A 72,089-nucleotide genomic window follows, 5' to 3' on the forward strand; every position below is an offset into this window, starting at 1 on the left:
TTAAAAATATATATGTATATAAAATATTTTTCAAATATATAGCTTTACTTTGTTCATTTTTCTTATAAACTACACATTAGTGAGTGGTCTGTCAAATTGTTTTTTAGGCAATTGACTGGTGGACTTGAGGGGTCTTATGTATGAACTATTGACAGTCGATGGGGAGAATTTCCGAGCTGGGCTCTGTAGGCAAGACTTCACAAAATAAAATGATTGTGTTGTTCCCTGAAAGGAACAAATCAAATTTCTGTAATGTGGCAGATGGGAAAAAATAATTTTTTGAAACATAGACAGACATATCAGAATGAAGTGGTTAATTTCCATTTATAATGGTATAGGATCTATAAACATAACCTTTATGTTTCTTTATATTTTATGTGCCAGATAGATCTTAATCTTCATGGGGAGAGTGTCCTAATTTTTGTGTATTCCTAAAGCACTTAGCATGGGGCATGAGCCTCTGGCAGAGCCGTTTAGAATGCTGGGCCTAGAGCAGTTTGGTTGGGGGGCCAAGGAGACAGTGGAATGTTAGGTGCGGAGTCGGTGGGCGTGGAGTCGGTGGGCGTGGAGTTGGAGGGTGCTGAGTCGGTGGGTGCGTAGTTGGTGGTGCGGAGTTGGTGGTGCGGAGTCGGTGTGAATTGTCTGTGTGTGAAGAGTCGGTGTGAAGAGTTGGAGTAAGAAGAGTCGGTGGTCATAGAGTCGGTGAGTGCAGAGCCTCTTCCTGTGTGAGAAGGGACTGTCCCTGCCTCCTTCTCAGGGCTCTTGTGAGGAGTGAATGTGCAAAGACAGAGGGCACCTGGCGCAGGGCCGGGGATGGGCAGAGAGACAGTGCCCGGGTGACTCCCAAGTCTGTGAGCAAACCCTTCCCGCTGCCAGGCTTTGATCAGAACCGTGTCCACTGGCGGCAGGTCCACGGCTTCCCTTCTACCAAGAACCTTGGGTTCTGGCTGGTGCGGGAAAGTGAACACAAGATGGAAAAGCAGGAGCTACCGCCCACTCCCAGTTGTTAGAACCGTGTGTGGGGCCAGCTTTGGGAAACTGCCACCGAGAGCAAAGGACACGTCGGGTGCATGCGTGTTCCCAAACTGTGAAGGCACTCGGGGGAGACTCAGCCCAGTGGTTCTGGGAGGGCTCCTGGGCGGGAGCAGAGATGAGGGGAAAGAGCTGACCGGCTCCCGGTGTGTGCTGGGCCCTGGGACCGGAATAGGCCCCGCGGACTCCTCCCCTGAGGGGGCCTGCGAGGGACCAGCCATGGCGTCCCACACCCAGCATGTGCCTGACACCCAAGGGCCCATAGTACCGTTTGCTGTGCCTTAGCCCTCGTTTCCGGGAAACTGCCCAGGGCTGTTGGTTTTCCAAGAGGTTGTGTGTGACCTGTTCACATAGGAACTGGGTGTTGAACAAAAACTCACCAGAACAGCCATTTATTTCCAGCTCCCCGATCAGCGGACTGACCGTGGAATTGAGAGGCCGAGGCTCAGCCCTCACACCCGGGATAGATCTTAGCCCCACCCCTTCCTTGTTAGGGAAACGGGCTCAGGGAAGTCCCGCACCTGTCAGCAGGTGCGCTCGTCCAACCAGACGAGGCTGTACATGTCAGACACTCTCGCATCCTGTGTACAACAGATGGGGGCCGCTTTAGGTTTATGTGGTGCCCTTCTCTGATTTTCTGCTACTGGGCGGGGGCTGCTGCCGACACAGTGACCTGCTACCAGCGAAGAGTCATATGCTAAGCTCAGTGGCTTAAGTGGGCAGCAGTGAAGGCCCTCAAAAGAGGCAGGGCCTGCCCGGCCGGGCCAATGCCCAGGTCGTGGGCTCCATGCCCAGGGGTGGCTTTGGGTAGCAGACGATCAATGATTCTCTCTCATCATTGATGTGTCTATCTCTCCTTCTCCTTTCCTCTCTGAGATCAATAAAAGTATATTTAAAAGAAATTTTATATATATATATATATATACACACACACACACTAGCGGCCCAGTACACAAATTCGTGCCCCATAGGGGTCCCTTGGCCAGGCCTGCGGGAATTTGGCTGAAACTGGCTCTCTGACAGCCCCTGAGGAGTCCCGGATTGCGAGAGGGCATAGGCGAGGCAGTGGGACTCCATTGGTGTATGATGAGGGCGGGGAGGGACACAGGAGGTTGGCTAGTGGGGAGGGAACCTGGGAGGGCCCCAGGGCATGTCAGGCCTGTCTAGTTCAGCCCCAATCAGCCAGACCCCAGCAGCAAGCCAACCTGCCAGTTGCAGCGTCTGACCCCAGTGGTCGTCAGTGCACGTCATGGCAAGCTGGTGAGTGGCCTTAGCATATCATTCGTGTATTATGCTTTCATTGGTTGAATGGATGACCGGACACTTAGCATATTAGGTTTTTATTCTATAGGATGTTAAAAAAAAACAAAAAACAAACGGATAGGGCCTGACTGCCGTGTTGCTTTCTGTAAGGATGGATGTAGGTGGGTGACTGGTAATAAGGGTCTCTGCTGGCAACTAGGATGTGGGCCGAGCTGTGATTTGGGAGTCCCTACGGCCTTTCCAAGACATGGTACACCAGCGAAGGGGCCTGAGAGCCGCCCGTCCTCCTGTCACCTGCGTCACAGCCCTGTGCTGTGCGTCACTTTGCTCAGACACCACAGAGGCCTCATGGGTCTTCATCACCTACCACTGGGTCAGCATGTTTTTAGTGGCTGTAGGTCTCCCAGCAGGACCCTGTGTTGGAGTCCCTTCTGTGCAGCTGTGCTCTAGGAAGTGAGCAGGTGCATGGAGGCCCTTCATTCTGGGGAATGAGGGTAGCTGTACTGGGGCTGGGCGGGGCTGGGCAGGCCAGCGGGTTCCATGGTGCGCATCCTCACCCCACCCCTCTTCCTGCACTAGGATCGTGAACACATCCCCCAGCAGTTCCTTGAGGAGCTGCTGGGGGACATCATGGCCCTCGAGGCTGAACAGGTCCAGAGGAGGAACCAGCCCGCCCACCAGAGCTGGGAGCCGGAGCTGCTGATAGAAGGTAGGCAGCAGCCCCTGGCGCCGGGGAGCCAGCCTGGCTGTGTCTTCTCCCTCACCCAGGGAGCTGAGCCCTTGGCTATGAATCTCCTGGGTCAGCCCACCCTCAGCCCAAGTCAGTAGGGTGTGATTCAGGGGCCATTTGGGACCGTCTCATTGCCATTCTCCCCAAGGGGAACATGAGGGGCCTGGCAGCCTCGAAGTCAGGACATGAACTACAAGTAAGTGTTGACAGATTTCTCAGCGCCCGTGTGGACAGTCCCGGGAGCTTCCAGATGAGAGCACGCTGACCCCAGAGGCTGTCTTAGATCTGTCCTTGGGGGATTGAAAGCTCTGGATGGCAGGAGCTTCCCCAGTGCTCACTCACCTGCATTATAACAGAGGCCTGGGCTGATTTCCTCCGTTCATGTCCACCTCCGGCAGATGGGTGCAGTCTGCTCTCTGTCTCCCTGGGCAGGGGCTGCTCAGTGACCTCTCCTCCCGAAGGACCTCACCCACGGGTGGCAAGTCCTCAACACACGCGCCCCAGATCCGCTCCCCCCCCGCAGACATACTGGTCAATTGCCGTGCCTCCCACTCCCCAGCTGAGCCACCCAGACCCCCCCACTCTGACGGCTGGCCCGGACCATGCCAGGTCTTTGCCGTCTCTGTGAGTCTCTGAAATCCTTGACTAGACAGTCAGGTTGGAACTCGGTAAAAAGTGGTTCCAGCAGTTCCACCGTCTTGAACTTCTGCTTTGGCCTCTCCACGGTCACCTGCCTTCTTCTTAAGCTCTGGATGGCTCCCCTACCGGCCCCCAGCTGAGCCAGCACAGGGGCCACAACCAACAGCGACAGCACCTTGTGAACGACACCCAGCTGACCATCCCCGGCCCTCACACCTAGGCCTCGGTGTTGGGGGGTGGTCGCCTGGGGGGATGGTCCTCTCGGGGCCAGAGTCAGAGAGGGGAAGTGGAGGCCCTGGAAGATGGGCTCTGACTGCACTTTGCTCTTCAGCCTGCACGCGGATCACCGATTTGGAGGAGAATACCCATGCCCTCCAGGGCACAGTCAAGACACTGCAGGAGGAGAACCAGCAGCTCCAGAAAGAGGTAACAGCGGGCGGTGTCCGGAATAGACGGGCAAGCCGGTGGCCAGGTGTCCCGTGGGGTGACAGGTTTGGGGCTTGCTCTCAAGCCAAGTTCACTCTGTGACCTGACTGTGGCACGGGCTGGGTCTTTGGCTCTGCAGCTGGAAGAGTTGGGGACCCAACTCACCCAGGACGAGGCCAACAGCCAAAAGGAAGAGCTGGAGGGAGAACTCCAGTCTAACATCGCCAACACCGTGAGGCCCTCCAGGGCCACGCAGGTAGGCCCTCCAGAGCGCATGTCCCCCTGGCGCCCCCGCCTGCCCGAGGGAGCCTCCGGGATCACAGCCGTGTCCTGGTCATTGATCAGTGATTCCTGGGTGACCAGTTCCCTCGCTCAGCTGCAGCTCATACCAGCCATTCTCAGCCACTGCCGGCCGCGGGGGCAGGTGTTGCCTCCCAGGGACACTGGCCATCTTGGTGGTGGTTGACAGGACTGAGGGGAGGAGGAGGTCGGTGCTGCTGGCTGTGCCCAGTGGATGGTTGTTCCGTAAATATCAGGGTCAGTTGGCTGCTAGTGTTGTTCAGATATTCTGTATCCTGACTGATGTTCTATGTAATTTTTCTTTTTCTTTTATTTTTAAAATATTTTTATTGATTAAGTTATTATTTTTTAATGTGATTAATCACTATGCTTTTATTGTGTTCAATTTGTAACAATGAAATTCGGGGTCACCACAACATGAGGCACTGTATTAAAGGGTCACAGCATTAGGAAGGTTGAGAACCACTGGTCTAAGGTTTATTTCTACCTCAATTGCTGGCCCCTACCTAGCCTGGCCCTGTTCCGGGCTTGGGCAGGAGGCAACCAACTGATGTGTTTCTCTCACATCGATTCTTTCTTTCTTTCCCTCTCTCCCCCACCCTCTCTAAACATCAAATATCCTCTCGGGTGGTAAACGTGGTCGGGGGTGAATGTTCTTGAGCATCTCCAGGAAGGCCTGCGGGGATGCTGCCTCCACATTCTGGAAGGTGTTCTGGACTCTGCCAAACAGGATGAAGGATTTCTCCTCCAGATCATGAACCCCAAGTGGTTCTCATCGAACAGGATGACGACTCCAGGGTAGCGCCAGTTTGAGGGACATACGGGAACAGTTTCCACGCCATAGAAACACATCCTGCAGGTCCGGGGGTAGTTCTGGTCCCTTGGGCTCATGCCCACAGGCAGAACAAATGGGACAGGCTGCTCCTCTGCAGCTGCAGCCTCGGACTCCCCGACGCTGGGCTGGGCAGGGCTCTGCCAGCCATGGCCCTCGCTTTCCTCGGTCCCTTCTTCTTCTTGCTGCTGCTGCTGCTCCCTGAGCACCTGCTCCTCCATCTCCCGGACCACGCTGGAGAGCTCGTGGAAGTCGCGGAAGATCTCGCCATCTCGCAGCTGGATGCGGCGCGTGAGGTGGATCTCTAATATGCGGAATGTGATTCCCGTGATGTGCGTGAGCCTTGCACACTTCCCGTGGAAGCTGAGCATGAAAATCATGAGGCCCAAGCGATCGCATTTGCCTTAGAAGAGGCCTGGCCTGAAGAGGTCGTCCTGATGGCTGGGCGGGAGGTAGAGGCGGAGGTAGGTCTGGCAGTGATGCTGCACTGTGACATTCCATATCAGCGCCTTCTGGAATTCCTCCCTAAGCCGCATTGGTGAACCCCTTGGGTGGTCTCTCTTCTTGCACTGGCTGGTGAGCCTATCCTTCCGAATCTGCAGGTGGCGGCGGTGGGGCCTATGGTGGCGGCCTTCCATGCACTCCACCTTGGCTGATTTCCGCTCCTTCAGGCAGATTCAGAACGCGGGCTTGAATTGCATTGGGCCGTCCACATGGGTGTTAAGACAAGGCCTGTACGTCCAACCAGTAATGCCTAAGCCGTCCACCGCTACATACAGCAGTGTTTTATAGAGCTCAATATCTCGCCCCCACAAACCCAAAATGTGTCTGTATGGCTGGAACAGCTTGGCATAGACTTCTTGGTAAGAGGTACCTACCGCCCCCAGATTCTGCAAAGTTTCACAAACGCCAACCTCCTCCCGGCAGCGCCTTCTCCAGATGTTGTCGATGTGCAGGATGCGGCGGAATTTGGTGCAGACCTGGGCCAGGCTGGCCAGGTCGGTGACGGGGAGCGAGGCGAAGATAACCACCAGCATCTCCACCCACAGGTCCTGCAGCTAGCAGTGCGGAGGCGGCCTGGGGCTCGCGATTCTTCCACTCCCCATCCAGCACCCCGCTGCGGCGTCCGCCTCAAGGTGCTTTTCTGCCTGGGCCAGCTTGCCCTTGGCCGCTGCCTTCTCAGCGTGGCGCTCGCGCTTCTGATGACACCGCTTGCCCTCGGCCTTTGGTGTCTCAGCCGGGCCCTGGCGCTCCTGAGGACACCCACATCCCCGCGAAGAGCCCAAGCCACAGAGGCAAGCACACTCCTCCATGCCTCCTTGCTTACCAGCCACCACAGTCGATTAAGTTATTACATATATGTCCATATCCACACATTACCCACTATTGGTGGGGGGAGGGAACTCATGCTCTCAGCCCCGTGTTGTCCGTGTCCATTGGTTAGGCCTATATGCTTGCATAGAAGTCCTTTGGTTGATCTCTATGTACTTTAAAAAAAATAGGCTTTTCCATGTGGTCCCAGAGGGCAGCCAAGGAGCTGATCCAGAGAGCGGGCATCCTGTGCCCCTAAAGGTCCCGACTGTGGAGAGGGCACAGGGCTCTTGTAGCACCATGTGGGACCGGCCAGCGCAGTTCCTTCAGTGCTGGGAGAACCGCACTCAGCACAGCTGGTGCTGCCTGCCCCGAGGGTCCCTGCTCTTTTGGGGTGTGCACTTGCCCTGCTCTTGGCCCCTCACTGCGTGTGGGGGTGCTGGGATACGGGGTCTGTTGCTCCCCGGGGCCTGCACCCAGTGAGGCATCCTCATCTTTTCCCTCTGGGCAGGAGGAACCTTCCAGTCTGGGTCCCCAGAACCAACAGGGGGCCGAGGAGAAGGAGCTGGCGGAGCCGGGGGAGCAGGAGAAGCAGCTGCCCGAAGTCCAGGAGGCCCTGAAGCAGGAGCAGCAGGCCAAGGCCCTTGCCGCCACCGCCGGAGAGAATGAGAGGCTGCGGCAAGAGAATGAAAGGTAACCGCCCCGCCCCTGCAGCGGCATCTGCCCCCTTTCATTCACACCAACTCCCTCAGCTCCCGCTGAGCTCAGCTCAGGTGAGTCCCCTGGTCATGGTGCCCTTTCACCCGCCCTGTCACGGTCACAGCTGATGGTCAGGAGGGAAGGGCCTCCAGCTGGTGGCTGGGATGGAGCATCGTCCAGGTGTGGGTGACCGCCCCTCCCACATGGATGATGGTGATGACTGTGTTGGGCACGGGCATCTTCATCCTCTCTCACCAGCCATTCCAGAAGGACATATGCTTGCTCCACGTCATTCCCGCGTTCCCTGTTGGCGAACTCACCTCCTCGCTGAGATGCACTTGTTACCCCCCCATTGGTCCCCATGGCCTGTCAGGGGCCTGTCCATCGGGCGAGATCCTGGAATCGCCTGATGTGCACATTTGCAGCTGCGGTTGAACAAGGCCTCTGACTCCTGCCTGTTTCAGCTCTCACACTGCACACGAGCGTCCCTTCTGTGGTCCATCGAGTGCCATGGAGTCCTCTTCTCTTGCTTTTTGGTGGCGATTTCGCTGTTTGGAACGGCCCCCAGATGGAGTGCTGCAGTGCTGTCTAGTGTCCCAAGTGCACGCTGCGCTGGGCCTCAGGGAAAATAACCGAGTGGCACATGAGGGTTGTTCAGGCCCGAGGTCTGGTGCTGTTGGCTGTCCCAGTGAGCATATGGCACACAGCGTCCTTATGTCTTGATTGGTTGACAGAAATGTGGTCAGAGACTCACAGGAACTGGAGGGGACAGTTGCAGTCTACACTGCTCAGTGCTCGCGGGGGCTCCATAGGACAGTATACCGCGAATCCTGAGAATTGACTGCGTTTTTATCCTTCTTTTCAAACAGATGAGGAAAGAGGCTCAGAGAGATTCAATAACTTGTTCAGGCCAGTCCTGCGTGTAGTGGCCCAGTCAGGACTCAAATCCAGGTCTTGTCTCAGCCCAGTGGCCTGACCACGTGAAGCCTTCCTTCGCACAGCCTTGTTTTAATATGTTTGGAGCTAAAAGTCAGGTGCCTGCGGGGCCAGGCAGGTCCAGGAGGTGGGGAGAGAGTGTCCGCGGCAGGGCAGGCCCTCCTGGAGAATACACACCCTCTGATGGCGGTCAGCTGCGGGGCGGACCCGGGCTGCCAGGCCATCCTTTTGTTTCTACTTTTTTATTCTTCTTATTATTTAATCCTCATCCCAGGATACTTTTTCCATTGCCCTTCTGAGAGAGAGGGACGGAGGGACGGAGGGACGGAGGGAGGGAGGGAGGGAGGGAGGGAGGGAGAGAGAGGGTGAAACAGCGATGGGAGAGACACATCTATTGGATTCCTACAGCACACACCCCTCTATGCCGGGGAGCAATCCCACAGCCCAGGGACATGCCACTGGGAATTCAACCCGTGACCGTTCCGGACACAGGCTGATGCTATCACTGCTCAGCTGCCCCTGCCAGGGCCTTTGCTTGATGCTTTCTCCCCACCCTCCCAGAATCTCGGTAGCTGAATGTTGATGTGAAACGGAACATTTTTAGAAATATTGAATAACTAATTAATTTAAATTAAATCACGGAGACTGTGTGGGCCTCACAGGGCCCATCTGTGTTCACATGGAGTCCATGAGCCTCTGGTCGTTGAGATTTCAGGTAGAACCCTTACCCCTGGAAAGCCAGTCGGGTAATTATGCCAATGAAAATGATGATGATAATGTCAGTGGCTTTACATAATGCTCCAGAATCTCTTATTTGTGTCAGGAGTTGGGATCAGAAAGGGACTTGGAATTGGGGAGAAGAGCTGGGCAAAGGCAGAGTTTCAGAGCAAAGATGATCTGATTCCATGTTTTTCAAAAGTGTTTCAGTCGAAGAACCCTTTTTCCCAGGAGGCAGACGTGCAAAGCCTTCCACGGGAAGGATTTTTCACAGGCTGCTCTGTTGAATTGTGTCCGAACCTGCCTGTCCTGTGTCCCAGCCCAGAGTGTGGCAGCTGGGGTGGCCGCATAGAACCCCAATGGACACAGTTTAAGAACCTCTGAATGTGCTCAGCCCTCATTTCCCAGGGGACAACCTGAGGCCCAGAGAGGACGGGGGTGTGATTGAGGTGTCCATGGGACAGAGGCTGGGAGTGCTCCTGACCCTGGGCCGTGTGGCTCTCCACCCGCAGGCTCACTTCCTGGACTGAGCTGCTTCAGGCGGAGCAGGAGGAGCTACGCACCCACATCCAGGAGCTGCAGGCCTCCCTGGAGGAGGTGCAGCGGAAGAGGAGGATCTTGCAGGCCGAGTACCGAGACCTGAAGGCAGAGCAACTGCCCAAGGAAATCTTGCTCACTAAGCTGAGCATGCAGTGTGAGGTGAGGCCGGGGGCTGGTGGCCCTCAGGACACCGGGCCTGAGCCCGGGGCTGACAGCCTGGGGCTCAGCCAGGTCCCAGTGGGTCCTCATTGGCACCTGTGCCCAAAGACTAGGTGGGAATGTCACCCAGAGGCCGAGAGGAAGCCAGAGGCATTTAACGGGGACAAGCACCTTGGCTGGTGGGGATGTGTTAGAAAAGACCTCTCAACAACCTTTGCTTTTGTATTTTTTAAATCTATTTTTCTTGATTTGAGAGAACAAGGGAGACGGAGAGAGAGATGGAAACATCTCTGAGGACAAAGAATCGTGGTTCCGCTGCCTCCTGCACCACCCCCGCGGGGTTCCAGCCCACAACTTGGGCATGTGTCCTTGACCGGATTCGAACCTGGGACCTTTAGTTTGCAGTCCGATGCTCTCTCCACTGTGCTAAACTGGTTAGGGCCTGACCTTTCCTTTTCGCAGGGCCGGGGGGCGTGCATGGAAGCAGCTAAGTGCTGTTTTCATTCTGTCCTCGCGGCTGAGCTCTTTGCTCTGTGCTCCCCGTGTCATCTCACTGAATTCTCACAATGCTTTTGTGAGCTGGCGCCCATCCTCATCCTCTGAGGTTGGGTCTGAACTCAGTTTGTTTGAAGCCAAAGCTTGGGCTTTCCCGCCACTCCAGCCCAATGATGTTCTGGGTGGAGAGTTGAGCAACCTCAGCCCCGAATTCCTATCCAGCCCGGCATTTATTTTTCTGATGTCAGAGAGAGGAAGGGAGAGGGGGAGAGGGATGGGAACTTCAATGATGAGAGAGAACCTCTGATGGGCTGCCTCCTGCACGCCCCCTACTGGGGATCGACCCCTCATCCTGGGCGTGTTCCTTGACCAGGCATCTCTTTTGTGAACTCCTGGTGCATGGGGGGCCGCTCCACCACCTGAGCCACACCCTTTGGGCTGCTTCCTAATGAGATACTTTACATCTTTTGAAAAATGGCTGTCAAGTCCTCAGAGCCTCTTGTACATTTTGCACTGATGGCGCCTCTGTGCTCAGACTGGCTGTGTTTTCAGTGCTCAGTGGCCACATGTGGGCAGGGCTGCGCGACTGGCCGGTGCACTCGGCCATCCCCATGTCATTGGCTGTGTTGGTCCTTGCGACTGGTGAAGCTCATGCCGCAATGGCCATGTTCATGCACGTGGCCCTTTTCTCCTTTTGGGAGCAGCTTCCCAGCAGTGGAGTCACAGGGGCTCGTGGTGTTGAGGACATTGTTGATCTGTGTTTCAGTCGCTCACCCGTGCGAAGAAGGACTGGCAAGAGGATAAATGTCGCCTGAGGAGGGAGATAGACACCTTGCAAGAGCTGAACCAGAGCATCCTGGACGCATGTGACCAGCACTGCACTGAGAACGTGTAAGGGGGAGGGGTGACCGACACCTGTCCTCACAGGGCTGCGGGCTTCCAGCTCCACACCCAGGCCTCCACATTCTGGGCAGAGAGCCCGCGGGCCAACTGGTGTCCCCAGGGCAAGGGAACAGACCATCTTCCCAGTGCACCCTGCTCTCCTTTCCCCGGAATGGCTCTAGAATTCTGCAAGGAGCGGTGGTTGGATTTTGCTGGCTTCAACGACATGGCCCACTGCCTCCTGCTTCTTAATCTGCTTTTGGAATTAAGCTCAGTTTAAAAATGATGACACAGGTACAGAGAGGTACCTAGGGAAGCCATCCAGTCGTGGGTTGAGCCCGTTCTCTGTCTGATTTCCGCTTGAGGGGCTGGAGATAGGGATGTGGGTGCGCCGCGGTTGTCCTCCCTCTGCTGACACGACATGGACCTGGCTGTGGCGGAGGCCCTGCGAGGTGCACAGAACCAGTGACCTGGTTGCCACGCACCCGCAGGGGTGATGGCATGTGAGCAGAGCTGTGTGCCCAGCAGAAAGATGTTGAGGAGCTCCAAGGTGGCGGAGAAGGAAGCGTGGTGTGGGAGTTGGGGTTCTGCAGCTGACCCGGATGGGGACAGGGCTAGCCGGGGGGGGGGGGGGGGGAGATGCGGGGACGTGAAGGTGGAGCACGGGTGGTCGGGGTGCAGGGAAGGTGCAGGCAGTGGCAGGAGGGAAGGCTGGAGCAGGGGGCACTCAGATGGGGAAGGCCTCCATGCCTTGCTAAGGAGTCAGATTCCCTGGGAGTGAGTGTTTATGGGAGGCTGGTCTAAGGGCCGAGGGAGCTGCCAGAGAGGAGGCAGGAGGAAGAGGCTTGGTGCTGGAAACCTTGGGGTTGGAAGTCAAGTGACCCGAGATGCATCTGGTGGGCCCAGGGTGGTCTTCACCCCTCGGTGCTGAGCTGCAGGCCTGTCCTTCCTTGTGATGGGGAGTGGCTGGCCATGAGGGACAGAGGGACATGGTCACAGTGGCCACAGGGGCACTGACCCAGCCCCCCGGGGTCACGGTGCTGCTTCACTTTTCTCCCGGATTCTTCTGCTCATCTACAGCTGGCTCGCCACCTACCCAGGATGGTTTACAGGGAAAGCCACACTGTAGGTTGGGGTGGAAATGACTGTGGCCTGAGTTGGCTCTCTACAGCGCAGCGGGTCCCAATGACCAGCAGAGGTTGGGTAGGTGCCAACTAGAAGCATCGGGGCCTGATACCCAGGGGGATGATCTGATGATGGTTTTGCATTAAACAGTGTGTGCAGGAGGCCAGGGAGTGGGCAGGCTTCCTGAGCTGTTCCGAGTGGAGTCTTCCCAGCCCGGGGCGGGTTGGGGGCCTGTCTTGTGTGAATTTGTGCGCCTAGTGGTGGAGGTCGGTCAGAGCCAGATGGGAAAACGCTCTAGCATAAGGCCCAGCAGCACGGCTGAGGGAAGAGAGGAACACAGACTAGAAGAACAGATGCCGAGCCAAGGCCTCTGGGAGCAGGTCAGGGTCGGTGGTCCTGGGCCCAGCGGTTTGCGAGTCATGGCTTTTCACAGCTGCTCACTTCACGGTGAACTCTCAGAAAAGCCCGTGTCTTAGGTGGGACCTCGGCAGCCTCAGGGCCAAAGGAGCCTGAGCTGCTGCCTTGATCCAGGGGACTCATGTTCAAGCAAGGAAACCAGGGTCTCTGCCGTCAAGGCGCACGGGTTTGCCATCCTGAGTTGCACATGGTTCGGGGCTTGCTCTCCTGAGATGAGGTCCAGCCTGCTCCTTGGTGCTGCAGCAGGTCTCCTCACGTGTTAGGGTTCCCGGACCCATGCCACAAGCTCCCCTCCCCATCTTCCCCACTCGGCGAGCTTGACGGTCATGAGCACCGTGATGCCCAAGTCCCAGGAAAATGCCGGCCCTTCTGGGCCAGGTCCCAGCCGGGGCCGATGAGTCCATTTACATGTTTTATATAAAACCAGACTGTTCTTCTTTGTCCTCTGTTTCCAGTGACACCCGGCAGACTATGCCTACAGGACAGGCGGAAGAGGACCGAATTGGGGAACCTCAGGAGGCTCAGTGTCCTGCTCCTAGGAAGTGAGTTGATTTCAGCAGCAGGAACTTCAACTCAGAACAGGAAGCTGCTCTTTCACGAGTGGGGAAAGCCATGTGGAGCAGTGACCAGTGTGTGGGGCCCGCACCTTCCCCTCTATGGCAGGTCCCCTGTGCGCACCTCCCTCCCAGCTCTGAAAGAATTTAGAGTTTCATTCCGGCCTTCCTCGGGGTTATCCTCTGAGGGATGGCAAATGCCAGCTGCCATGTCCTGTTGAAGGGGCAGAGAGTCTGGATTAGAGCCACTGAAGCAGGACTATCAGGCTGTGTCTCCAGGTTTCAGGACCTAGAAAGCCATGTTTCTGTTTTGGGAAGGAAGCGTGGGCAGGACACCTGGACCAGCACCCATGGTCTTCAGTCACAGGAACCTCTTGGTCTTCCCTCCATTCCTCTGGAGTCTCTGGACCCCAGGGTGGTTCTCCAACACGTTTCCTTCTGCAGAGCAGCAGCCCCGGTGGTGGGCGGCTCGGTCCCCGAGGCTGCGGGCTTCCGTCCAGCAGGCCTTCCCCTGCGTCCGGGCCTGAGCCCCAGGAGCTGGGCCTTCAGATTGTCCTGCCCCAGCCCAGCCTTGAGGCCAAATCACCATGAATCCTGCAAGGGCTCTCTGTTGACATCACAAAACCACATAATTTCCCACCCTCCTCCTGTCCCTTGTGTTGACGGGGACATTGAGGCCTCGATGAGGAAAGTACTTGAGTTGAGTCAGCACAGTATCGCTCTGTGGCAGAGCCGGAATTAGAACCAGCTGTGGTTCTTCTTGTGACATTAGAATGCCTCCATTTCCGGTTAGCTGCACTGTATTACCCTTTAAGTTCACTGTTTTCATTGATTCATTTTTATTTTACTATATATATATATATATATTAGTATATTTTAACTGAATTCAGAGAAAAAGGCTGAGGGTGAGAGAGAGAAACATCAGTGATGAAAGAGAATCATTAATTGGCTGCTTCCTGCACACCCCCCACCGGGAATTAAGTCTGTAACCTGGGTATGTGCCCTTGACCAGAATGGAGCCCAGAACCCTTCAGTCCATAGAATGATGCTCTACCCACTGAGCCCAACCGGCTAGGGCTATTTTAATTTTGCTTAATCCTCACCTGAGGATTTTTCATTGATTTTTGGAGAGAGTAGAGCGGAACAAATGGTTGGGGTGAAGAGAGAGAGACATCAATGAGAGAGACATCAATATGAGAGACACATTGATTGGTTGCTATCCAGCACACACCCCCAGTGGGTCCAGGGATAAAACTGCAACCCAGGTACAAGCCCTTGACCCAGAATCAAACCCTTGACCCTTCAGTGCTTGGGCCACTGCTCTAACCCCTGGGGCACACCAGCCAGTGTCCACTCTTTTTCATCCACATGGCCCACTGGGCCCACCCTGTTCCCCCCTCACCCTGACTCCTCAGTGCCCGGAAGGGGCTAAGTCTGCCCGGCTGTCTCACCTATTGGGAGCTCCAGCGGGAAATGAGGAGGCCCTGACTCTCCCTGACATGGCCCTGGGATGCACAATTGCCAGCACACCTAGATGAGCACAGCACCTCTCCCGGTGCCTCCCGGTGACGCAGAGTGGAGCCTGCATGTGAGGTTCTGTTTCCCGAGAGGCTAGTGCGGGTTTCTGCCACAGAGAACGCTTCTCCCGTCCCTGGGTCTGTGCGAATGAACTGCAAATGGTGCTCCACGCCCTGAGGCCACATGCGATGATCCTGGTGCTGGCGATGCAGACTCGTGGGGAACCTGGTGCTGAACCCCAAGTGAAGGGCCGCTTCCCCGGCTGGAGGGGCAGTGGGGGTTGGCAGTGTCCTAACCCTCTACTCCTAATAGGAAAAAGCGCTGGAGTCGAGCCAGAGCCTTCCTCAAATTGTTCCAACGCCAGAGAGATGGCTCAGGAAGACAAGCCAAGTCACCAGCAGACAGCCCTCCTGGGCCCCTGGAGGCTACCCCATCGTGCTCATACTGGGAGGAGAAGGGAGACGCCCGCAGTGTGCCCCCACCAAAAGGTAGGAGGGGCTGGCCTGGCTGCAGGAGGGCAGTGAAGGGGAGGATCTCAGGCCTTCCTCGAGGTCAGGGCAGAACCGAGGAGATGCGAGCTGGGTGCACACACGTGTGCTTGGAGCCTGAAGGGGGCTCCGCACGCCCCCGTCTGCACCCTCAGGTGTGTGAACACCCAAGAATAACATGTAAGCCCACGTTACTGTGGTGGCAGTTTCATCCAGATCCATTTAGTTCCTTCAGCATGAGGAGCCTCCCCATCACGTACACTGTTGTGGGTCCTCGGATATCCAGAGCGGATCTCCAGACAGTTACCGCGGAGACACGCTCAGGAGAGGATGTGTTTGGGGCTCCTGGTCTCTGCCAGGCCTCGGATTAGCCATTTCTGTCGGGAGAGCCCCCATGTAACCCGTCGAGGACATCTGCCAGGCCTTCAGGCAGGCTCGGGCTCTGCTCTTGCTGTGGCTCTGAAAAGCAGGTGTGGTTCTCTTCTCCCACCTGACCTTGCCCTGAGTCCTCCCACCAGGGGGCGCTGGACCTGCTCATTGAGGGCTGTGATGGGAGTGAGCCATTGGGTCCACAGTGGATTTGCAGCTGCATGTGCTGCCTATGTTTCCTGGGATCTAAGAGGCTGTCAGCTGTCAGCTGCCCGATTTTGTGCTCATAGAAAGAAAGTGATCAGGTGGTGGCAGTGAGGGTTTTGTCAGAATCACCACCAGCCGAAAGTGACTGGGAGGGATGCTCCAAGCTGCATCCTGATTTCAGAGATGGAAGGTTGGCGGCAGGGGGGGGGGGGGGGGGGTTCTCTTAGAACCAATTAAACAAAGCCATCGACTGAAAGGTGGTTTAGTTTTCACATTCACTTTGAAATATCATTTTATTGATTATTTGCCTATAAACCTGCCAAACATTCCCCCTGAGGAAGTTAACAATTTGATGAAGGACACTAGGACTTTCTGAAGACTGGGCCAGGCCCGAGACTCGTGGGCTCTCAGGGGCTGGGGTGACAGGCCCTGACAGGACCCGGGGCCGTGACCAGGCGCCCTGTGAGTGTGATGGGTGCACCAGCCGTTCCTGGTGGCAGTCACCACCGCAAGTCCTGCTGTGTCACTCGAGATGCAGAAATGAAGTGCGCGCACGCGGGCACACTGTCTGGGGGCTGCTGCTTGCGTTCCCGGTCTCACAGGAGGTGAAGTCAGGGAAACACTCACGTGCAGGTAAATGATCATGAAGCTTACTGCCTTGTTAGCATTTGTTTTCTCCAGAGGGTTCTGTGGCCTCGGGTTTTCATACTGGCTCCTCACACTTTTGGACATGTATCACATCCACTGGTGTGATTGGCTAAGTTGATGAATGAGCTATAATCAGCCCAATTGAGTTAGCAAAACCTTCTGAGAAAAAACTGTTTGACAGATCCCCGCTGTGGTTTGGATCCCTGAGTGAGCAGGTCAGGGGCTGCAGTTAGTAACGACAGCCATGCGAGGGGGCTTTCTGGGCTCAGCAGCCTTTCGGTAGTTGACCCACTTTGTCCGTCTCCTTGAGTTCTAGCTGCCGTGGGAGGTCGGCTCCATTCCTGTCCCCTGTTCAGTGCTGGGAGGTGAGCTCAGGAATGCTTGACCAGGGTCAGCACTGGCCCAGAGAATCAGTGTTGGAGCTGGGACCCGAACCCGCGTCTGACAGGTTCCGGGGCCCAATCTCTTAACAGCTGTGAGCACTGCCTGCCCTTCAAGCTGCTTTGGTCCCTGAAGATGCTCAACCAACTTGGGGCCCCAGCACTGAGGAGTGGGTCCCTTCCCTGTGGTGTGAGCTGTGTCAGCAGGTGGCGCTGTGGGGGAAGAAATAGCAGAGGTGCAGCTGTGCACTGGAATCCTCCATCAGAACTGGAGAAATCCCTTCTGTTCATGGATTGATGTGTTGAGGAAGTCACTAGACCAATTGTCTGCTCTCATAAGACTAGAACTTAAAGGCTGTGAGGGCTAAACCAAGAGGAGAGGATGCAGCGCGATCTACACTGGAATAACGCTTGAGTTTGAGGATGTTTTGGTATCAGATAGAGGTAGGTATTTTCATTATGTGCAAAGTCATCCTGCCATAAGAGGCTGTGAGAGGTACCAGAATTCTTAGTGAGCCTGCCCGTTTGTCTCAGTGGTTAGAGCATCGAAGGACCGAAGGGGCGCAACTTAGATTTCCAGTCAAGCGCACATACCTCGGTTGCAGGGTTGATCCTGGCCGCGGTTGGGGTTTGTGAGAGAGGCAACCAGTGGATGTATCTCTCTCCCATCGATGTTTCCCTCTCTTGCTCTCTCCCTCCCTTCACCTACGTCCTCCCATCCACTCTCTCTCTAAAGACCAATGGGAAAAAATCCTCCCGTGAGGACTTTTTAAAAAGAAGTATTATGACTGAGGAGTCCAGGTGGACTGTTTCACTGCATGCAGCAGGCCAGAAACATGCCACTAAGTGTTTGGAGAGGAGCAGGATTTAGTTGTGTGTGAGACAGGATGTCAGGGAGCCTGTCATTAAAATGGATGAGTAAGCGCAGCTGGTGTGGCTCAGTTGGGTGAGCATCATCCCATGAACCAGGAGATCACCTTCTGATTCCCGGTCAGGGCACACTAGTATGGGCGTGCAGAAGACAGCCGATCCATCTTTCTCGTCATTGATGTTTCTATCTCCCTCTCCCTCCCCCTCTCTGAAAATCAATAAAAACACATTGGACAAAGAAGCGGATGAGTAAGGAGAGCTGCCCCCTACATCAATAAACACCCTTGCTTAATAATGTAACCCATGGAAATGGAGAAGCAGTGTAAGACATCGACTCCTTGAGCAGTACAGAATGCTCCTCTCGTGCTACGTGGAGCCCTGGCTCCAGCTGCCACGCCAACACTTGACTGGAGTCCGAGCAGAAAGGGTTCACCGGGCCCTGATGCTGGTTGTGCTGGGGGGAATGTTGCTGTCTCTCCCGGGCTGGACTGGATTCTGACTTCCCAAGTACATTTGGCAAATGTAGCGTCATTTGTCCATTATTCAGTTCATTGACTTGCTGTTTTCTGTGTTTTTATCCTTCCTCCCTTGGTTATCCGGGATGACAATTTAGCGACAGAACAACGAAAGAGTGCCTTTTGGAGCAGAAAGAAGCATGTTGAGGTCAAAGACAAGCCTCCAGTGGCCAGCTCTGCTTGGTCTAACGCCATGAAATGCTGCATTTAATGCACCCACCCTCTCCTCCCTAACTTGCCTCTCCCTTTTTTCCGACCACGAAGATTTATAATCCTTTCCCTTTATCCCTGTCTTGATCATATACCCTTTATTTCTTTTTTTTTTGTAAGTAAATTTTATTTTTATTGGTTTGAATATCTGTAGTTTATTTAAAAATGGGTAAAATTGGTAAAGTTTTGGATCCACACAATTTTTCTCATTTTTTAAACCAAAGAATATAACTTTTATAACACACTATTCTTTTTTTTTATTGCTTAAAGTATTACACAGGGTATTACATATGTGTACATTTCCCCCCCCCCCCGCCCTAGACAGTCCCCTAGCCTCCCCTATCCCCCAGTGTCTTATGTCCATTGGTTATGCTTATATGCATGCATACAAGTCCTTTGGTTGATCTCTTACCCCCCTACCTCCTGCCCCCCAACCCTCCCCGGCCTTCACGCTGCAGTTTGACAATCTGTTTGAGGCAGCTCTGCCTCTGTATCTATTATTGTTCAAAAGTTTATAATGGTCTCTATTATCCATGAATGAGTGAGATCATGTGGTATTTTTCCTTCATTGACTAGCTTATTTCACTTAGCATAATGCTCTCCAGTTCCATCCATGACGTTGCAAATGGTAAGAGTTCCTTCCTTTTTAGAGCAGCATAGTATTCCATCCTGTAGATGTACCACTGTTTTCTAATCCATCCATCTACTGATGGGCACTTAGGCTGTTTCCAGATCTTAGCTATGGTGAATTGTGCTGCTATGAAGATAGGGGTGCATATATCCTTTCTGATTGGTGTTTCTGGTTTCTTGGGATATATTCCTAGAAGTGGGATCACAGGGTCAAATGGGAGTTCCATTTTCAGTTTTTTGAGGAAACTCCATAGTGTCTTCCATAGTGGCTGCACCAGTCTGCATTCCCAGCAGCAGTGCACGAGTGTTCCTTTTTCTCCACATCCTCTCCAGCACTTGTCATTTGTTGATTTGTTGATGATAGCCAATCTGACAGGTGTGAGATGGTACCTCATTGTTGTTTTGATTTGCATCTCTCTGATGATTAGTGACTTTGAGCATGTTTTCATATGTCTCTTGGCTTTCTGAATGTCCTCTTTTGAAAGGTGTCTCTATTTAGGTCATTTGCCCATTTTTTGATTGGATTGTTTACCTTCCTTTTGTTAGGTTGTATGAGTTCCCTATAAATTTTGGAGATTAGGCCCTTATCAGATATGACATTGGCAAATATGTTTGCCCACACAGTGGGTTTTCTCCTTGTTTTGTTGATGGTTTCTTTTGCTGTGTAGAGGCTTTTTATTTTGATGTAGTCCCATTTGTTCATTTTCTCTTTAGTTTCAAGTGCCCTAGGAGCTGTATCAGTGAAGACATTGCTTCGGCATATGTCTGAGATTTTGTTGCCTTTGGATTCTTCTAGAATTTTTATGGTTTCCTGTCGCACATTTAAGTCCTTTATCCATTTTGAGTTTATTTTTGTGTATGGTGTAAGTTGGTGGTCTAGTTTCATTTTCTTGCATATATCTGTCCAATTTTCCCAACACCATTTATTGAAGAGACTATCTTGGCTGCATTGTATGTTCTTGCCTCCTTTGTCAAATATTAATTGAGCATATTGGTTCGGGCCAATTTCTGGGCTCTCTATTCTATTCCATTGATCTATATGCCTATTCTTGTGCCAGTACCAGGCAGTTTTGCGAATAGTGGCTTTGTAATACATCTTGATATCTGGTATTGAGATCCCACCTACTTTGTTCTTTTTCAGGATTGCTGCAGCTATTTAGGGTCTTTTTTTATTCCAGATGAATTTTTGGAGAGTTCGTTCTAGATCTATGAAGTATACCGTTGGTATTTTAATGGGAAGTGCGTTGAATTTACAGATTGCTTTGGGTAGCATGGACATTTTAATGATGTTGATTCTACCAATCCATGAACACGGTATGTTCTTCCATCTGTTTATGTCTTCCTCTATATCTTTTTTCAACGTCCTGTAGTTTTCTGAGTAGAGGTCTTTTACCTCTTTAAGTTTATTCCTAGGTAGCTTAATTTTTTTGGTGCAATGGTAAACGGCATTGTTTTTATAATCTCTCTTTCTGAAAGTTCACTACTGGTGTATAGAAATGCCTCAGATTTCTTGGGGTTAATTTTGTATCCTGCTACATTGCCAAATTCATGTATTAAGTCTAGTAGCTTTTTGATGGAGTCTCTAGGGTTTTGTATGTATAATATCATGTCGTCTGCAAATAAGGACAGTTTTACTTCCTCTATTCCAATTTGGATGCCTTTTATTTCTTCTTCTTGCCTAATTGCAATGGCTAATATTTCTTTATTATTGTACTAGAGGCCCGGTGCACAAAAATTTGTGCACTCAGGGGGGGAGGGGGAGGGTCCCTCTCCCTGGCCTGTGCCCTCTCGAAGTCTGGGACCCCTCGGGAGATAACGACCTGCTGGCTTAGGACTGCTCCCGGGTGGAAGAGGGCAGGCCTAATCCCTAGGTGCAGCCCCTGGTCGGGCTCAGGGTATGGCTGTTTGGCGGATTGGGGCACTGCCCCCTGTCACACTCAAGGCAGGGTCGATGGGGAGGTTGCGGCATCACCCCCTGTCACGCACAGAGCATGGCCAATCAGGGGGTTGGGGCACTGCCCCCTGTCACGCACAGTGCAGGGCCAATCAGGGGGTTGGGGAGCTCCCCCCGTCACGCACAGAGTAGGGTCGATAGGGGAGTTGGGGTACTGCCCCCTGTCACGCACAGAGCAGGGCCCATCAGGGGTGTTGGGGCTCTGTACCCTGTCATGCACAGAGCAGGGCCCATCAGGGGGTTGAGGAGCTCCCCCCCTGTCACTCACAGAGTAGGGCCAATAGGGGAGTTGGGGCACTGCCCCCTGTCACACACAGAGCAGGACCGATCAGGGGGTTGGGGCACTGCCCCCTGTCACGCTGATCCCGGTGCCGGGAGGCCTCGCGGCTCCACTGATCCCGGTGCTGGGAGGCATAGTACCCTTTTACTATATAGGATAGAGGCCTGGTGCATGGGTGGGGGCTGGGTGGTTTGCCGTGAAGGGTGTCCCGGATCAGGGTGGGGGTCCCCACTGGGGTGCCTGGCCAGCCTGGGTGAGGGGATGATGGCTCTTTGCAGCTGGTCACACACCCTTCAGGGTGGGGGTCTCCACTGGGGTGCCTGGCCAGTCTGGGTGAGGGGCTGAGGGCTGTTTTCAGGCTGTGACTGAAGCTCCCAACTGCTCCTTTTATTCTTTTTTTATTTATTTTTTTATTCTGGGCCAGCTTTAGTCTGGCTCCAGCTCTGAGGCTTCCACTTCTGAAAGCCGGTATCTGGTTTGTTTCAGTTCTACAATCGAAACTCTGTATCAACTCCAGCTCTGAGATCCCAGCTCCCTGAAAGCTGGTTTCTGGGTGTTTTCTTTTAGCTTCTATTTGTTACTATGTTTCTTAAACTGCAGGCTGAGAGGCCAGCAAGGCAGGCGGGGAATGTTGCAGTCCTCCGTCACTGAAGCAAGCAAGCCTCATGTTCAGTTTAAGCTTCCTGGTTGCCGGCCACCATCTTGGCTGACAGTTAATTTGCATATCGCCCCTGATTAGCCAATGGGAAGGGTAGCGGTCGTACGCCAATTACCATGTTTCTCTTTTATTAGATAAGGATTATGTTTTTTCTTTTTCTTATAATCCTCACCTGATAGTTTTATTGATTTAAGAGTGAGAGAAAGAGAAAGAGAGTCAGAGGGAGAGAGAGAAACATCTATGCGAGAGAGAAACATTGAATGCTGCCTTCTGTATGTACCATGACTGGGGATTGAACCAGCAACCTAGGTATGTGCCCTGACTGGGAATCAAACCTGAAACTTTTGGTGTATGGGACGATGCTCCAACCAACTGAGCTACCCAGCCCGAGTGTTTCCTTATTTCTTAAAAAATGAAAATATAAAGGAAGGGGGCAAGATATGATTGCTGTTTATTGTACACTGTTTATTCTACATCTATTAAATGTTTTCTGTACCATAAATATAACTTTTCATAAAAAAGGAAGGCAACATGTCTATGGAAGTATTTATTTTTATTTGTTGACAAGAGAAATGTGAATGGTGTAAATGCAGACCAAATCTGCACATACCACCAAAAAATAAAAATAAAAAATTGATGTTAATCATTGGGTTCTGATGACTTATCAGAGAATCACTTATTTTTTAAGGGCCCTTAGAATACACTTGGCTTAATAGACATCAGCTGGGACTCAGGGCAAGGTCAGAGCCATGCCCTGAGGGCGGGACCAGTCAAAAGATTGGATGTCACTCAGTCTGACTCTCCTGCCCAGTGTTAAGGGGATGGATCTCATGATGTCTCAGGCCCACCCAGATGTGATGTAACTTCCTGTAATTGGAGTATATAATAAACAGCTTTCAGAGCTGGCTCTCTCTGTGCCTTTCCCTCCAGAGGGCAGACTCTCTCTGTCTGTCCCTGGAATCAGAGGTCAGAAACCACACCCAGCCCAAGCTTTTAATCTATTTAATGTCTGTCTTTCATTATTCTTTAAACCCGAAAGAGCCTCCTAACTTGCTCGAACCGGTTCAAGTCTCCCCACCCTGCGGGATGTGGAGAAGAGACCACAGCCCCAGGGCGCCCACCATAGTCATTTATGACTAACTTGTCCTAAAAGAAAAATAAATAACAGCCAATAGCTTTTATTGAAACACAATAGATGTATTAGTTCTTCTAATGCAACAGGGAACTGTTCCAAGGCCAATGTGAGACATTGAAACCAAACAAAAACTGAGCTTCCTTATAAAAACTTGATTGTTCCCAATAATTACAGATCACAAGATAGTTGCTGCTCATTACTTACATATGGCTCAATAAATTCCAGTAACTAGCTATGGGATTAGCTTTCCAATGCTTGATAATTTACCTCATTTGTTGCAGGGGATTTGAGGTTTGGCCATTCTGCCTTGTTTCACAAAGTACATTGGACCTCATTTTATTGCCCTTTTCCCATTTCTTCTGCTAAGTTTAGAATGAGCCCTAAAGATTAAAGTAGACAGAACCTAGAGACAGAACCTAGTGAGAGAACATGGCAAAAGATCCTGGACAGAACCCGGCTACAGGAATTGGCTGGAGATCCTAGACAGAACTTGGCTGGAGATGCTGGCTATAGAACCTGGCTGAAGAACCTAGCAAGAGAACATGGCTAGAGAACCTGGACAGAACCTGGCGACTGAACCTGGCTGGAGAACCTAGCAAGAGAACATGGCTGGAGAACCTGGACAGAACCTGGAGACTGAACCTGGCTGGAGAACCTAGCGAGAGAACATGGCAAGAGAACCTAGCTACAGAACCTGGCTATGATGATCACCTGAACGCTGCCTATGTGTCATTCCTTCTTCACCAACTCCGTCCACACCTTTGGGGACCCCTGGACCTGCTGGGGTTGGACCCCAGCATTAAATCTGATCTTTCGAAGTTCCAAAAAAAAAAAAAAAAAGACTAAAGTAGCATCCTGGATATTTGGTTAACATTCCCCAAAGGGGTGTGCTTTAGGGATAAATCTCCAATACAATATGTTTCAAGGCAATTTCGAGGATGCAATAACTTCCAGGAACTCTTCACATTTCGTCATTCTTGGAAAAGATATCCTTGATGCCTAAAAGTGATCATTTCCCAAGTGTACTAATTCTAGGAATAACCATACAAAGCCTTATCTGCACATAGTAATATTGTTGGACTTGGGAGATAACAAGGTCCCTCTGTTTAAAATCCTCCCTGTGTCCCAATCAAAAGAGTGAGTCTATTCTTAGTGATTTTCTAAATATTTACTGTCCCCTGCAATTCATTTGCTCTGTGTGCTGACTGTCTTTTAGCCATGCCAGTCTTAAAACTTCCAGATAATTTATATAATCTACCAGGTGACATTTATGGTTTATGAACATTCTGAAGTTACAAGAAAAAATACTTGCTCATACTTGCTAATACACCTTAGTTCCCAAAATTTCAGAAGCAATATTCTAAAAGGCCACAAGATGGGGGCATTCCTGCATACAAGCAGATTCTCAAAGCAGTGCACTGAGCTCCCAAGTTTCAAGTTCTGCTTTGTTGTTTGTCTGTTTTTCTAAAATTTCTTTATTGATTAAGTTATTGCATATGTGTCCTTATCCCCACATTACCCTCCGCACCCTCCCCACTCATGCCCTCACCCGCCTGTTGTCTATGTCCAGTGGTTAGGCCTATATGCATGCAAATAAGTCCTTTGGTGGATCTCCCCCTCTTACCTCCACCCTCCCCTACCTTCCCTTTAGAGTTTGATGGTCTGATAGATGTTTCTCTGTCTCTGGATCTGTTTTTGTTCATCAGTTTATGTTGTTCATTCTATGTACCACAGTCCCTGGAGGTCTAGTGGTTAGGATTCGGCGCTCTCAAGTTCTGCTTTGACCAATAAGGGAGTCATTACCCACATGTGGCTAATTTAAAATGAAGTAAAAGGTGAAATCACGCTCCTAAGTTGCACTAACCACCTCTCAAGAGCTCAACAGCCATATGCGGCTACTGGCTACTCTACTGCAAAGTGCAAAATAAAACATTTCTATTCTCAAAGGATTTTCTAGTGATTTTAAAATTAGTTTTCTTTAATTCAAAAAACAGAAAAAGTTTTAGAAAGTGCTGATTCTTTTTATTATTCATAACACTGAACAAGTGGGAAAAACTTAAATGACCAGTGATAGAATTTTGGTTATCTGAATTGTGATTTAAACATATGCTGGAATATTACAAAGCCATTAAGATAGGACTCTCTTAGAATATGCGGGAAGGTTTATGGTATAATTTTAAGAACAAAGGGAAGCAAAAAGTATGTGTACATATTTTTTATAAATATATGTGCATACACATTTGAATATATAATTCCAAATTTGGCAACTTTATACTGTGCATACATATACATACCTATATAAAACAAAAAAAACACAAAGAAACAAAGGGAAAAGATCATACTATTATCTAACTGTGGGATGTGAAATTACGGAGAACTTTTTATGTTCTTCTTTCATCATGCCTTTATTTTTTTATCTTTTTCCAGTATTGGAGAAAAAAAAATCAACGAAGGAAGAAACTATAAAAAGAACGTGGAATTTTTTGAACTTTTGCAAAAGCCAAAATAAGTTTCAGAAGATTCAGTAATTCATTTTAAAAAAACAACAACTAAAGATTTTTTTCTAAAGAATTTTTTTAAAATAAGTTTTATTGATTTTCTACAGAGAGGAAGGGAGAGGGATAGAGAGTTAGAAACATCCATGAGAGAGAAACATCAACCAGCCGCCTCCTGCATGCCCCCCACTGGGGATGTGCCCACAACCAAGGTACATGCCCTTGACCGGAATCGAACCTGGGACCCTTGAGTCTGCAGGCTGATGCTCTATCCACTGAGCCAAACTGGTACTGGCTAAAGATTTTTTTGATTTATATAAAGTTTTGTATAACCCCTGAAGCCATCTGCATAATTCTTGTCAACAAGACAGGTGTCATGGCAAGTGTCATTCGTAGGATGCTCCCATGTCTACAGAGCAGCTGAGTGGTGTCTGGATTCTCTCTGTAGCTGCACTGTCTAAACGTTCAGCCCAGTGTGACATTCATTCATTTATTCGGAAGCAGATCTGTAAACATTTTCTATGCTCCAATTGTTCTGAATGAGAGTCTCTTCTGTGTCCCTATTGCTGTCCTTAACCATAAAAATTCTTTTCCCACTGGTCCTTTTGGAAATTGGTTGAAATTCATGAAGACACCAGCATGTGTCTTAGGAACGGAAGGTCAGACTTTCCATCAGGGAGCACAAGGAAACCCTGGACACAGGAGGCAGCTTGCTCTGGGGGAGCCGACTTGGCTGGATTTGGAACCCCACCAATTCTGGCCTCCTGTCTTCAGTTCTCTGACTTCAGTTCTCTGCTTTCTAAAATGGGAGGCACATGGGGACCATTGTGGGATTAGAACAATACATGTAAGGTGCCTGAATTATGGAAGACAACTAGGTTTTTTTTTTGTTCTTATTCAGATGTTTATTTAACAAAAACTTATCCATTTTTCCCTTTTATCAACCATTTTGAGCACTGTGAGATTTTACACTGTCTGGCCAGGTGTCAGGCTGTGTTTAACATTTGTGTAGCTGGAGGTGACAAAGGCTCCAAATACCTCTGAGGTCTCTGCTTTTGTTTTTCCTGCTGCCTTCAGATTACCCTAAGAATTCCTTCTCAGAAAGAGTTTGCTTCATGCAGTGCCATTAGTTGGCATGCACTCATAGTTCAGAGGGCTAGAGAGTGTCACACCCAGGGGCAATGGTAAGATTTCTGGGAGGAGGTGGGGAAGGCATAGTTTTCTTTACTAAAATGAGAGGAGAAACTGGGAAAGGTGAGATGGAGAAAAAAATAATCACAGATGACTCCTCAGGCAGATCAAATTTGAAAAGAGTACCTAGAAGGAACAGAATTTAGAAATTAATTTTCTCAAATACTTTGTAAACACTTACATACTCTTGAAAAGTCTTCTTGTGCCCTGTTTTCCAGTGTTCTCAAATTTTCCATCAGGGAAGGTCTGTATGGATAGGAAGGAGAAGCAAAGCCTTCTGAGCTCTGGTAACTGTGGGAACAAATGAAGAGATTGAGGGCAGGGAACTGCAGATGCCTCCTGTCCCCTCCTCTGCAGCCAGGACTCTCAGGGGGAGAGGGGGACACACAGACACTGGGGTTAGAATTGGAGGGCTGAGGACTGCTCCCCTGGGATTATCGGGGCAGCCTGGGAGCCCCCAGCAGGGATGCTGCATGTCCTCACTCTCTGGGTGAGTAGAACTCCAGAGGGAAACTTGGAGTAGGACCCCACACATGGACCCAGACTAGCTACTCCCTGGGCGACAATAGGCGATGCAAAGACTCTGCCCCTGTTGCCAGAAAAACAAAATAGCTCCACCTCCCATCCCATATAACACCAATGGGAAAGGCACTGTGTTCATTTAAAGACAGGATTCAGTTCATGAGGCTGAACTCAGATATTAACTTGAGCTAAATATTTTCTTTTGCTCTTGTCCCCTCTATCCCCTGGTGGGGGACTCAAGAGAAAATCCATTTAGAAATAAATAAATAAGCTATATTTTTTCTGCACATTGAACATACTGAATATATTTGCAACTTTGGTCCGTACTTATCTTTATTCATATAAAACTGTAACTCTATCTGACATTTCTTCTTAAAGGTTTTTCTTCCTCGGTACAATGTGCAAAGGAAATTTCTTATTATAAAAATCATGCTGTGGTTTCACCTGTTGTGTTTCTGTAAAGTAAGCTGACCTTCTTTCACTAGATACTGAGCAGGGGTCTTGTGAAAATAGCATAAAGGCTCTTGTGAGGGGAGAACCCTTCCTAGTATCTAGTGATAAATGTAATTCAGAATTTGTATATATTTCTTAAAAAGAAACCTTCAAAAGTCATTGCTGAATTCCCACTCAGCACTGGGGACTCTTTGGTCCTAGCACAGGCCTAGGCACCTTCTGAGAGGGAGAGCCAGTACTGAAAAGGTCAGTTCTAGAAATGTCTGTAAAACATACATTTGGCAAATGAATGAACAAAGAAGCAAAGAAACACTCATAGAGAAGGTGTTCCACTCTGCTGACTTAAAGTTCGCTTTCCAAAGGAGGTTTGAAGCGTCCTACTGTTTTTTTCAGCTCCTTTGGATTTTTAAAAGGCAGGGCCTTTGAAGTCTAATGGGAGAAAGACAAGAAAGTGCTGGGCATTCAGAATCATGGGCAGTGGGAATATTGGGGAACCTCAGACCAGTCACTTCATCTCCCTGAACCAGTTTCAATCTGCAAAATAACTAATGTGTGTTTTTTAAAAAAATGTTTTTATTTATTAAATCCATTGGGGTGACATTGGTCAACAAAAACATATAGGTTTCAGGTGTGGGTTCTATGTGACAGGATCTGTATATTGCACCTTGTGACCAACGCAGGAAGCAACACCAGGCTGGTGAACAGGAGATGAGGTGTAAGGGCGCATCATGGGTCAACTGGCCACCAGAGGCCAAAGGACTGGCCTGTGAAGGACCAGGAACAGGAGCAACATCCTGGTGTGAACCTGGTCTGCAGTCAGAACCCTCTCCTCCCCGAGGCAGGACATAAAGCAGCTACTGCATTTCTGAACAAGAAATTGAGACGCGGGTTTTGACCAAAAAATTAAGATAATTTAAAAATTCATGAATCTATGTGGGATGTCCTAAAGAGGATGAAGATATCATATGTATGTACATGTTAATGAATCAGGTTTATTACAAATAGAAAATATATGAAATCCGAAAAGAGCTCTTTGCTCAGGAAATCATTCAGCAAGTGTGTGCTGTCTACCTGGGTCTTGGGGGCTTGGCCTTCACAGGTCACCTTTCAGGGGCTGAGAGGGCCTCAGAGACAGACAGGTGAACAAGAACCAAGGCCACACTTTATTTCAGGAGATAGGAAGAGCCATGAAGAAAATAGACTTAGCTTATATGACTAGGGAGCCACAGGGACACAAAAGATTTCTATTGGTGCCCTGACCTATGACCTTAAACGCAGTGGTTCACAGGACAAAGTGTGGGATCCCAGGTGCTGTGGGTCAGAAACCTGAGGTGGTTCATTGGGTTGCCCTCCTCCCAGGAGGCCTCAGGGTCCTGCACATGGGGAGGTGCAGAATCCATTCCTTATGGCACAGTTCCCTTCTGTGTCCCTGCCAAAGCCACTCCCAGCTTCCTGGGGCTCCCCAAAATCTTGGCCTTTGATCCCTTCCTCCAGCCTCAAAGACAGCAACTCAAGTGGAGTCCCTCCCTGGCTTCTCTGACCCACCCTCCCACCCAGTTTTCACTTTGAAGAACACCTAGTTACTGAGGGCCAGGACCCAGGAGAGCCAAACCTCCTGTGGTTTCTGTAGAGGGCCTTTGGTATGTTGGGGTCAATAAATGTTTATTCACTGATTTTTAACAACACCACCACCAGAAAACTTGAGAGGTTGGCCCACATGGCTGGCCTGGCATGGTGGCTAGGTTACCTCTATGACCTGTCTTACCATTCTGACCTCTGTTAGTATTGTGACCTACTGCCAGGTGATATACCATAGGGCTGGCTACATGGGGGCTTCAGAGCAGAGTGACTCCCTAGCAGGCTCAGGAAAGGGCTCCCCAACATGTTTAAACTGAGACATGGCTGTTGAGACAGAGCTGGCGCCATGGAGACTTGGGGAAGCCACCCCAAAAGGAGAGGCAGTGCCCCAGGGCAAGGACAGCCAGGCTGGATGGGAACAGCAGAGAGCGGGGGGTCGGGGGGGGACATAGAGGGCCCTAGTGTGGGTTGAAATTGCTATCACAGCAGGAAGGCTTTTAGGCACGAGAATAGGGGGATCTGATTTATATTTTTTAAAGATCACTCGGTGATTTGACATTTGAAATGATATTTGACATGTATCCTGAGAGCCCGGGAGGATTTGGGCAGATGAAGACGGTGAGATGTGCTTCATGTGCAGACAGTGGACACGGCCTGGAGGCAGGACAGATGAACACTGGGGACCAGAGCACATGCCTCTCAGAGCCTGTGAGTGATGGGAACAGGCAGGGAAACAGAAGACCCTGCATGGATGGGGCAGGGCAGGGGAAAGGGGTCCTTCCATGGAGGGGGCAGGGTAGGAGAGGCAGTGAAACCTCCATGGAGAGGGCAGGGCAGGGAGGAGAGAGGACCCTCCATGGAGGGGAAAGGAAGGGAGGAGAAGGGACCCTCCATGGAGGGGAGAGGGCATGGAGGAAAGGGGACCCTCCATGTAGGGGACAGGTAGGGAGGAGAGGAGACCCTCAATGGAGGGGAGAGGGCAGGGAGGAGAGGGGACCCTCCATGGAGGGGACAGGAAGGGGGGAGAGAGAACCCTCCATTGAGGGGAAAGGAAGGGAGGAGAGGGGACCCTCCATGGAGGGGAGAGGGTAGGGAGAAGAAGGGACCTTCCATGGAGGATGCAGGGCAGTGGGGACAGGGAATCCTCCATGGAGGGACAGGCCGGGAGGAGAGGGGACCCTCCATGGAGGGGACAGGGCCATGGGGAAAGGGAACCCTCCATTGAGGGGACAGGCAGGGAGAAGGGGGACCCTCCATGGACGTGACAGGCAGGGAGGAGAGGGGACCCTCCATGGAGGTGTCAGGCAGGGAGGAGTGAGGATCCTCCATGGAGGGAAAAGGGCAGGGATGAAATGGGACCCTCCATGGAGGGTGCAGGGCAGTGGGGAACCTTCCATGGAAGGGACAGGTAGAGAGGAGAGTGGACCCTCCATGGAGGGGTGAGGGCAGGGAGGAGATGGGACCCTCCATGGAGGCGGCAAGGGTAGGGAGAAGAAGGGACCTTCCATGGAGGGTGCAGGGCAGTGGGGACAGGGAACCTTCCATGGAGGGGACAGGCATGGGTGTGAGGGGAAACTCCATGGAGGTGATGGGCCAGGAGAAGAGGGGACCCTCCTTTCCAGGACACGTAGGCAGTAGAGGGGTCCCTCCATGGAGGGAACAGGCAAGGAGGAGCGGGGACTGTCAATAGAGGGGATGGGTCAGGGAGGAGAAGGATACCTCCATGGAGGGGAAGGGCAGGGAGGAGAGGGGACCCTCCATGATGGAGAAGGGCAGGGAGGAGTTGGGACCCTCCATGCAGGGGGGACTGTTAGGGTGATGGGAACTCTCCATGGAGGGGACAGACAGGGAGGAGAGAGGACCCTCCATGGAGGGGACAAGACAGGGAGGAGATGGGAACCTCCATGGAGGGGACGGGTCACGGAGGAGAAGGTACTCTCCATGCAGGGGGACAGTAGGGTTATGGGAACCCTCCATGGAGGGGACAGGTAGGGAGGAGTAGGGACCCTCCACGGAGGGCATGGGTCATGGAGGAGAAGGATCCATCCATGGAGGGTACAGGGCAGGGAGGAGAGGGCAGAGACGGGGAAAGGAAAACCTACAGTGATGGGCCAGACAGGGAGGAGAGGGGACCCCTCCATGGAGGGGACAGGGCAGGGAGGAGAGGGGACATTCCATGGAGGGGACATGCCATGGAGGAGAAGGGACCCTCAATAAAGGGGACAGATCAGGGAGTAGAAGGATCCTTCCAGGGAGAGGAAGGGCAGGGAGGAGATGGGAACCTCCATGGAGGAGATGGGTCAAGGAGGAGAAGGTACCCTCCATGGAGCGGGGAGCGTAGGGGACAGGGAAGGGAGAATAGGGGACCCTCCATGGAGGGGGCAGGGCTATGGGGAAGGGATACAGGGAACCCTCTAAGGATGGGCTGGGCAGGGAGGAGAGGGGACACTGCCTGAAGAAGGGAGGGCAGGGGAAGTGGGGGCCCTTCATGCAGGAGACAGGGCAGTGGAGCAGGGGACCCACCATGGAGGGAAGAGGACAGAGAGTGAAGAGACCCTCCATGGAGGTTATAGCTAAAGAGGAGATGGGACCCTCCGTGGAGGTAACAGGGCAGGGAGGAGAAAGGACCCTCCAAGGAAGGGAAGGATAGTGGGCATGGGTGCTCTATATGGAGGGGGAAGGGCAGGGGGTTTGGGGAACAGGGAACTCTCCATTGATGGGGCAGGGCAGTGGGGACTGGCAACATGGGACCCTCCAAGGATTGGCTTGTCAGAGAGGAGAGGGGACTCTCCATGGAGGAGGGAGGGCAGGGAAAGTGGGGACCTTCATGGAGTGGACTGGGCAGAGAGGAGAGGGGACTCTCCTTGGAGAGGACAAGGCAGGGAGGAGAAGGCACCCTCCATGGAGAGGGAAGAGCAGAGGAAAAGGGAACCCTCCGTGGATGGGACAGGGCAGGGGGGAGAGGGCATACTCCTTGGAGTGGACTGGGCACGGAGGAGAGGGGACCCTCCAGGGAGGGGGCAGGGCAGTGGTGACAGGGAAACCTCCATGGAGGCTACAGAACAGGTGGGGCAGGGAACCCTCCATGGAGGTGGCAGGGCTCGAGGGGTGGGGCTGGCCAGGGAACCCAACAGGGATGGGTCAGACAGGGAGTAGAGGGGACCCTCCTTGGAGGCGGCAGAGCAGAGGAACAGGAAACCCTCCATGGATGCGACAGGGCAGGGGGGAGAGGGCACACTCCATGGAGGGGACAGGGCAGGGAGGAGAGGGGACTCTCCATAGAGGGTGGAGGGCAGGAGACAGGGAAACCTTCATGGAGGGGGCAGGGCAGGGGGACAGGGAAACCTTCAGAAAGGATTTAGACCTGGGGGACAGGAACTGCACTTGCAGGGATGGGATAGTGGGTACAGGAAACCCTCCATGCAGTGGGGAGGACAGGAAGGAAGGGAACCCCAATGATAGGGGAAGGGCAGGGAGGAGAGGGGAGACCAGGAACCCTCTATGGGGAGGGGGCAGGGCAGTTGGACAGGTAATTCGAATGCAGAGGGTAGGGCAGGAGGAAAGGGAACCTCACTTTGAGAGAGCAGGGCACAGAGGAGACAGAACTATCCATTGAGGGAGCAGGGCAGGGGGACAGGGATCCCAACTTTAGGGGGAGAGGCAGGGAGGAGAAGGTACCCTCCATGGATGGGGCGTGGCAGGGGTGTAGAGAACCCCACTTTGAGGGGGAGGGTCAGGGAGGAAAGTTTCCTTCATGGAGGGGGCACGGCAGGGGGACAGAGAACCTCACTTTGAGGGGGCAAGCAGTGGAGAAAGGGAGCCCCAGTTTGAGGGAGAAGGGCAGGGAGGAGACAGAATCCTACATGGAGGGACAGGGCATGCATGAGAGGGAACAGGGAACCCTCCATGGAGAGGAGAGGCTGGGGGGATAGGGAATCCTACTTTGAGACAGCAAGGATTTTAGCACAAGTCCTGAAATAGATGGCAGGGCAGGGGGGAGAGGGCATCATCCAGGGAGGTAGCAGGGCAGGGAGGACAAAGGACCCCACATAGTCCAAGCAAGATAGGGGGGTTAGGGCACCATCCATGGAGGGACCAGGGAAGGGGGGACATGGGAATAGAGATAGGTAACAGGGGAAACAGACCCCTACATGGAGAGTTCCCTGTTCCCCATGGTGGAGCCCTTGCCCCCAGCCCTGCCCCTTGGCAGCATTCCCTCTCATACCTGTCCATCGGCCCCTCCCCTGGTCCCCTGACCCTGCTGCCCTGCCTTCCCATGGAGGGGCTGCTGTCTCTCCTGCTCTGACCACTCTGTGGTTGGTCCCCTTATCCCTCTGCCCTTTCCCTCCATGCAGGGTCTTCTGTTTCCCTGCCCTGACCCCTCACTCACAGGCATCTGAGGGGCATATGCTCTGGTCTGTCCAGTGTTCATCTCTCCTGCCTCCAGGCCAAATGTCCACTCTCTGTACCTGAAGCATATTCTCACCTTCTTCATCTGTCTAAATCCTACCCGTGCTCTCAAGACACATCTCAAATATCATTTCAAATGTCAAATCACAAGCAGGGGAAGGGGGGTGGGGGGTGGGGGGGTGGGGGGTGGGGGCTGGGAAGTTGGGGGTGGAGGATGGGAGGTGTGGGGTGTGGGGTGCGTGATGGGGGGGGCGGTGGGGGGTAGGGTTGGGGGTAAGAGTGGGAGGTGGGGTGAGGGGTAGTGTTGGGGGATGAGAGCTGGCGGGAGGGGAGTTGGGGGTGGCAGATGGGGGCTGTGCATTGGGGATGTGGTGAGGCAGGTGGGGGCTGGGGGTGTGGGGTGCGGGGTGGCAGGTGGGGGTGGCGTGTGGGGAGTAGGGGGTAAGGTTGGTGGGTGAAAGGTAGGGGAGGGAGAAGAGGGCATAGGGGGGAGAAATGGTGATAGAAGGAGACTTGACCTGAAGCCAGTGAGCACACAATTCGATATACAAATGATGCATTATATAATTGCACACCTGACCTATGTAATTTTATTAATGAATGTCACCCAAATAAGGTTGATTAAAAATAAATAAAAGGTGGGTCTTTTGAGGTTGATTAGGTTATGAGAATGGAGCCCTCGTGAATAGGATTAATAACCTTTTCAAAGATATCCCATGCTAGACTTATCAGGAGATGCTTTTATATGTTATATAAATGTCTAACCACTATTTTGTACACTTGAAACTAATATTGAATGTCATCCCTAATTGAAAAAAAATTAATGAAGTAATTCTTAATAAAAATGAAAATGCAAATCAGAGTGATCTTTAAAAAATATAAATCAGATCATTACACTCTGTGCCTAAAAGCCTTAAGTGCTCCAGCAGGGGTCAGCTCTCCAGACAGAATCATGCCTGTGAGGGTGTTACACTGCTGGGAGAGGAATGCCCTGTCCTCTTCCTCCAATAGCTCCCTTCACTGCTCTGGTGATGTGTGGCACTGGTGCAGGGCAGAACTGTGCTTCCTTGAGAGTGAGCTAAGCATCACTTTGGCTGCTTAGTTATAGTGTGGGAGCAGACACACAGAAAATAAATTTAAGCCTTAAAAGTTCTCACAGCATTTCAACCCTCCAAACGGACCTCTATCCTCCCTTCCCTACACTCCAGCCAGCCTGGCTCACCCAGCCTTGAGGAAAGAAGGCAGGGACAGTGCTGCCCAGGAAGCCAGTGAGCATGCATATGGTCGGAATTCTGGAGAGAGCTCCAGTTCTCTTAGGACAGAAATGGAGGGATGAATCTGCAGAAATCAGCCACCCATGAGGGGACTCTACTTTTCACTACGTGATGGCTGGATTGCACCTGCATGATCCCACCATGCTCTCGCTCCCCTGTGGGGATCCATGAGTCATCTACAACAGGAAGCAGCTCTCTGGCCTTTGAGAATCCACAGACCTTCAGACCTTCTGCAAAGCCCTTAAGCTCACACGGCTGATCTCAGACTACAGATTCCAGACACCTTCAATCCTGGGAAGCAGCCTCTTTTGACTTTTTCATTCTCCTCCTACAAACAATGCCAGGTCTGCGTCTTCTGTACACTGCTCAAGGATGTGTGAGGACCCAGCGGGTGGCAGCTGGACGTGGTATACCCTGGGACATTTGCTGAGTGGCCTCAGACCCAACACTGACACTGAGCTTGAACCTGCATCCATCTGGTGAGCACCACTCACCTCTACCTGGGGACTCCCTGAGAACCTACCTCATGCAACTTGAGTGCTTCCAGAGACTCTTTCATTAACTGAGACAAACAGGCACCCGGCAGATGGCGGCAGACAGGGAGGCAGAACATGGTGTGCTCTGGGACTTTTGCTGACCTGTCCCCAGGCTCAATGCTAGTCAAAGCCAGCTTTGGTGCCCTGCTTGGACCTTCCTGTGCTCACTGGGCCTCAGCAGAGGCTGTCACAAATTGTGAATTGCTTTGTAGATGCAAAGAGATTGCCCTGGGAGAGCCACATCAAGCATTTGACATTGTTCAGCACCAGAGTCCCTCCCAGGAAGCCCCAGGACCAACAAGCCGATAGCCAGCTTCAGAGCACATCAGAGAAGGATACAATTAGCCTCAGAAGCGGCATATCCAAAGAGAGATCTAGGCACGTACCGATCTAGGCAGGCACCAGACCCCGCTGAGATGAATTGCGCTCCACGTGGTCAACACCTGTCAGCAGCTCATACACTACACTGTAGGCAGGGTACACTGTGGTCACAGCCAACTAGCCTGAGCATCGAATCACTACATGAATGGGCCAACAGCCATCAAGAATCAACTGCCACAGGAAGGTTCACATAACACACACGGGACATCCCTGGAGCACTCAACTCAGATCATCAAGAAGAAATTGCCACTGGGTTCCACAGGACTCCTACTACACGAAGCCACACTACCAAGACCTGGAGTTTAATACAAAGAAACAAACACACAGAGGCAGCCAAAATGCAAAGAAACATGCCCCAAATTTAAGAACAGGGGACACATCCAGAAAAAATGCTAAACAAAGTGAGGCAAGAAATATTCCAGATAGTTAATTGAAGTTAGGTGAAAAATGGATGAAATCAGTGGGAACTTGAAAACTGATAGTAGGCATGAAAAAGAACATTTAAGCCATATAAAAGATCCAGTCAGAAATAAAGAGTAAAATCTTTGAAATCAAGAATACACTAGAGAAAATAAATAATTTGATTAAGGAGGGAATCAAATTAGTGATCTGAAAGACAACGTCACAGAAGACAAAAACAGCAAAAAGAAAAGAGAACTTTTAAAAATGAGGACTGTTTAGGGCCTTTTGGGACAACATGAAACATTAACAACAACCACATTATAGGAGTACAAGGACAAAAGAAAGGTTAAGGGACTACACCATATTAAAAGAAATAATGACCGAACACTTCCCTAACATGGTGAAGGAAGAGACACACGTCCAGGAAGCACAGAGTCCCAAACAAGATGAACCCAAAAAGGCTTGACACCAGGACACATCATCATGAAAATGACAAAGATTAAAGACAGGACATCTTAAAAGCAACAAAAGAAAGACGGTCAGTTACCTACAAGGGAGCTCCCATAAGATTGTCAGCTTATTTCTCTACAAAAACATACCAGGCCAGTAGGGATTGGCACAAAATATTCAAAATAATGACAAGCTAGGACCTTCAACCAAGACTACTTTACCCAGCAAGGCTGTCATTTAAAATTGATGGAGAAATAGCTTCCCAGACAAGAAACAGCAAAAGAAGTGTGTTACCACCAAACCATTAGTATAAGAACTATCAAGAAGGAATAAAAGGGAAACAGAGTTAAAAGAATAAAACATCTACAAATAATCACTTTAAATGTAAGTGGCTTGACTGCTGCAATGAAAAGACATGGTAGCTGAATCGATAAGAAATCAAGAACCATATATATGCAGTCAACAAGAGACCTATCTCAGAATGAAAGATATACAGACAAAAAGCAAGGGGATGGCAAAAGGTATTTCATGCAAATACAAATGAAAAATAAGCCGGGGAGGTAAACCTAGAGCTGACAAAATAGACTTTAAAACAAAGGCTATATTGAGCGATAAGAATGGACACCACAGAATGATAAAGAGAGCAATCCAACAAGAGGATATAACCCTTGCAAACATGTATTTCTTCAACATGAGAGGAAGTAAATGTGTAAATCAAATCCTGATGTACATAAATGGAGAGTTCAACAATAATACAGACGTAGTAGGGGATTTGAACAATCCCACTGGCATCAATGGCTGGATCTTCCGCACAGAAAATCAAGAAGCAAAGAGTGGCCTGGTGCTGGACTCTGCAGCAGCAGCAGCAGCAGCAGCAGCAGCAGCAGCACATATAGTAAAGCTGGAATGATGCAGAGGAGATTAGGGTGGCCCCTGCGCAAGGGTGACACTCAAATCAGTGAAGCGTTCCCTTCCCCCTAGCGTGTGACATGCTCCCCTGGCTCCCCTAGGCTCCCCTGGCTCCCCTGGGCTGGGGCCTCTGCGGGTGGGGGTGGAGGGAGATGGGCGGGGGCTGGGGGGGGAGGGAGATGGGCGGGGGCTGGGGGGGTAGGGAGAAGGCTGGGGGGAGACTTGGGCCCTGACCTCCTCCTGGGCTGGGGTCCCTGTGGGTGGGGGCGGAGGGAGACGGGCAGGGGCTGGGGGGGGAGGGAGATGGGCGGGGGCTGGGGGGGAGGGAGGAGGTGGGGGGGAAGACTTGTGCGCTGCCTCACCCTTGCACAGGGCGGCCTCACACCTAGTCTTTAAAAAAAAAAAAGAGTGGACTGAAATAACACAATAGATCAAATGGATTTAATTGGTATCTTCAGAGCATTTTCACCCTGAAGCAGTAGAATATACATGCTTTTTAAGTGGACGTGCAACATTATCTAGATAGACCACATGTTAGGGCACAAAAACAGTCTCAGTAAATTTAAGAAGATTGAAATCATATCAAGAATCTTTTCTGATCATAACTGTATAAAACTAGAAGTCAATTAGAAAAAACTGACCTACAAGTGATCTATTACTGAATTGTACACACCTAAAACCACCCATGCCCTAATAAATTTATTAACAGAGATAAAAGCAATGAAAAGCAAAAATGAATAAATAAAAATTTGGGGATACATGGTGGTGAGAATTGCATGTCAATATACTTGATGTATACTTAAATGTGGTTAAAACTCTAAATCTTATATTTATTTGACCACAATAAAAATTAGTAATTATAGGATTAAAAAGAAAAAAGAAAAAGAAAAAACTATAAAACACAGAAAGTCTTGGAGGCTAATTAACATGTTACTAAACAATGAATAGATTACAATGAGATCAAGGAAATAATGAAATAATACCTTGAAACACATGGAAATGAGAACACAACAATCCTAACGCTATGGAGCACAGGATAAGCAGTCCTAAGAGGAAAATTCCTAACATTACAGGCCTACCTCAAGAAACAAGAAAAATCTGAAATACATCATCTAACTTGACACTTAGAGGAACTAGTGCAAAAGAAAAACAAAGACACCATACAGTGAGAAGAATAAAGAAAATAATAAAGATCAGAGCAGAAATAAACAAAGCAGTAAAAAACAAACATGAGATCAATGAAGCTCAGGCCATTGTGTGTCAGTGGTTAGAGATGTGGTCCACGGAACAAAGGATCATGCGTTCGATTCCCAGTCAAAGGCATGTACCTGGGTTGCAGGTTCACCCCTGCCACCTGTTGAGGTGTATGTGTGTGTGAGACAACCATTTGATGTGTGTGTCTCACACTGATGTCTGTCTCTCTCTCTCTCTCTCTCTCTCTCTCTCTCTCTCTCTCTCTCTCCCCTCTCTTTCTCCCTTCTTACCTCCCTCCCTCCCTCCCACATCTCTAAAAAAAATTCATTGGACAGTATATACTAGGTGAGAATTAAAAGAAAAAATAACTTCTCAACAAACGCAGGTGCTGGACTGGATGGCTTCCCAGTGCATTTCATCAAACAGTCAGAGAAGAACTAGGACCTGTTCTCCTCAAACTCATCCGAAACACTCAAGACAGGGGAAGCCTCCCAAGCTCATTTTATGCATCCAGCATTCTCCTAATCCCAAACCAGAATAAGACTTTATAAAGAAAAAAAATTATAGGCTAATATCCCTGATGAATGTAGATGCTAAAATCCTCAACAAAATATTGGCAAACTGGATCCAGTAATACATTTAAAAGATTACACATCAGGATGAAGTGGGATTTATTCCAGGGATGCAAGCTTGGTACAGTATCTACACATAAAAAACATGATACATCGTAAACAAAATAAAGAATCAAATTCACATGATTACAACAATAGACGCAGAAAGCATTCACCAAACACAACACCTATTCATTATAACAACTCTCAGTGAAATGTGAATAAAGGGAATTCATCTGAACATAATAAAGATCATGAAGAAAGAAGAAAGAATAAACGCAGAATGGATTAAAAACTTGAAAGTGACATTTGAAACCGTAAAACTTCTAGAAGAAAATAAAGGCAATAAATTTTCATAGAAATATTTTTTATTCTGATATATCTATTTGGGCAACAGAAGCAAAAGAAAAACTAAACAAATGGGACTACATCAATCTAAAAAGTTATTGCACAGCAAAGGAAACCACCAAGAAAATGAAAAGACAACCCACTGAAGGGGAGAACATATTTGCCAATGATACATCTGATAAGGGTTTAATATCCAAAATTTATGAAGAACTTAAAAAACTCAACATCATAACAAAATTAAACAATCCAATTTAAAAATGAGCAAAGAACCTAAACAGACACCTCTCCAGCGAGGACCTGCAGATGATTATTACACAAAAAGATGCTGAGCATCACTAGTCATTACAGAAATGGAAATTAAAGTCACAGTGAGGTATCACCTCACATCTGTCAGAATGGCTATCATCAATAAATCAATAAACATCAAGTGCTGGTGAATAAACATCAAATGTGGAGAAAAGAGAATTCTCGTGTACTCTTGGTGGGAATGCAGATTGGTGCAACCACTGTGGTAAGCAGTATGAAGATACCTCAAAAATTAAAAATAGAACTGCTTTATGACCTAACATTTCCACTTCTGAGAATATCTCTGCAGAAACCTGAAACACTGATCGGAAAGGATATATGCAATGCTATGTTCACTGCAGCATTACTTACAATAGCGAAGATTTCACAGCAGCCCAAGTGCCCAGCAGCAGATAAGTGGAGAAAAGGCTGTGGTACATTAACACAACGGAATACGACTCACCCACACACACAAAAAGGAAATGAAGGAAATCTTACCTTTTACAACAGCATGGATGGAGCCGGTGAGTATTATGCTAAGTGAAGTGAAGTAAGCCAGTCAGAGAAATACAAGTTCCTTATGGTTTCACTTATATGTGGAATCTAATGAACAAAATAAACTACAATCAAAATAGAAACAGACTCATAGGTGCAGAAAACTGACTGAATACTGTCAGAGGGGAGGAGGTTGGGGGACTAGGGGGAAAAGGTGAAGGGATTAAGCAAAGAAAAGACTTATAGACAGAGACAGCAGTTTGGTGATTATCACAGAGAGAGGGGTGTGTGTAGAAGAGGGCTTAGAAAGGATAAATTGTGATGGAAGGAGACCTGACCTGCGGTAAGAGGGGAGGGAGGTGAGATACATAATTCAACATACAGGTGATGTATTACAGAACTGTATACCTGAAAGCTACATGATTTCATTACCAATCTCACCCCAATATATTCAATTTAGAAAAATAGGCCATTGTGGCACATGCTACAACCTGGATGGACCCTGAAGACATGATGCTCAATGAAATAAGCCAGTCACAAAAGGACAAATAGTGTGTGATCCCACTCACATGAGGTCCCTAGAGCCATCAGAGTCATAGAGGTCAGATGGAGGGTACCAGTCATGGGGCAGTGGATGCAGAGTTGTTGTTTAGTGGGGACAGAGCTTCAGTTGGAGAAGATGAGAACAGTGATGGAGCCGATGGTGGTAACGGCAGCACAACAATATGATTGTTAAGTTAAGGACCACTTAACAGCACTGGACTGTGCTCTGAAAACTAGTTAAAATGGTAAATTTCATTGTGTATATATTACTGTGATAATAATATACCAAAAAAAAAAAAAAAATAGAAGGCTCTGTCCTGGGTGTGGGAGAATCAGGTAGAGCTGTTTTCTATCGGCCCTACATGGGCAGTTGGGTCATTGTCAATATCCTGGCTGTGAGATTTTTGTAAGATATTATTGAGAGAAACCAGGTCAGATTCCATGGGCTACCTCTGCGTTCTCTCTTATAAATAATGGAATCTACAATTATATTTTTAAAAGGTTAAAAACTAAAAGGGGTGACAACCAGATTTGGTTGTCTTGCCCCAGGGAATCTGGTCCAGCAGGTCCACTTGGGGTCAGGGCTGAGTATAAGGAATTGCCCACAGGAACTGGTGGTCAGTGGGATTGAGGGCCACCATCCAGACCAGTGACCTACACAGCTAAGTTCTCATCCCATCATGAAGCTTCCACAGCTTTTAATACAGCTGCTGTGTCTCAGCCACCTCTAATGCGATCACTCGGGGGAACAGCTCCTTCACTGTGCCACCTGGTTTCTTAAGGGAGCTTCAAACCTTTTAACCATCTCACAAAACACAACACAGGTAGTGCAATCCTCCCACAGTGACCCTCTGCTTCATTAAACCACATCCACCAAGTGACAAGGATGGGCCTTTTGTGCCATTCCAGGAACACTGGGCCAGGGTCTCGTCGACAGAGCAGATTCACTTCTCCGTGCCTTGGTTGGGACCTGGGTACAGGTCCCAGGAGTGACGCAACCCAAGGACAAGGATGAAGGAAGGCAGCATTGTCCTTGGAAGCAGGTGCCTTTTAATCATCTACAGATCTCAACTGTAGAAAAGATACCTATGCCCTGTTAAAGGTCAGGAAAGATAAATAGTTTTTCTCTTTGTACTCGACAGAGTGGTGCTCAAAATGAACTAAAAATAATACCCTGTCTTCATATGCTCTCTCCTTCCTTAGATGGCTCCAATTTTCCTGTCAACTTGAATGCGAGATGGAAGAAGTAATGCTGGTGGATGAAATCAACACATCCCTATTTTAAGGGGTGAAACGTAGATGAGAGACGGAGTGTCGCTCATTAAAGGTTTGGTACTTACTCTGTGGTCAAGTAGGGAGTTTGTAATTGTCCGTCCAAACCTGTACCATTAGGGTAATAATGTAGGGCTGTCATGAAGGCCTTTTCAGTGTCTGTACCCCATAAAATCTTGCTCTTTTTGGTCCATGATGTGGGCCAGGGAGCCACCAAAGCTCATCCTCTGCACGCAGTGACTCAGGGCTCCAGGGCTCCCCTGGCTTGTGGATTTAGCTGGCAATGAGCACAGCTCAATGGTGTAGAGGTCGGACAGACGAGTGGTGTCAGGATGGCCTGGGAGCAGCCACTCATGGCTATCCTTGCCTCTGGCCAGAGCTGATTCACATGGTGAGAGAGGCTCAGAAATGCAGAACAGCACAAACTCCTTGCTACTTGGCACACAGGGCAGCACATTCACCCTCTTGTTCCTTTACCTGTGCAGCCAGCCAACTCAGTCACCTTCAGGAAGAACATCCAGAAAGAATAATAAAATGAAAGTACCTCATGCCAATCCACATAGCACTTCAAAGTACTAAGAGTAAAAACTCACTGTCCATGCATTTCTACAGAAAGGCTACTTGCTGTCCAGACCCATATTCTTGCTCTTTTTTCTTCTTCTCAAAAGAAGAAAACACATCATTCTGGAGCCATTGAGATGGAGCAGATCAATGGCCAGCTGTCCACCCAGTGATGTCAACCATGGTCTCAGAGAGAATAGTATCTGCGGACTCCAGAGAGAGCAGCAGTGGGCTGAGTGGGGAGAGAATTGAGAACTTGACCAGTGACCAGCACGGTGGTGAGCTGATTTGTCTTGAAGGCAGTGAGTCTTAGCACTGCTCTGTGCGCAGGACGGGAATGACTCAGAGAGGACTGGACCAGGGGCCTGTTGGAGCCAGAGTGGCGGCTGCCCTGGACCCTTCCCCCTTCTCTCCTGGCCGGGCCCTGGACTCCAAAGTATTGTGGTGACTCATGATTATTTTTCTTCTTTTTCTCTTGCCAGTTTTCCTTGAAAACCATCCTGTTATATGAAGCTTCCACACAGCTCATGGGTGGAGAGGAGTGTAAGGTTCTGAGAGAACCAGAGCTTCTAGCAGAAGGACCAGTAAGGTGGCTGAAATCCAGGGAGAGAGGAGCTGTGGGTGAGCTGGACCCGCACAGAGCACACCCTGGAGGCCAGCATAGGCTCTGCACATGCTGATGCTGAGGTCACCCCCAGAGCTGCTGAGACACAAGTGACTCTGAACTTCATATGCTCCACAGCCTTACACAGGGGGCTCTCACCTCTGACACTCCGTGGTGGGAAGACAGACTGTGGAGCCCCATCCAGCAGGGGCAGCACATCCATCACCAGCCTCATGTGAAGTCTGGAAGGAGAAAGGATCTGCATGTGAATAGGCACAGGGCTCAAGTGCAAGGGGCCAGGGCAGTAGAGCCCCAGCCTGCAGACCCACCACACCCTGCACTTTAGTTCCAAGTACAAGATCTTTTTTGCAATGGTAACAATTGTAGATTTGACTTTGAAGAAAAAGTAACCCAAATTACATTAGAGATTTCAATTTTGGTTTGTCACATCTTCAGTACATGTTAGCTGAACCCATTGTGGTAGTCATTTCACAATGTAGGTGAATCAAACCATCCTTTAGTCTGCCTTAAACTTATACAGTGGTGTATATTGATTATTTCTCAATAAAGCTGGGAAAAATAAACAGTGCCTTAATAAACGGGGGGAAAGTGGTTATAGATGCAGTGGAATGAAAACACCATAACTAAGAGAAAACAAATCAGGATGCACACATTACAAATAGGATCATCTTGCCCTGGAGGTGTGCTCACTGGTTGAGCCTTGATCTATGAACCAGGAGGTCATACATGGAGTCCCTGTCAGAGCACATGGGGCTCCATCCTTAGTAGGGGGCATGTAGGATGCAGGTGATGAATGATTCGTTCTCATCATTCATATTACTACCTCTCTCTCTCCCTCTCCTTTCCTCTCTGAAGTCAATACAACATATATTAATATAAATGAATTAATAGTATCACCTCAAAAAGGTATCTAGATATATAAATGTACGAAAGACAAAAGGAAATACTTTGAAATGTTGACAGTGGTTAACCTTGGATAGTGGAAAGAAGTGATTTCCTTTACTTTATACTATTCTTTTTAAAATTCTAATGATCCTATATTATTTTGATAATGAAAAAAATCTTTTAAAAAACATTTAAGTAACTTTTTTTGGTGTAAAATGCAGTTTGCATCCATGTTCATTGACCACCCACTTATCTTTGAGAAGCTTAAAAAGTGCTTTGGGTTGTGAAATATCCTTTAAAATGCATTCTTGCACTCCAACAGCTCCTGAATGAGAACACTGGGCTTTGGAGATGCTGGGTCTGCTTGGAAAAAACAATGAGCAGGGGTTGGAGGCGCGGTAGGAGATGGGGCGGGTCAGCAACCCTGAAGAGAGGCTCTTAGGCAGGATGCCTCAGGGTCCACAGCTCAGGCTGTATTTGAAGAATTCCTCATTGGAAGGCTGATATCTACAGTAAAGTTTCAGATTTGATAAACTTCAGACATGAGCCACAGTAACTTTTTTTAAAATGGTTTTTGCCGTTCTTATTGCAAAATCTATATATATAAAAGGCTAATGTGCTAAGGATTCCACCACCTGACCACTCGCTATGAAGAGCACTGACCACCAGGGGCAGATGTTCAATACTGGAGCTGCTGTGACCTGAACTGGCCATTTACAGAGGCAGGGCACTGCGCACCCAGAGTCCACAAGCAACACTCCGCTTTTCCCAAGTGGGACACAGGCCCCGCCATTAACCCATGGCACAAAGCCCACAGGCCAGCCCAGCACAGAAATGGTGGCTGCGGGCACCAGGTAATGATGTCACATAGTAATGCCAGGCTTCCTCTCCCTAGCGACTAGCCTCCTTGGAGTTTCTTCACCCATTTGCTTTATAGCCAGATGCAAACTTTTTACACTTTAACCAAATGTCTTTGAAGTGTTTTCATGTGCCTCATCTCATTTGATCCTCACTGAAGTCCCGGAATAGGTAGAGAGGAGACTTGGTAGAATTCTGTTTTTATTCCATTAGCCAGAAAATGGAGATTTAAAATGTTTTAAAAATTGACCCAACTGAAAAGAAGCAAGAAATGGTAGAACCTGAACATGACTTCAGGTTTCTCACTGCACGGAATATAGTCAAACAGGGCTATAGTTAAATATTTCTCCCTTTGTTATCTCTGCATGATCCACAATAATAATCTACTTTCATATTGGTATTTATGCTGTTTTGCTGTCAATATCCTGAAAAAGAAACTGGGGCACTTCACTAGGCTGGAAAAAGTTTACCTAATCAGAAAGCAGGTCTAAGTAAGCGAATATATATATATATATATATATATATATATATATATAATCACTGGCGCCAGTTGCATGTGTTTCCATCTGTCATTGTTGATCGTGAATTTGGTATACACTTCTATTATTGAGAAAGGGCAAATAGTGATCTTACAATATTTCTTCTAATTAATTTCCTTTCAATGTGCATGAATTCATGCACTGGGAATCTAGTAATTAAATAATACTATCAAGACTCCTAAGAGAAACATATATATCCAGAAAAGATTTTTAAAGGATTCAGATCTCCGAAGTCACAGCTCTATGGTTCTAACCTCAACTGGGTCTACAGAGGCTGACAGGAAAAATAGAATGAGCACTTGCCCTGGGTTCTCATTTGATCTCTGCTATTAATAGCTTGTGGTCTTGGGGATTTCACTTACCCTTTCTGGGTCTCCTAGCTACATCTATAGGATGAGGGTAAAATTAGACCTCTTAAATAAGGTTTCTACAAACGCTTCAAAAAATAATTGTAGGTTCAGATTTCTACAATGTTCCTAAATATCTCAGCAATAATAAACTTTTCCTTGTTTTAAACTTTGTGGTACAAAACTTCACAAAAATGTAAACACAGTTTTATAATACTACTCATTTCAAAAATATACAATCTCTATAAAACTTATCCTATAACATTTTGGTAGATACTATGAAACATTTCTTAGTAACTGTACTATAACCCAAATTAGTAAATTTAGCATTATCTTTTTTAAAACATCAATTGCAAATTCTTTGTATTGATGTGAAAAGGCTCAGAAAATGCAGATGTGTTGAGCACTATATGTCACTTTTATTAAAATTCAACAAGTAACTTCCCAGGTATGGAAAACTTCAGCTGAAGCCAATTTTTGGGGTGTAAAAATCAACTCTTGTAAACATCAAATTAAAATGTGGCTGTATTTTCTGCCTTAAAAGTTAAAAAACATAAGAGTTGTTATTTAACTCACTCAAATGGTTTGTGAAGCTGAAATACTTCCATGTAAGGTCTGCCCCATCCTGACATTAGTTTAGTGCAAGGACTGAGAGCCATATGTCACCTATTCTCTCCAGTGAGGAAGGGAGCTGTGTGTGAATCATTCCTACCACTAAGCCCCTCGGACAGCCAGCCGCTAGGCAGCAAGGATGCCAGCCTCAGCTCACAGGTGGGAGAAGTGCTGCCATCTCTCTCAGAACACTTCCAAACTCAGCCCGAGAAGGACAGGCCCTACCAGCCAAGACCAAGTCAGGCCACTGCTGGGCTCTAAGTAAAGACTGACGATTATCTCTACCTCTTATTTCTTCTGAGACCAAACCAACCAACCTCCCACACAACCAACCAACCTCCCACCCAACCAACCAACACCCAACCTACCAAACAACCAACCACAATTTAATCATCATCCTTGCACTGAAGCCACTGCTGAATAAACACCAAGTTGTATATGGGCTCACGTGGTGACTACCCTCCAAGACACATATTCCCAGGCCTGGAATAAGCTCTGCCCCTGCCCATTCCCTTCCCTCAGCTCGACTCTCCACCCTCCCCCGCTCACTCCCCCCCCATACACACACCCCCTATTTGACCAGGTCTTTAACTTTCTGGGGACTACAGCTCTGTCTTGTCCCCTGGCTTGAGACACAAGCCCCAGAGAAGCAGGACCCCTCACTGCCTGGCTTAATAGACAGGGGGCCCTACTGGGGTCTGGCTGGAACTCTGTCCCCAGCTGCCACCTGTCAGCTCAGCAGCCACCACTCCTCCAGGTCCAGGGAGCACATGTATCCTGCCCCACAATGACAGGAGACCAGACCCGCACAGGGAAGGAGCCCACACTGGGGCTGTTGGTCTCTCACTGGGGCTCTTGGTCCCAGGTTGCGACTTGATGGAACCTCTCCACTCTCCTGCTTTCTCCCAGGAACCAGGGGCTGGCCAAGTCCCACCCATCGGGAAAGTGACTCCTTGGCTGCCCCCACAGAGCAAGGCCCAGGGGAACCCCAATCCTCCAAGCGTTTTAAATACCTGACAAGCCCAAGTTCACCCTTGGAATGAGCCCTTCCCACCCACAACAGCCACTACCCCATGGGATACTCCAAGTCCCAGCACCTGGGACAGCCATGGGCAAACTATGGCCCGCGGGGCCGATTTGGCCAGTTTGAAATAATAAAACTAAAAAAAAAAAAAAAAGACCACACCATTTCATGTAATGATGTTTACTTTGAATTTATATTAGTTCACACAAACACTCCATCCATGCTTTTCTTCCGGCCCACCAAGAACCCACTGTGGCCCTCAAATCAAAAAGTTTGCCCACCCCTGTTCTAGAGACAACTGCCTTTCAAGCTCACTTGAGTGGAGAAGGTCAGGAGACCAGGATGTCTCTCTGTTGCTTCCTGTTCTTCCAACGCTCTGGATTTGCTATTTGGCCAGAAACAACCAGGAGACTAGCTCTCAACCATACTTAAAATCACTAGGGATAGCAAGAGCATTGCTTTGGTTGCAACAGGAGTAACTCAAACAACTCCCTCCACTCAACACTTCCTGAATCATTTCCCTTCCTCCATGAGCCCAGAATTTAACTCACCAGTCAAACTCAGCTTAGGGAGAGGCAATGGTTCCACTGGAACAGGACGGTACGGAAACAAGGTACACAGCCCTGGTTCTACCGGAGGGGCCATAGTTCACTGACACCACCACTGGAACAATCTATAATTAAAATGAAAACCACCATGTCAGAAAATTTTAAGCAGAAAAGGACAAAGGAATGCCACTGGTGAGTATTTCAAAAGGAGGCACGCTGTGCAAGAGGGGTCCATTCAGTGCTGTGGCCCAATCATCCAGAGCTCATCGTTCTCATGTGAGCAGCACTCTTGCTCTGAGGGGAGACACATTTCCTTTCTTTCATTTCATATTTGCTTTCAAGGCAAACTAGCTAGCTGGTCAATACACCAAGCCAACACTCCTCAGGTATCCAACAAGAGAAACCCAAATGTCTCAGTGAATGTTAAGTTTTACTAAATTTGAATTTAAAAAAATTTCATTTTAAATTGATATGTGGCTGCCCGGCTGGCGTGGCTCAGTGCTTGAGCGTGGACCCCAGAACCAAGAGATCCCCGTTTCATTCCCAGTAAGGGCCCGTACCGGGGTTGCGCGCTAGGGGCTATGGAACCGATGATGCTCTCTCATCATTGATGTTTCTCTCTCCCCTTCCCCAGCCTCCTCACCGCCCCCACCCCCACCCCCCGCTCTCTCTGTTCCCCTTCCCTTCCACTCTCTGAGATCAATAAAATCATATATGTTTAACCAGCTCTATGTGGATAATATGGACCCTATGAGACAGGGTATTTCAAAACACTAGGCAACCGTTGTGAAACAGTCATCCCTGAATCTCGAGACACCTTTCCTCCACAAGTCCACACAGAAGAAATGTACGGGGCCCTTAGTGATCACAGTAGAAACAGGAAGCTCACCATCCCACATGTCCCCACTGCCCTTCCCCTCACCACCTCCTCCTGGGCTGAGGCACCTCCTTCAGGAGCAGTTTGACACTAAACTGCCCCATGTCCCTTGCAATTCGGCCCGTTCTGCCCAAGGGTTCACGAAAGACTCTCATAGTTGATTTCTGAGACATTATTTTGCTCCCTGATATAAAGCACAATAGCGAGGAGAGGATTTTTTTTCCTCTCGTTGATGCTGGGAGCTTACCCTGACATCACTGAGCAGCTGAATTCAATATTGGATCCACCTACCTGTGGACTCGTTATTTTGTGAGAAAGACAAGGCCCTACTGTTAGCTTCATCACTATTCTGCTGCTTATAATTCTCAGCTTCCACACTGAATGAGATCGTTAAAACCCCTGATGGTGGACAAGGTTGTAGCATTTCATGGTATTGCAAAAAAACAACAACAACAAACACGAAAACAAAAAGAAAAAACGATGGGAGCAGAGAGCAGGACAGGGGAAAGATGGGAGATGCCGGAAAGAACACCAGCCTTCCACCGACTCCAGAGAGAGAGGTCAGGATACAGGGCATGGCACAGCTCTAAGCTGGGCTGGCAGAGTGCGATGCCACTGAGGATCTCAAAGTGTGACCACAGAAAAGGGGTGAGGGAGAGACAAGACTGCGAAAGAAGCTAAGGTCGGACCATGGAGGGCCTGGATGGACACGCTAAGGATTTGGGACACATTTCTAAAGGCCATAGGAGAGCACTGTCAGTTTTCAGAAGAGACATGATCATATTGACATTTTCAAAAGATCCTTCGGGCTGCTCGTCGAGAATGCTTAGGGACCTGGCGATACTAGAGGTTGACAGGTCACAGAGAACACATGGGATCAGGAGGCCCTGAAGTCAATGTGGCTTAGTACTCTTGCTGCTCACCTTGATGGCTTCACACTAGAATCGTCGTATCAGGAATGTCAAGGTGGAAATCAATCCCACTCATGGAGACTTGACAGCTTATGTCTAGAAGTTACAATAAAGTAGCAAGATATGCCCTATCTTTTCTCAGACCAAGACACTCTCAGCACAAAGTGAAGAACATACCAAAACCAAGATTTGCTAAAGCGGTAAGGAAAAGGGTGTGGACTCAGCTTCCAGACAGAATATCAGGTCAGTGGCACAGACAGAGACGCACACACACACACAGAAATCCAGAGAGAGGCTGAGAGGAAGGAAGGGACCTCAAGAACGAGAGTACAAGACAAGTGACAGGACCTGGCACCCCATCAGCTGGGCTGTCCTCTATGTTGTTCAGAAGCCAGTTCCTGAGCACTCAGCAGACACACAAGGATGTTCCCACCAGGAGGCTGGACTCACTCGAAGCCACTGTGAAGGCCCCTAACGCTTGGACCCACATGAGGCACTTGTCTGAGGCTAAGTTTATAACAAGAGACCACGGTGAGGTTTTAGGCCAGTGCATGACCCTATCTGAATTTCCTGTCATTGCAAACCCTTAAAGGTACAGACTTGAAAATGAGGCCCACATGAGCAGTGACTTCCCTGAGATCACAGGCTGGGCCCAGGGCTCTTTTGTCTGGTGTTGCATGCTGTGTGCCACTCGTTCTTGTCATCTTCCACCTCTAGGTTTGTGTACCAGATTCATGGGACACCAGCCCACAGCTGTTAGGGGCCTTGTCCCATCTGCACCTGATGACTTCCTAGGGAAATGGTGCCTAGCATCATCCTCACTGGGCAGCTTGGGAGCCTGGGGGAGGCCCTGAGAGGCACAGAGGCTTCCCCGAGGGCACAGAACACCTAAGAAAAAGGAGGTGTGAACTCGGCTTTCTCCACCAAAACCGGGGGCCTCCTTCTTCCCAGGGAGCGTGGGGGGAGGGCTGTGTTGGATGCTTGTATACAGGTATGGAGATAACATGGGCCAAGAAGGTGAGAGGTCAGCAGCCCAGAGGGGCCTTTGGGTGGCCCTGATTGGAGGAAGGGGCACAGGTCATGGAACCTTGAAGGGGTGACCTCACTTCCCTGGGCACAGATCCCCAACAGAAATGGGAACCGTGGTAACCAGGTACCCACATTCTAGAGACAACTGCCTTTCCAGCTCACTTGAGAGGAGAAGGTCAGGAGACCAGGATGTCTCACTGTTGCTTCCCCTTCTTCCAACGCTCTGGGCAGAAGAAAGCCCAGGGCAAGAGATGTTTCTGTTGCTGGGGAAACAGGCGCAAGCGCCACCACCGATACCCCTCGCCCGCTGGCACCAGGCACACACAGGTAACCCAGGACAGGCCCTTTCAGCTCACACTTGGGCGTCAATTAGGGGTCACACCTGGGGAGCCCCACACCTCTTACCCTTCATCCCGGCTGTGTGTGTGTGCATGTCTGTGTGTGTGTGTGTGTCCGGGATGGTGAGGGGAAGGAAGCGGGGAATGAGGGATGCTCATCCTGGGCTCAGGAGCAGGTTGGTAAGTGTCAGAAGTCTGGAGGGTGTGTCACGTTCACTGCCCAGGTCATGGATCACAGGAAGGGAAGCTGAGTGCTGGAGTCGGAGCTCTGCTACCCACTTGTTAAATCGCAGGGGTGCTCAAGGGGTCATCAACTTCACTCCCTGCCTGGAGGTCTTTGCAGATGCCCCTGTCTGCCGGATCAGGGGAGCAGAATGGGTGGTGGGCATCTTCCCCACTGGTAATGCCCGGGGCCCCTGATGCCTCCTGGCATGGTAGCGGGCTCTGTCTTTGCAGAGCTCCAACAAGGGCAGCGTCGAGGAGCTGGCTGACAGGTTCACTTATGCCCTCAACGGGTACAAAGGACAAGTGCGTCAGGACAGGAGAACCGTCCAGTGCCAAACTGAGGTGAGAGCTGGCCCACACCCAGGACCCTGAGGTGACTGGGGTGGGACCAGAAGTCAGACTCAAATCTGGGGCCTCAAAGTTCTCACAAGCCCACTCCCAAACTGATCTGTACCTTCAATCCTTCCGACCAGCTCCCTGGTAGGGGAGGAAAGCAGTCTTTCTTCCTGTGCTTCTTGGGATCAGAGAGAAAGCATCTGTTGCTCTCTTTGCCTCATGCTCCTTTCAACTGATGAACTCCCTGCCCCAAGTATCCTGTGGACCAGCCCCAGCCCGACTGTCCTTGTAGGCCTTCTCCAAGCCTTACACATCATCCCACTTGATAGTGCTGTGTATTTAAAAAAGAAAAAAAAGAGGGGGGAAGCGGGGGTAGGGGGGTTAGGGGCATAGGAAGGGATTAAGGTCTTGAAAACTTTTCTCTGCAACCTATCACCTCACAGAGGACGACAAACCATTGCAGCGTGGCCAGCTCAGGAGCTGTGGCCTGACCCAACTCCATATCATCCCAACAAGGACAGAGTTTTCCTCAGTGATTCAGGCTTTCACTGTGGCTCCACCTTGACACAAATCAATTGTTGCTAGCTCAGCAGGGCTGCCAGGAACATCCTCACTGTTTCCTCACAGACTAGGTCTGCCATGACACAGGAGCACAGATTGGGTGGAAGGTTTCTGATGCCTCCTGGCTCAGTACCCACTCTGTCTTTGCAGAGCTCCAAGGAGGACATCATTGAGGTGCTGGCCCATGGACCCGACTACACCACCTACGGGGTCAGGGTGCAGGTGCACCAGGCTGACGACACAGACCAGTGCCTGTCTGAGGTGAGAGCTGGCCTCGAGGGTCTCTACACCCACAACCTCAACACAACCTGGCAGTGCCCAGAACCCACACTCACATCTGGGGACTCCCCGGGCACCCTCCCAGGACTCTCCCTAGTGTCCCACAGCCCCAAGACAAAAAAATGCGGAACCCCACGCCCCCATCCAGCTACATGGGACGGTAGAGAGACGCTCCTCACATATTTGTAGCAATATCAGAGAGAGAAATGTCCTGTGACTTCACAGTGGACCATGAGCACTTGGGCATTTCGCTGTTTGTGTTGCTTAAACTACACTTGCCACGTATCCTCTGGAGCACTCAGCTCCACTGTCCTTGCAGACCTGGTCCAGTCGGGGAGGTCATTTGCCCAGCGATGCGGCCTTTCAGTGCTGATGGACATGGGCCTAATGCAGTTCAGCTGCCATGTCAGCAGTGCTGCCCGGAACACTGATGTGTGTCGGAACGGACTGTGTTAGGTTGCTTGCTTGCGCTGCCATAACATAGGGCCACACTGGGTGGTGTTAACAGCAGACATTCATTTCCTCACAATTCCGGAGGCTAGAAGTGAGAGATGGTGCTGTCAGCGGGGCTGGTATCTCCTGAGGGGGTTGCTCCTCAGCTTGTAGATGGCTGTCTTCTCTCTGTGTGTCACATGGACTCCCCTCTGCACTGCCACGTGTCCTCCCCTCCTCTTCTAAGGACACTGGTCAGATTCGATGAAGACCCACACCACTGAATTCACGTCACCTGAATGACTTGCTTGAAGACTAAAACTCAAATGCAGACACATAATCAAGTTCGAGGGGTTGCAAAGTCATGGGATTAGGGGTACACAATTCAGACCACAGGACATGTAATGTCCCCAGCTGGAATGGACGCCCACTGCTGGGGGAAGGACAAGCACGTGTAAAATTTGAACGGCTGCAGGCAGATTCCAAACCCAAAGGGCTGTGGCAGGGACGTTGCCAACAGCAGTTTCTGATGAAGGCTGCTGCCTTGCTCCCAGCCTGGCCCGGGAAATCTCACTCACTGAAATTTTCACCTGGCCGACGTCAAGGTGTCCAACTCAAACACAGTGTTCCGTCCCTGGCAAATGCCTCATGGGGACACTGAGGCACCTGTCACTTTACACCCACCACATGGATTAGCTCCTCCCAGAGTCCTCTGGTCAGATTCCTGCCCCGTGATCGCCTTTCTCCCATCTGCAGTCTCCAGGCACTTGCCACCTTGCGGAATCTGCCATCTCCATAATGAGGCTCTTAAAATGCCCTTTAATGTTAAAGGATAAAACATAACTTTCTCTTTTGAAGTCAAAGGCTTTCACAGGCCATATATACCATGTACACTGTTCCCACGCTGGGGAGGGACAAGGTTCCCACACCCTTTCCACCCATGTCAGTAGCAGGAAAGTCCCTGGTACCTGAGAAGGAATGTCATGCAGGACAGTACCCAGTTCTGACCTGCATGCCCTTGAGCAGGCATCTGATATTTCCTAAGCCTCTGTGTTCTCATCTCTATAACAAGGACCTTTCTTTGGGACTCACAGGGGCCGGGCTCTTCATATACACTATTACTAAAAGGAGGTTGGTTGATCCTCAGCTAAAGGGAAGGCGGTGGGGGGGGATGGGGGGGATGGGGGGAGAGATGCCGAGAAGGTGGCAATTGTATGAACATGTACGGGACTTCAGTGGCACTTTGAAGACCTAGAACCTCGTCCAGCCGGGGCACTACTCTCCCTCCTCTTGCACACGTCCCAGTGGGGCTGGGACCTCCCGACTGAGCTCCAAACCTCCATCCTTGTGGGATTCACGGTCATGCCGCTGACATGGATATCCTTCCTTCTCCCACCCAGTGTGCAGCTGAGCGAACTGGTAACCTGCATGAGTCCTGCAGGATGCAGGCCCTCCAGGAAGGCACCTCGGAGAAGGTGGCCATGGCCATGGTACCAGCTATCCCGGGGGGAATCGTCCCCCACGTCTCCACGCTGGCCTGCTCCAGAGCCCAACGGTTCCTGGACGAGCTTCTAACTAGGTGAGCACACACTCGTGACTCTGCCCACTGCTAGCTGTGAGGCATGAAAACGTCACCACATCTTCCCGAGTCTCAGGATGCTCCTCTGAAAAGTGGGCTGCTGGGGGGGAAACCTCATAGCACTGCTGTGGGGACAAGCCGTGGCAGGTCTCACCTGCTCCCTGGCTCTGCAGACAGGGTAGGTGGATGTGCGGCGGTTGTTGGTGGCAATTCTTTCACTCTGTCCCACGGAAAGAACTCTGACACACCTATCAGCGGCCTGTGGCATCGGAGGTTGGAAAAGCACATGCAAAGCAACCTGTTAAGCAGTGTGAGGTTTCACCTAGCCGGTCCTGGTCCTTGGTGGACCACACTGGGGATTTCTGGGGAGAGCAGGGGCCCAGGCCCATTCAGATGTATGGCATGCTTCTGGTGGGAGTTTCTTTACTCGAAAATGTGCACGTACTTTTGGAGACACTTAGCCTGACTCAAGGAATGAAACAGACACAATCCCTGGGCCTCAGTTCTGGGCAATGGGTCCAGCAGTCACGCTGTCCATCATTCGCAGGTCGTGTCCACCATCCATCAGGGCTGATGCGATCAGAGTGATTTTTCCATCTGGAGGCACACCTGCTTACAATGCCCGGGCTGACACACCGCAGGACCACGTCATAAAGTGAGTGGTCTCCGGGTCCAGAGGGAGGGCCCCCAGAGTCAGCATTGTGGGGACTGTGGTGGGTGGAGGGTGGAGAGTGCCTGGCAGAACCCTAATCTTATACATCATCTGATTCCCAAGAAAGGCCTGGGCTCTGGAGTCTTCTATTCCAGGAGGATAGGAGTCAAAGATGACAGTGGGTGGGGTCCCGGGCCTTGTAGACCCAGAGGGGACGCTGTGCTGAGTTGTCCCTCACAGTCCCCTCCCACCCCCCACAGACCCACCCCGCTCTGCCTGCCCCCTCCATATCCATCTCCCCTGACCACGGTGGCCAGGCTCAGAACAGGACTGTGGTGAGCAGGCTGCTCACAAGTCTGTCTCAGTCCTCAGCCCAGATGCCCAGGGCCTGGAGGGTGGGGGTGGGCAGTGCACTGGACCTTCAGGAGAGCTGCCAGTGGGAAGAAGAGTCCGACACAGACTCCGTGTTGAACCTGCTGGATCCCACAACTGCTACAACCAGGACAGCCACACAGGGGCCGGGGGTGGCATGGGGCTGTCCCCTGGGTGGGCAAGGGGGGTCTGCACAGAGGCTCAGATCTAAACAAGTGTGCCATGGGAGGGCAGGGTGGAAGGAAAGACCAGGACTCAGACTCTGCTGCCCACCTGCCTCTCCCCAGGGCCTTTGCTGCGATGGTGGGGACCTGGCTGGACCACGTCCAGGGTTTGGGGCAGCCCCTTCCTTTCGCCTGCTTCGAGGTAGAGCAGGCCTTGGTGCCCGTCAACTCCCCCGCCTCACACCTGGTGGGCCACGCCCAAAATCTATGGTTGGCGCTGCAGCACCTTGAGCCCACCGAGGCAACTCAACAAGGTGAGGCGGAATGATCATCTGGGCAGATCATCGGGGGAGGGCAGGCTCATGGGCTGGAGTTCTCTTAAAGGCGGTGGCATCTTTCCTGTCTGCACTAAGTCACAGGAAATCCAGGAGTGTGAGTCAATCTGTTTCTTTCTCCTGCTCCAGGTCCACGCCCAGAGCTCCAGAGTTCTCCGGAGGCAGAGGAAGGGTCTGCTCAGGGGCCAGAGCCTGGTCCAACGAGAGGCCCTGCCCTGGCCAGTCCTGGCCCGAGGCAGTACCTGAAGCCATTATGGAGCCAGCTACTGGCTGCGCTGGAAGCCTTCTCTCGTGCTGTCAGAAGAGTTCTAGGCGATTATCTTAAATAATTCAGAGGAATACATCCGAACTGTACATTTATATTAGTAAATAAGGATAATTTCTAAAAGTACCTACCTATTTATGTAGACTATGTCCCATTAAGTTAAATACTCCTTTTGATTAAATAAGGTTGTTTATTAAAAACACGTGTAGACCATGTCTTCTCATGTACATATACATAATTCCATACACACACACACACACACACATGTACACATATATGCTGACATGGAAAGTGCTCACTGTATCATACAGTTTTAAAATAAGTTTTGAAACATTTAATTTCTTCTGATAACTACGTATACACTGATAAAATGGGGAAATAAAATCTGGAAATATATACACCAAAATGTTCACACTAGTGAACTGTCAGAAGTGAAACTACTAGAAGTGACAGTTTCTTCTCATTTTGCTTTATGTACAGGTTCTGGTTGACACAAGGATCATACCTCCAATATATAGATAGACAGTGGAGAGAGGAAGGGAGAGGCAGAGAACATAGATGAGAGGTGCACCAGCTGCCTCCTGCCCACCCTCGCCATGGAATTGACCGCAAAACCCTGCCACGTGCCCTCCCTGGGAACTGATCCGGAAACCTTTCAGTGCAAGGGGAGATGCCCATCCAATGAGCCCCATCAGCCGGGGCTAGACTCAGTATATATTTTAAAAAATACACTTTGATTGATTTCAGGGAGGGAGAAAGGGCGAGACAGAAACGTAAACCATGAGAGAGAAGCATTGATCGGTTTCCTCCTTCATGACCCCTATTGGTGATCCAGTCTGCATCCCGGGCCTGTGCCCTGACCCGGAATCAAACCAACTGTGCACTCCTGCCTGCTTCACAGGCGGACGCTTGACCACCGTGCAACACTGGCCAGACTCAATCATATCTTTCTAAACTTTCCCAAGTGCCAATTTGTCTCTTGAAATGGTCTCATGAAAGGAAAAATTACTTAATGGGGGGCATTCTACTTCCCTCGCCGTTTAGCTGGATTTGCCTTTTGGCCAGAAACAACCAGGAGACTAGCTCTCAACCAAACTTAAAATCACTAGGGATAGCAAGAGCATTGCTTTGGTTGCAACAGGAGTAACTCAAAACAACTCCCCCCACTAAACACTTCCTGAATCATTTCCCTTCCTCCATGAGCCCAGAATTTAACTCACCAGTCAAACTCAGCTTAGGGAGAGGCAATGGTTCCACTGGAACAGGACGGTACGGAAACAAGGTACACAGCCCTGGTTCTACCGGAGGGGCCATAGTTCACTGACACCACCACTGGAACAATCTATAATTGAAACGAAAACCACCATGTCAGAAAATTCTAAGCAGAAAGGACAAAGGAACACCACTGGTGAGTATTTCAAAAGGAGGCACGCTGTGCAAGAGGGGTCCATTCAGTGCTGTGGCCCAATCATCCAAAGCTCATCGTTCTCATGTGAGCAGCACTCTTGCTCTGAGGGGAGACACATTTCCTTTCTTTCATTTCATATTTGCTTTCAAGGCAAACCAGCTAGCTGGTCAATACACCAAGCCAATAGCCCTCAGGTATCCAACAAGAGAAACCCAAATGTCTCAGTGAATTTTAAGTTTTACTAAATTAGAATTTAAAAAAAGTTTCATTTTAAAGTCATATGCGGCTGCCGGGCTGGCCTGGCGCAGTGCTTGAGCGTGGACCCCAGAACCAAGAGATCCCCGTTTCATTCCCAGTCAGGGCCTGTACCGGGGTTGCGCGCTAGGGGCTATGGGACCGATGATGCTCTCTCATCATTGATGTTTCTCTCTCCCCTTCCCCAGCCTCCTCACCGCCCCCACCCCCACCCCCCGCTCTCTCTGTTCCCTTTCCCTTCCTCTCTCTGAGATCAATAAAAACATATATGTTTAACCAGCTCTATGTGGATAATATGGACCCTATGAGACAGGGTACTTCAAAACACTAGGCAACCGTTGTGAAACAGTCATCCCTGAATCTCGGGACACCTTTCCTCCACAAGTCCACACAGAAGAAATGTACGGGGCCCTTAGTGATCACAGTAGAAACAGGAAGCTCACCATCCCACATGTGCCCACTGCCCTTCCCCTCACCACCTCCTCCTGGGCTGAGGCACCTCCTTCAGGACCAGTTTGACACTAAACTGCCCCATGTCCCTTGCAATTCGGCCCGTTCTGCCCAAGGGTTCACACAAGGGTCTCATAGTTGATTTCTGAGACACTAAGTTCCTCCCTGATATAAAGCACAATAGCGAGGAGAGGATTTTTTTCCTCTCGTTGATGCTGGGAGCTTACCCTGACATCACTGAGCAGCTGAATTCAATATTGGATCCACCTACCTGTGGACTTTTTCTTTTGTGAGAAAGACAAGGCCCTACTGTTAGCTTCATCACTATTCTGCTGCTTATAATTCTCAGCTGCCACACTGAATGAGATCCTTAAAACTCCTGAGGGTGGACAAGGTTGTAGCATTTCATGGTATTGCAAAAAAACAACAACAACAAACACGAAAACAAAAAGAAAAAACGATGGGAGCAGAGAGCAGGACAGGGGAAAGATGGGAGATGCCAGAAAGAACACCAGCCTTCCACCGACTCCAGAGGGAGACATCGGGACACAGGGCATGGCACAGCTCTAAGCTGGGCTGGCAGAGTGTGATGCCAATGAGGATCTCAAAGTGTGACCACAGAACAGGGGTGAGGGAGAGACAAGACTGCAAAAGAAGCTAAGGTCGGTCCATGGAGGGCCTGGACGGACATGCTAAGGATTTGGGACTCATTTCTAAAGGCCATAGGAGACCACTGTCAGTCTTCAGAAGAGACATGATCATATTGACACTTTCAAAAGACCCTTCGGGCTCCCCGTAGAGAATGCTTAGGGACCTGGCGATACTAGAGGTTGACAGGTCACAGAGAACACATGGGATCAGGAGGCCCTGAAGTCAATGTGGTTTAGTACTCTTGCTGCTCACCTTGATGGCTTCACACTAGAATCGTCGTATCAGGAATGTCAAGGTGGAAATCGATCCCACTCATGGGTCTTGACAGCTTATGTCTAGAAGTTATAAGAAAGTAGCATGATATGCCGTATGTTTTCTCAGACCAAGACACTCTCAGAACAAAGTGGAGAACTTACCAAAACCAAGATTTACGAAAGTGGTAAGGAAAAGGGTGTGGACTCAGCTTCCAGACAGAACAACAGGTCAGTGGCACAGACAGACACACACACACACACACAGAAAGCCAGAGAGAGGCTGAGAGGAAGGAAGGAACATCAAGAAGGAGACTACCAGAGAAGTGACAGGGCCTGACACCCCATCAGCTGGGCTGTACTCTATGTTGTTTAGAAGCGAGTTTATAACATAGAGTCCAAACAAAACCCAAATACAAGCAAATGTCACCATACTGTTCACAAAACTTTTAATGACACAGTTGCTTACCTTGATTAAGTGTGCATACTTCTTCAGTTGTTCTGAAAAGCATTGTGTAATCCTTGCAGTAATGATCTAAGTAAAACTCCATTTTTAAGTCCCTACAACAACAAGAACATATCAAATACAAATAACTAGGAAGGTATTACAATATTCACCCCCAACAGTTAGCATTCATCAATAGAACTTTCCCATTTAAAAACATACTTATGAGAAAAAAGATATTCAAATCTAGAGCCCCTTTATTCTATTTCTGGACTTTCCTGTGCCCAGTATTATAAGTGCAACCTCAACTACTTTTGCTAGACATATTTTGTGCAGGTGAAACTACTGTAAAAACACTGTGATCTCGGTTCTCTCCCATTACCTATTAGCTGTTGATCTTCAACAAACCACCTCTAGAGCCTCAATATTTTCTTCCAGAAAATGGGGAAATACCAGTTAATTCACTGTGAAGTTTTAAAACTAAATAAAATATGTGAAAAATACCAGAGCCCATTATTAGGGTTGGAAATCATTTTATTATAAAACAGTTTTCATGATAGTAATGATTTGTCCTAAGAGAAATAAAAAAATTAAAAGTGTCATGTCTCAGAATACAACTTCTTTATCTCAAGGAAGATCACAAAAATTAGAAAACGTTCTGTAATATTAACTCAGATGTTGATATTTTTATTCCATTCAATTTTATTATCAAGGGTCACAATACCCAAGTGTGTGACCTTTAGAATTCAGTGTTTAAACAGAGTGCTGGCAAGGCTGTGAAAGTGCAGTGTTAGCACCATTTAAATGTAGATCCACTAGGAACCTGAAAGACACAGAAGGCGACAGCACAAGTGCAGCAGAGAGCCCACAGCTAACCAAGCGTCATGGTCTTGGAAACACACTCTGACAGGTTTTCTCATCACTAATGGGGATCATGATTCCCTGGCCTTGTTGACAATTTATGTAGCTAAACTGCAGTTCTCTGAACTGTAAGCACTACTAGAATGTAGGTATTGTTACAGCATAGCAGGTATTGTTATAGACCTTCCACCACAGTGCAGGCAAGTCAGCCTGTCAACATGAAATGCTCTTCGGGTCACCCCCAGTGTTTACCATGTTTCCTGACTTCCTGCTGATCTTGGGACAAAGATGACTCACAAGCCCTTACATAGCCAGTATCTTCAAACAATTCTGTGTTTTGCAAAAAATGCTCTGGGTTCTTAAGGCCAATTTCTGAGTCACCTGAGCACTCCTGGAAGTTTTCACTCTACACACAGTATTTACCTTGCCAACTGAACAAGGGGTGTCAACAGGTGAATGAATTCCTTCTCCCATCAGAGTATTCCATTTAGGCTCCTCAGAGACCCAGTGAAGTAGGAAAAAGATTGCAGGTATGTGAGAGAAGTGTAGAAGAATCCAGACTGAGATTCTGTGACAAATCTTCATCCTTTATCTGAGAAACTTTCCAAAGGATTCAGACATAAAGATCTGTTCAAAAGGTGAGACTCAACCTTCTGGTGGTGGTCTGAATTCAGTAAATACTCCCAATCCCGAGAAGAAAAACAGATGTTGATTTTTTAAATCATGCCTCCTTGTAATTAGGGGGGTGGGAGTGATCAAGGAGGGGTCGATGGGGGGAAAAGGAGACATATGCAATACTTTAAACCAGTGTTAAACTCAACCTTCCTAATGCCGCGACCCTTTAATATAGTTCCTCATGTTATGTTGACCCCCAATTTCACTGTTACAAATTAAACATAATTAAAGCATAGTGATTAATCACAAAAACAACATGTAATTATATATGTGTTTTCCCATGGTATTAGGCGACCCCTGTGAAAGGGTCATTCGACCCCTAAAGGGCTCACGACCCACAGGTTGAGAACCGCTGCTTTAAACAATAAAAAAAAATTCAATTAAAGCAATTCAAGTTCCATTTTCACATTAAGTTGATCTAAGAATATGAAAAAAAAATCCCAATGCTGGCCCAGCAGGTGTGGCTCAGTGGTTAAGCATCAATCCATGAACCAAGAGGTCATGGTTCAATTCCTGACCAGGTCACATGCCCAGGTTTCTGGTTTTATTCCCAGGAGGGAGTGTGCAGGAGGCAGCCAACTGATGGTTCTCTCTCATCAAGGATATTTCTATCTCTCTCCCTCCCCCTTCCTGTCCCTAAAATCAATTAAAACATTTTAAAAATTAAGTAATCACAATGCTGGAAAATGAAAGGAATATCAAAACACCTCAATGACTTTAGTGATCTTCTAAATCCTCTGTTGTCATTTCCAGTCTCCAAAGCACTTTCTCCACAAGATTTGAGGCTCTTTGTTGTCATTTCCACAGTCTCCACAGCACCTTCTCCGGAAAGAGATGTGGGACTCTTCCTTTAATGAATAATATAAAAATGCTTAGACGAAACCACAATTATTCATTTTGTTTTGAACAACAAAAAAAAGAGGTATACATTTGGAATCAAAAAGTTCAAAAAATTCCAAAATGAAACCTATTGTAGGCTTTTTCAGACTTACCCTGTGATATGATAAATGCCTAAAATTAAAACAAAATGCTTATCTAACAATTGCATCTAAATAATAGCCTATTAACAAATAATATCTAAATAAGAATTGTGGTGAGCTAGAAGGGGACAATAAAAAAAGGGGGGACATCTATAATACTTTCAAAAGGAAAGATTTTAAAAATAAATAAATAAATAATTATGACATATAGATATATACTATCTTCTCACCAGCTCAACACTTGCACCATCGGAACTAAAAAAGGTAAAATAAAATTAAACAAATTAATGATAAATATTATACGAAAAGATAAACTATGTGTGTAAATAAATTTTAAGAAAAGAGTAGACAAAAATTTAAAAATCTACTAGATAGAAGCCTTGCCACAAAAGTGACCTCAAACTGTGGCTCAACCTGTATTGACTTTATGTCCTTTATAAAACTAAAGATTACCAGAAGAGCTATTCATAACCTACAGGTTTCTTAATGATCTTATCATTCTTAGACAGTCAGAAAAAAATCTTTAGAAAAACTAAACTTTCCCTTTCATCTTGCAAAACATAAACTAGGAAATGCCATTCAACTTTCACTAGCATGCCTAACAATCACTTACTTGAAATTATTTAATGGTATTTTATGGTTTTTTTTAATTGTGGTTAAATATACATGATGTAAAATTTACCATTTTAACCATTTTGTGGTGTACAAATTCAGTACCATTAAAAACATTCATTCATAAAGTTGTGTAACCTCAATGCTATCCATTTCCAGAACTTTTCCATTATCCCAAACAGAAACTGCCAATTCAACAACTCCCCCTTTCTCCCTCCCTCAGCTTCTATTATATTTTCTGTCCTTATGAATTTACCTATTCAAACCAAAGTACCCCCATGAAGGTGGAATTATACAGTATTTATGTTATGTTCGGTATAACATCCTCTAGGTTCATCCATGTTGTAGCACATCTCAGAATTTCCTTCATTTTAAAGGCGAAATATTTCATTGTAGGCATATACCACATATTGTATATCCAGTCATCTCTCCATACACACTGGGGTTGTTTCCAATTTCAACTATTGTGAATAATGCTGCTATGAACACTGGTGTTCGACTGAGTCCCCGCTTTCAAATCTTTTCTTTTTATTTCAACATTTTTTTATTAAGGTATTACATATGTCCTTAGCCCCCCATAGACCCCCACCCCACTCCCGTTCATGACCTCACTCCCCTGGGTCTGTGTCCATTGGTTATACTTATATGCATGTATACAAGTCCTTTGGTTGACCTCTATCCCTTATTCCCACCCTCCCCTACCTTCCCTCTGAGGTTTGAGCATCTGATCGATGCTTCTGTCTTTTGTGTATATATAATCAAAAGGGGAATTGTTGGATCATGTGGTGATTCTAGGTTTAACTCCCCCCCCCCCAAATTTATCTTGAATTTTATTGTTGAAATTATTATAGATGCCCCTTTCTTTTTATTTATTTATTTATTTATTTATTTATTTTATTGCTTAAAGTCTTACAAAGGGTATTACATATGTGTCCATTTTATCTCCCTGCCCTAGACAGTCCCCTAGCCTCCCCTATCCCCCAGTGTCTTATGTCCATTGGTTATGCTTATATGCATGCATACAAGTCCTTTGGTTGATCTCTTACCCCCCTACCTCCTGCCCCACAACCCTCCCCGGCCTTCACGCTGCAGTTTGACAATCTGTTTGAGGCAGCTCTGCCTCTGTATCTATTATTGTTCAAAAGTTTATAATGGTCTCTATTATCCATGAATGAGTGAGATCATGTGGTATTTTTCCTTCATTGACTAGCTTATTTCACTTAGCATAATGCTCTCCAGTTCCATCCATGACGTTGCAAATGGTAAGAGTTCCTTCCTTTTTAGAGCAGCATAGTATTCCATCGTGTAGATGTACCACTGTTTTCTAATCCATTCATCTACTGATGGGCACTTAGGCTGTTTCCAGATCTTAGCTATGGTGAATTGTGCTGCTATGAACAGAGGGGTGCATATATCCTTTCTGATTGGTGTTTCTGGTTTCTTGGGGTATATTCCTAGAAGTGGGATCACAGGGTCAAATGGGAGTTCCATTTTCAGTTTTTAAGGAAACTCCATAGTGTCTTCCATAGTGGCTGCACCAGTCTGCATTCCCACCAGCAGTGCACGAGTGTTCCTTTTTCTCGACATCCTCTCCAGCACCTGTCGTTTGTTGATTTGTTGATGATAGCCAGTCTGACAGGTGTGAGATGGTACCTCATTGGTGTTTTGATTTGCATCTCTCGGATGATTAGTGACTTTGAGCATGTTTTCATATGTATCATGGCTTTCTGAATGTCCTCTTTTGAAAGGTGTCTATTTAGGTCCTTTGCCCATTTTTTTATTGGATTGTTTATCTTCCTTTTGTTAAGTTGTATGAGTTCCCTATAAATTTTGGAGATTAGGCCCTTATCAGATATGACATTGGCCAATATGTTTGCCCACACAGTGGGTTTTCTCGTTGTTTTGTTGATGGTTTCTTTTGCTGTGCAGAAGCTTTTAATTTTGATGTAGTCCTATTTGTTCATTTTTTCTTTAGTTTCAAGTGCCCTAGGAGCTGCATCAGTAAAGAAATTGCTTCCGCATATGTCTGAGATTTTGTTGCCTTTGGATTCTTCTAGAATTTTTGTGGTTTCCTGTCGTACATTTAAGTCCTTTATCCATTTTGAGTTTATTTTTGTGTATGGTGTAAGTTGGTGGTCTAGTTTCATTTTCTTGCATATATCTGTCCAATTTTCCCAACACCATTTATTGAAGAGACTATCTTGGCTCCATTGTATGTTCTTGCCTCCTTTGTCAAATATTAATTGAGCATATTGGTTTGGGCCGATTTCTGGGCTCTCTATTCTATTCCATTGATCTATATGCCTATTCTTGTGCCAGTACCAGGCAGTTTTGAGAACAGTGGCTTTGTAATACAACTTGATATCTGGTATTGAGATCCCAACTACTTTGTTCTTTTTCAGGATTGCTGCAGCTATTCGGGGTCTTTTTTTATTCCAGATGAATTTTTGGAGAGTTCGTTCTAGATCTATGAAGTATGCCATTGGTATTTTAATGGGAAGTGCATTGAATTTATAGATTACTTTGGGAAGTATGGATATTTTAATGATGTTGATTCTATGAATCCATGAACACGGTATGTTCTTCCATCTGTTTATGTCTTACTCTATCTCTTTTTTCAATGTCCTGTAGTTTTCTGAGTAGAGGTCTTTTACCTCTTTAGTTAAGTTTACTCCTAGGTAGCTTAATTTTTTTGGTGCGATGGTAAACGGGATTGTTTTTATAATCTCTTTCTGAAAGTTCACTATTGGTGTATAGAAATGCCTCAGATTTCTTGGGGTTAATTTTGTATCCTGCTACATTGCCAAATTCATGTATTAAGTCTAGTAGGTTTTTGGTGGAGTCTCTAGGGTTTTGTATGTATAATATCATGTCGTCTGCAAATAAGGACAGTTTTACTTCCTCTTTTCCAATTTGGATGCGTTTATTTCTTCTTCTTGTCTAATTGCAATGGCTAACACTTCCAGTACTATGTTGAACAGGAGTGGAGAGAGTGGGCATACCTGTCTTGTTCCTGCTCTTAGGGGAAATGGTGTTAGTTTTTGTCCACTGAGTATGATGTTGGCTGTGGGCCTGTCATATATGGCTTTTATTATGTTGAGGTATGTTCCTTCTACTCCCACCTTGCTGAGAGTTTTTATCAAAAATGGGTGTTGAATTTTGTCAAATGCTTTTTCTGCATCAATTGATATGACCATGTGGTTTTTTTCTGTCAATTTGTTTATGTGAAGTATCACGTTTATTGATTTGCGGATATTGTACCATCCTTGCATCCTTGGGATAAATCCTACTTGGTCATGATGTATGATCTTTCTGATGTACTGCTGGATCCGATGTGCTAAGATTTTGTTGAGGATTTTGGCATCTATGTTCATGAGGGATATTGGCCTGTAATTCTCTTTCATTGTGTTGTCTTTACCAGGTTTTGGTATTAGGGTGATGCTGGCTTCATAGAATGAGCTTGGAAGTGTTCCTTCCTCTTGAAGTTTTTGTAGTAGTCTGAGGAGGATAGGTTTTAGTTCTTCCTTGAATGTTTGGTAAAACTCCCCTGTGAAGCCGTCTGGTCCTGGGCTTTTGTTTCATGGAAGCTTTTTGATGGCTGCTTCAATTTCCTCCATAGTTATTGGCCTGTTGAGATTTTTAGATTCTTCCTGATTGAGTTTTGGAATGTTGTATTTTTCTAGGAATTTGTCCATTTCCTCCAGGTTGTCTAGTTTGTTGGAGTAGAGCTGTCCATAGTATTTTTTAACAATCATTTGTATTTCTGTGGGGTCTGTTGTTATTTCGCCTCTATCATTTCTGATTTTGTTTATTTGGGTCCTCTCTCTTTGCTTCTTGGTGAATCTGGCTAGAGGTTTGTCAATTTTGTTTATCCTTTCAAAGAACCAGCTCCTGGTTTCATTGACGTTCTGTATTGTTTTTTTTGGTCTCTATGTCATTTATTTCTGCTCTAATCTTTATTATCTCCTTCCTTCTGCTCACTCTGGGGTTTTCTTGTTGCTCTCTTTCTAATTCTTTGAGTTGTAGAGTTAGATGTTTTACTACCATTTTTTCTTGTTTTTTGAGATAGGCCTGTAGAGCTATAAACTTCCCTCTCAGGACTGCTTTCATTGTGTCCCATAGGTTTTGGATTGTTGTGTTTTCATTGTCATTAGTTTTCAGGATGTTTTGAATTTCTTCTTTGATTTCATTGGTAACCCAATCAATATTTAATAGCATGCTATTCAGCTTCCAGGAGTTTGAGTATTTTGGTTTGTTTTTATTGTAGTTTATTTCTAATATTATGCCATCATGGTCTGCGAAGACGCTTTTTATGATTTCAATCTTCTTGAGTTTGGGGATACTTTGCTTGTGACGCAATATATGGTCTATTTTTGAATATGTGTTATGAGCACTTGAGTAGAATGCATATTCCGTGGCATTGGGGTGAAGTGTTCTGAAGATGTCTATTAAGTCCATCTTATCTAGTGAGTCATTTAGGATTGCTGTATCTATGCTGATTGTTTGTCTAGAGGACTTATCCAGTGCTGTCAGTGGTGTACTAAAGTCCCCTACTATGATTGTATTGTTGTTGATCTCTCCTTTGATATCTTCCAGGAGTTTTTTTATGAATTTGGGTGCTCCTGCATTGGGTGCATATATGTTTACCAGGGTTATATCTTCTTGTTGTATTGATCCCTTTAGTATGATGAAGTGGCCTTCCTTATCTCTTGTTATGGCCTTCACTTTGAGGTCTATTTTGTCCGATATAAGTATTGCTACCCCAGCTTTCTTTTCCTTTCCATTTGCCTGAAAGATATTTTTCCATCCCTTCACTTTCAGTCTGTGTGAGTCCCTTCTAATGAGGTGGGTCTCTTGTAGACAGCAGAAGTATGTATGGGTCATGTTTTTTTATCCATTCAGCCACTCGATGTCTTTTGGTTGGAGCATTTAGTCCGTTTACGTTTAAAGTTATTATTCAAAGGTACTTGTTTGTAGCAATTTCTTTTTTTGTGTGGCAGTTTTCTTTCTGAGCTTTTTATTTCTTCTTTTTACACCAGTCCCTTTAGCATTTCTTGCATTGCTGGCTGGGTGGTGATAAACTCCCTTAGTCTTTTTTTGTCTGTGAAGCTTCTTATTTCCCCTTCAATTTTGAATGATAGCCTTGCTGGATAGAGTATTCTTGGATTCAGTCCTTTGCTTTGCATCACTTTGTAAATTTCTGTCCATTCTTTTCTGGCCTGATGTGTTTCTGTTGAGAAGTCATTTGATAATCTAATGGGAGATCCCTTGTTTGTAACTTTCCGTCTCTCTCTTGCAGCTTGTAAGATTCTCTCTTTGTCCTGAACATTTGCCATGGTAATTATGATGTGTCTTGGTGTGGGTCTTTTCGGGTTCACCTTGTTTGGGACTCTCTGGGCTTGTGTGACTTTTTTCTTCCCCACCTCAGGGAAGTTTTCTGATATTATTTCTTCGAGTAGGTTTTCTAATCCTTGTTCCTCTTTCTGTTGTTCTGGCACCCCTATTATTCGTACGTTGTTTCATTTCATGTTGTCCCAAAGCTCCCTTAGGCTCTCCTCCTGTCTTTTAATTTTTTTCTCCAATTGCAGTACAGTTTGTGTGTGTTTTGCTTCCTTGTCTTCTAATTCACTAATTCGGTCCTCCACTTCTCCTAGTCTACTGTTCATACTTTCAATGGTGTTTTTTATTGCAGCTATATCACTCTTCATTTCTTCTTGGGTCTTACTTAAGTTGTTGATTTTTTCATCTGTTTCTTCTAGCTTCTTGCATATGTTATTGATTTTTTCCTCCGTCCAGTTTATGAACTCTAGGACCCTTATTCTGAATTATTTTTCGGTCATGTTGCATGCCTCTGTATCACTTAGCTGCTTTTCTGGCGAGTCCTCTTTTTCTTTCCTTTGGGTGTTTCTCTACCTACCCATGTTTGATCTCACTGACATATTTAGACGTTGAGTCGTTCAGTGGCTGCTCCTTTGGTGGCAGCGACTCCTTGGGCTGTGGTTGATCTTCAGGTGGTTGCGGTAGCAGCTGCTTCTCAGTTGGCAGCAGTTCCTCTGGTGGATGCTGTTCACAGCTGTGGTAGCTCTTCTGGCTGGTAGGGGGAGGTTTCACGTACAGCTGTTGTTCCTCAGACAGAGGGTGTGGTGCTCAAGAGGCTGCTGTTGTTTGGATGTGCTGCGTTGATTTAAAGGCACAAAATACAACACAACAAGGCACCATGTACCAGGCACCACTCTGTGTTGTTGCTGGGATTCAATGCCCCTTTCTATCCCCCATTGATCCCCTCCAACCTGCCTAGGTTTAATATTTTGAGAAACAGCAAATGGTTTCCCACAGTGGGATTTTTTACTTTTCCACCAGTAATCACAGGGCTCCAGTTTCAACATCCTCACTTATTTTTTTTCATTGTTTAATATATCAGTCATGTCAGTAGGTATGACATGGTATCTCACTGTGGTTTTGATTTGCATTTGTCTAATGATTAAACATGCTGAGCACTGTTTCATGTGCTCATTGGCCATGTATATATCTTTAGAGAAATGTCCATTCAAGCCCTCTGTACAGTTTTAAATTGAATTGTCTGATCTGTGCTTGTTGAATTTAGAAAAAACCGGCATTAGAGCTGCACTCCCACCCTAAATGTCCCAAATCTACGCTGTACCTATTATTGACTCAGGTTCCTTTTATGAAATCCCATCCTCCCACTCTCTAAAAGCAGATAGTATTTTATTTTTATTTTTTAAATCTATATTGTTGAAAGTATTACATAGGTTCTACTTTCCCTGCATTAATCTCTTCCGGGCCACTCCCATCCCCACCCCAATAGTATTTTCATACTCTCCCTTACTCCTGATGTCTCAGGACTTGCACATTCCCTCAGCTCTGTCTCTCATCTCTGTCTTCTCTCTTCAGAGCCAATCTTTTCCCCCTGAACTATCATAGAACAGTATCCTTGACAACAGTCCCTCTACTCTCCAGCCAATACCACACATCCTACACACTGCCACCAAAGTCATATCTTCTCAAAATACAGAACTGCAGTTGTACTTTCCATTTTAACAGCCATGACAGGTTCCTTCTGGGTACAGTTTAAATTTCAAGTTCTCAGATACAAACAAGGCCCTTCAGTTTGGATCCACTCAGCACCTGCAAGCATATCTTCACACCCAAACCCTGTGTGCAACCATTCTGAACTTAGAAAACATCATGTTTTTCCATAAATCATTTGGCTGATTCGCTCTGCCTAGAATGCCCTTCTTTTCCCAACTTCCAGTTCAATCAGCAACTTCTTTGAGAAATCCTTCCTTCAGAGCCAGTCCCCTGGCTCTCACCACACTGTGGACACACAGGTATTATATAGCATTTTAATTTATCTGCATACAGCATTTTAGTTATCTGTTTATTTGTTCAACTAAATCTGAGTCACATACACCTGGTATTGATTCCTAACCAAATATAAAATATTTTCCCCCATATAGTAAGAAGACTAAAGAACAATATGTTTTCCAGACCAAAAGGACTGAAATTAAAAATCTTATCGTTCTATTTACAAGCAATCTTAAGATAACGGAGTCAAAAGAGACAATTCATCTAACTGCACATCCATGGAATCTAGTAAACATGCAATCATCCTTTGGAGAATTTAAGATGGAAACATAGAAGCAAAGAATTAGTTTGAGCCCGGCCAGCATGGCTCTGTGGTTAAGCATCGACCAATGAACCAGGAGGTCACAGTTTGATACCAGGTCAGGGCATATGTTTGAGTTGCAGCCTCGATCCCCAGGAGGCAGCCAATCAATGATTCTCTCTCATCATTGATGTTTCTACCTCTCTCTCCCTCTCCCTTCCTCTCTGAAAAATAAAAATACATATTAAAAAAACAAACCCTTCTTGGATATCATCATGCCACTTTCACACCTACACTAACCATATGGTTACATGGGGTGGGGGGGTGGAAATATCATCAAAATGGTCACTGGCGCCGTAGCTGGTTTGGCTCAATGGATAGAGCATTAGCCTTTAGACTGAAGGGTCCCAGGTTCCATTCCAGTCAAGGGCAAATGCCGGGGTTGCGGGCTCAATCCCCAGTAGGGGGCATGCAGGAGGCAGCCGATCAATGATTCTCTCTCATCATTGATGTTTCTATCTTTCTATCCCTCTCCCTTCCTCTCTGAAATCAATAAAAATATATTTTTAAAAAAATGGTCACAGGCTTCAACACTCCTGGACAGAAATGCTTTTACACACGCCCTCAAGTTTAGGAATAATTCAGTTTATCGTTCCCAGTATATTGTTAGAAGGGTCCAATGTTCATCAGGAAACAGTTATTGGGGGAACACACAAAAAAGCAATATCCAGGTACCAAGACTGCAGTGCTTACCACTAAGGAATTTAACATTAGTCAAAAAGTCTTGAAATCTCTTGTCAATAGCCCAATAATTAATTCAACTGCTATAAATATATTCTCCCCGCACCAAAACTTTTTATTCTAAAAATATTCAGTAAGGAAAGTTGAAATAATACAGTGAACACCTGTTTCATCTAAATCTAACAGTGGTTAAGGCCTAGCCGGTTTGGCTCAGTGGATAGAGCATCGGCCTGCGGACTGGTCCTGGGTTTGATTCCAGTCAAGGGCACATACCCAGGTTGCGGGCTCAATCCCCAGTAGTGGGCATGCAGGAGGCAGCCGATCAATGCTTCTCTTCTTACCATTGATGTTACTGATGACTCTCTCTCTCTCGCTCTCTCTCTCCCTCTCTCTTCCTCCCTAAAATCAATAAAAAATGTTTTAAAAATAAACAAATAAATCTAATGGTGGTTACCATTATGCCATATCTGCTTATGTGCATGTGAGGGGTTTGACTGGGGGATGCTGACTA

At 48.1% G+C, this 72,089-nt stretch overlaps 1 long non-coding RNA gene and 2 other non-coding genes across 3 annotated transcripts; 2 read left to right on the forward strand and 1 right to left on the reverse strand.

Annotated features, from left to right (window-relative positions):
* Positions 1-17,975: 17,975 nt before the first annotated feature.
* Positions 17,976-60,181, reverse strand: LOC132213767 (uncharacterized). The gene is made up of 4 exons (XR_009448058.1): positions 60,107-60,181; positions 57,843-57,964; positions 48,271-48,392; positions 17,976-18,172 (listed from the first exon to the last, which is right to left on the reverse strand). It is a non-coding gene; the product is annotated as an uncharacterized LOC132213767 (long non-coding RNA).
* Positions 34,490-34,692, forward strand: LOC132214047 (small nucleolar RNA SNORA74). Its single transcript, XR_009448146.1, has one exon. It is a non-coding gene; the product is annotated as a small nucleolar RNA SNORA74 (small nucleolar RNA).
* LOC132214019 (U6 spliceosomal RNA) lies at positions 37,486-37,589 on the forward strand. The gene has a single exon (XR_009448124.1). It is a non-coding gene; the product is annotated as a U6 spliceosomal RNA (small nuclear RNA).
* Positions 60,182-72,089: the final 11,908 nt, after the last annotated feature.

This window comes from Myotis daubentonii, chromosome 12, assembly GCF_963259705.1.
Source record: "Myotis daubentonii chromosome 12, mMyoDau2.1, whole genome shotgun sequence".
NCBI lineage: Eukaryota > Metazoa > Chordata > Mammalia > Chiroptera > Vespertilionidae > Myotis > Myotis daubentonii.